Source organism: Mesocricetus auratus, unplaced genomic scaffold (assembly GCF_017639785.1).
Source record: "Mesocricetus auratus isolate SY011 unplaced genomic scaffold, BCM_Maur_2.0 Super-Scaffold_100006, whole genome shotgun sequence".
NCBI classification, from domain to species: Eukaryota; Metazoa; Chordata; class Mammalia; order Rodentia; family Cricetidae; genus Mesocricetus; species Mesocricetus auratus.
In genome coordinates this window covers 85,153,346-85,225,434 of record NW_024429190.1, presented here as the reverse complement: position 1 = coordinate 85,225,434, position 72,089 = coordinate 85,153,346, and the positions used below count along the sequence as shown (strand labels likewise).

Sequence of the window (72,089 nt, the reverse complement as noted above, 5' to 3'; positions counted from 1 at the left end):
GGGATTGTTGAAATTAGACTGAATGAATTTTGCACCATGAAAGAGACAAAGCCATTGTGGCTGCACTGTGGAGAGGTGGAGTTCAAATGGGGACTGTCCTCCAGCCCAGAGGCTCCTGCTTTGGAGGTTTGTTCTGCAGCTGGTGATGCTATCTAGGAGGGTTTGGGACCTTTTGGAGGTATGGATTCAGCAGTGGAGGTGAGACTGAAGGTGTGTGTTTGCAGGCTATAGTCCAGCCCTCACCTCAACCACACTTCCCACTGTGTGATAACCTTTCCCACACACTTCTGCCCCCATGAAGTAGACCACTCTACCATGCCTCCTCTACCGCAATGAAGTAAAGCCATGAGCTTAAGTTAGCTATTGTGATCACCATGACATGAAAGTACCCTGACAGGACAGCATTCTATTTTTGTTGGCCTCTATATCCAAAAATGATCCAGGATGGAAGCAGCAGTCTCTGGAACATCTGCTTTAAACTAGAAGAGTAGAACATGCTTGCATATGAGACCATAGGTTCATAGGAGTCATTCACCATTTATTAAAATTAAAATGGCCTTGGAGCTAAAGTGACTGCTCAGTGGTTAACAGCACTTGCTGCTCTTATAGAGGATGGGGATTTAGTTTCCAGCACCCTCATCAGGTGGCTCACATCTCCCTGTAACCCCAGCTCCAGAGGATCTGAGTGGTCTTCTGGACTCTTGGGCATCTGTACACATGTGCATATATACCCCCCTACACACCCACATACACATACACATAATGAAATGGTGAAAATGAACCTCCAATAATAAAATAAAATGGCCTTATCTCTGTGCCCCATCTATAAGACCAGCAATGATTCCTAGAAGAAGCATCTGTGTTTCTCCTCATTGAAGATTACCCGTACCCCATCTTACGCCTAGGAGATTTTCATCACCTTTCTCATCTGGATGCTTTTTCAAGACAATGGCTGTTTCGCTCAGGTGTAGTAGCTGCCTTGAGCGAGGAGTTAAGCACATTCTATAGCCTGCTGCAATTAGACATCAGAAATTTCACAGATGCCTTGCTCCGTGGACCTTTAATATATTCTAGACTGTGAATGAGATGAATGTGCTTTTAAGTTGATCTATGTGGAGTTTTAAAAGAATAGAAACCTTATGCATAATAATAAGAAAGGAAAAGAGACTTAATGGACATCAAGCACAGGAGACTTCTTTTTATTGAATTGACAAAGCCTGCAGATTCTACTAGAAATTTTTATAATTAAGAAGCTATGTTCAAAATTTAAAGCTAACAGAGAGGATATTAAATTATTTTTAAATTCCAGATAATCAGTGGTATAAAAGAGAACAAACAAGTCTCTATTTAATAAGAGAAAGGGAGGGCTGGAGATGGGTTGGTGGTTAATGTGCTTGCTGCTCCTCTAGAGGATGCAGTTCTCAGCACACACACCAGGGGGCTCGCAACCATTGGCAGCTTCAGCTTCAGAGTGACAATGGCCTCTCTCAGCTTCCATGGGCACCTGCATACCTGTGGCATGAAGTCCCATAAACACGCATATATTCACATAAATGCAATTTATAAAAATGTGTCTGTGTGGCCTTCTACCCCATCAGAGGCCAGACCAGCTTCCTGAAAAACCAGGTAAGCCAAAACCCTACTGCTACCTCCACCTGACCCACCCAGCATAACTGCAACTGTCCCTCCTCTCCCTGTCACCATATCCCTGTGCACACCTCTGGTGAAAGCCTCCTCCTCCAACAGAGGCCAGGCCAGCTTTCCAAACCTCAGGCAAAACTGCCCCCTACACTGCCCATGTTCTCCCAGCATACCTCCAACTGCCCCTCCTCTCTTCATCACCACACCCTGCCCCACACCTCCAGGGGAAGCCTTCTACCCCATCAAAGGCCAGGCCAGTGTCCTGAACCCCAGACTGTATCAGGCTTTCTCATACTGCCAGCCCCAACATCAAGACATGGAGACTTCTTGTTAGTTAAGAATTCTTACCCTTATCTTACTTTTAATTTCTTGCTAGATCTTATAAATTATCCTGTTTCTCTTCATCTACATTTTGCCTTGGAGTTTTGTTTACCTTTCTTTCTTTCTTCCTTTTTTTTCTTTCTCTATGTCCTACTTTCCTGCTTCTCCTGTCTGTCTGTCTATCTGGTGGAAGCCTGGCTTCTGGCCCCATGTGTGTCCCTCTTTTTCTCCCTTGTTCTCTTCTCTATCTCTTCCTGCCTAGATATCGGCCTTTTAGCATTTTATAAGACCAATCAAGTGCCTTAGGTAGGCAAATGCAACACATCTTTACATAATTAAACAAATGTAGCACAAACAAATGTAACACGCTTTCATGTAGTTGGAGTAATATTCCACAGAATAAACAAATGTAACACATATTCACCTAGTTAGAACAATATTCCACAACACCAGACACTAGGCCAACTCTATGAAAGCCAGGCAGAAACCTTGTACCCTGCCAGAAGCTAGACTAGCATCTGAACCCCAGAGGACCTCCAGCCAGATCAGCAGCCACTCACATACATGTCCAGAATTTCAGCCACAAACTTGGGCAGCAATCCCCTTGCTGGGCCAGAGGCCATCTAGATGATCAGAAGCCAGCCCCCAAGGCAGGTAGAGACCATTTATTCAACCACAAGCCACAGTATCCATAAGATCAGAGAAGAAACAGAAACTAGGAAAGAAAACACCCATCCAACAAAGTCAAATCCAGAAATTGTCACCTAGACCTTCCAAATTCATATGCCTAAACCTAAGTGTATAAGAACACAAACAAAATCAGCCAAAGCAACCTGTAACCAGTCATCCCAACACAGTTAGCTCTAAATATTCCAACATACTTGAAGCACAAAATGACGTAAAAACCAACTTTATGATTATGCAATGGGTCCTCAAAGAGGAAATGAATTAATCCCTTAAAGAAACCTAGGAAAGGGCTGGAGAGATGGCTCAGCCATTAAAGGCTAGGCTCACAACCAAAAAAAAAGAAACCTGGGAAAAGACAATCAAAAAGTTGGAGGAAATCAATGAATCTCTTAAAGAATGTCAAGAAAACAAAAAATAGTAGAAGGAAACAAGTAAATTTATTCAAAATCTGAAAATGCAAATAAAAGCAATGAAGAGAAAACACAAACTGATGGACTACTGGAAACAGAAATTCTGGTAAGCAAACAGGAACCACAGATGCAACCAACAGACTACAAGAGATGGAAGAGAGAAGCTCAGCCATTAAAGACACAATATAAGAAATACATCAGTCAACAAAAATGTTAAATCTAAAAATTCCTGACACAATAAAAATAACAAAATTAAGAATAATAGGACTAGAAGGAGAATAAGATTCCCAGCTCAAAGTCCCAGAAAATACTTTTAACAAAGTCAAAATTTGCCCAACCTAAAGAAGCACACAGCTATAAAGGTATAAGAAGTTTACAGAAGACCAAATAGATTGGACCAGAAAAGGAAAGTTCCTTGCCATATAATAATCAAGACACTTCTCAGTAGTGACTCTAAAAGCCAGGAGAGCCTGGACAGACATCCTGTAGACTATAAAGAGACCACAGATTCCATACCAGACTACTTTAACTAGAAAACTTTTGATCACTATAGATGGAGAAAACAAGAAATTATATGATAAAGTCAAATTGAAAGAATATCTATCCACAAATTCAGTCCTATAGAAGATACTAAAGGAAAACTCAAACCAAGGAAGTTAACTACTTCCACAAAAACACAAGCAATAAATAATCTCACTCCAGCACAATCCAAAAAAAGGAAATATACACACAAATACAAGATTCATGCTACATGAATGTTTCTGTCCTGGCAGGTCCCACCGTCTTTCTCTGACCCAAAGAGCCATATGAATGCTATATTAATTATGAAACTGTTGGCCGTTAGCTTGGGTTTCTTATTGGCTAGTTCTGCCTTAATTATTAACCCATAACTACTAATCCATGTATTTCCACATGGTCTTGGCTTACCGGGAATGCTGGACCTGCAACTCTTTTGCCTGCTACATGAAGACTGCTCAGCGTCTACGCAGAGAAGAGAGTGATTTCCTGCTTGTCCCTGCATATATCCTGATTCTGTCCAGGTACATCACTTCCTTTCTGGCCAATCAGTCAGTCAGTGTTTTTCTCATTAACCAATAAGAGAAACATATACACAGAAGGACCTCCCCCATCAGGTCCATATTTCTGCTTCATATAAGAAACACACCTCAATATCAAAGATATACTTTATCTCAGAGTAAAGGGTTGGGAAAAGACTTTCTGAACAAACGGCTCCATGAAGCAAGCTGGTGTAGCTATTCTAGTATCTAACAAAATAGACTTCAAACCAAAAGTAATCAAATGAAATGGGGAAAAACAATACTCATAAAAGGAAAATACACCAAGATGACAACTCAACTCTCAATATCTATGCCTCAAATACAAGGGCACCCACATTTGTAAAAGAAACATTACTAAAGTTTAAATCACCCACAAACCTCACAAATTAATAGTGGGGGATTCCAATGTTCCAACTTAACAAATGGACAGATCATTCAGACAAAAAGTAAACTGGATCAAACAGATGTTATAACTCAAATTAACCTAACAGATATCTACAGGACATTTTACCCAAACACAAAAGATACCTTCTCAGTACCTCGTGGAACTTCAGACCACCATGAATTAAAGTTGATTTCAACAACAACAGAAGCAAAAGCCTACAAACTCATGGAAACTAAACAAGTCTCTACTGTATTACCAGTGGGTCAGAGAAGAAATTGAAGACATTCTAGAATTTGGTGAAAATAAATGCACAACATATTTACACTTATGGGGCACCATGAAAGCAATGCTAAGAGGAAAGTTCATAGTATTAAGTGCCTGTATAAAAAATTTGGAAAGATCTAATGCTAGTAACTTAATAGCACACATTAAAACTATAGAACAAAAAGAAGCAAACACACCAAGGTGAATAGAAGGCAGGAAACAGTTAAATCAAGGGCTGAAATCAACAAAGTTGAAACAAAAAGAACTATATAAAAATAAATGAAACAAAGAGTTGGTTCTTTGAGAAGACCAACAAGATAGACAAACCATATCTAAATCAACTGAAAGGCAGAGAGAGAATATCTAAATTTAAAAAATCATAAATGAAAAAGGGTACATAACAATAGACACTGAGGAAATCCAGAGAATCATTAGGTCATACTTCAAAAACCTATTCTCCACAAAATTGCAAAATCTAAAAAAAATGAAGAAATTTGTTGATAGATACCACATACTAGGACATTTGCTCCACTATGTTCATAGCAGCTTTATTTGTAATAGCCAGAACCTGTAAACAACCTAGATGTCCCTCAACTGAAGAATAGATAAAGAAAATGTGGTGTATTTATACAATAGAGTACTACTCAGTTGTTAAAAAAATTCCATCATGAAATTTGAAGACAAATGATTGGAATTAGAAAATTTTATCCTGAGTGAGGTAATCCAGACCCACAAAGACAAACATGTGATGTGCTCACTTATAAGTGGATATTAGCTGTAAAGTAAAGGATAACTAAGCTACAATCCACAGACAGAGAGGATAGGTAAAAAGGAGGGCACAACTGGGTGGGAGCACTCCAGTCTCCCTCATAAGGGAGATTTGCATGGGAACATGAGGGATCAGGTTGGGGGTGGATCGGGAGAGTATTGAAAGAGACTGGAAAGAGGGGATTATTTCAGGGTCAATTAGAAACCAGATGCAAGGGAAACTCTCAGGAATCTACAAGGATGACTCCAGCTAAGACTCCAAGCAACAATTGGATATATAGCTTGAACTGGCCATCTCCTATAACCAGGCAAGACTACCAATGGAGGGATCGGGATACCAACCCTGTCAAATAACCTTTGACTGACAGTCTATTCTGTTTTTGGGATGTGCTGAGTAAGGGTGGCACAGAAATTGTGGGAGTGGTTAACCAAAGACTGGTCCAACCTGAGACCCATGCCATGAGAGTGAACCCACCCCAGACACTTCCTTGAGTGACGAGACCCAGAGACCTAGGAAAGAACCAAACAGGACTGAAAATGTCAGCATATGATTCCTAATGGTGCCCAGCCCAATTGTCATCAGAGAGGCTTCATTTGGCAACTGATAGAAACAGATGCACAACCAAACACTAGGCTGAGCTCTGAAAAGATGAGGAGGAAGGATTATAAGAGCCAGAGGGGTCAAGGACATCATAAGAAAACCACTGAATCAACTAATCTGGACTTGTAGGGGCTCACAGAGTCTGAACTGACAACCAGGGAGCCTGCATGGGACTGACCTAGGCAATATGTAAATGGATATACTTTCAGTCATTTTCTCAGAAGTTAAAGGTTGGACTCACAATTTCAGGGAATTTAGGGAGTCTTTGGAAGGATTTCAGAGACAAGTTCACTAAAGGCCATTTTCTTAGAACATGGTTTTTCTCACCAGTGTTAGTAAAACTAGAAGCCAGGCTGTACTGAACACATGAGAACTGCTCATAGCTTTTAAAAATCTACTACATACTGCTGGAGCAGTTATCTGCAAAGTGGCAAAGGTGATTTAATCAACTAATTTTTTCTTAGTCAATGCTTTGTATCAGCAACATGGCTATGAGACACAATGCCAACTCCATGACAAATGTTACCTGTGATGTTTAATGCTTCTTTGAGACAGAAATTGGAGGTAGGACTTGTACCACTCTGGTCTGAAACAATGGACCATGCCAGATAATCTTTTGATACAAACCTACGGATTTCAACAATAGCTAAGTTGTCCATGCACTTCAGTTTCATGTTAAATTTGATAACATCTTTCATCATATCATATGTATCAGTCCTGGATTTCGATCAAACTTATTAGATGGTAGAAGTAGAAGAAATTAGTATTTCTTCTACTTCCTCATTGGTAGATGAAGATACAGATGCTAGGGTAAGAGGTTATTCCAGATGTCAGAGAGGATACATCCTCCATTGGCAGCTAGAATCTGTGTCCCTGTTATCTTTCTTCCACTCGACTCTTTTTTATTCACTTGTTTACAGACCAGCCTGTTGAAAGACAGAACATCAAGTAAGAATGCTCACAATAGGCAGAAACAGGCCATATTCACGGGCTCATTTATGAAATAGATATATTGTGATCCTGGCAGGGAAGAAACTCTTTACCCAGCTTGTGTTCTGGTGGGGGAGAGGCAGAAGACTAGACAGAGACACATAAGCCAAGCATATTCATCCAGTGACATGTCCTGAGAAGAACATACAGAAGAATAGGGAAGTGACACTTTCTGTAGATAAGGGACTTCCTGATTAAAGGTTTCCACTTGGCTCTGGAAGTTGACTGACAAGAGTCATGCAGTCAGCCTTGTGAGGCTCTGTGTAAGGCCACTAAATGACAATGGAGGCAAGGTAGGTGTGCTAGAACATAGGCAAGACAATAGGGCAGGAAAGCTAGAGGGGCCAGGCTGTGCTCACTGGGGGAGGCAGTGGGAGTGGAGCAGACGATGAGATCAAAATATGTAGCCCCCTATCTTGATCATGATTGAACAATTTAATATTATTCTAGAGGTAATAGGATCTGCCTGAACTTTTATAACTGCAAAATTATTTTCTCAGTTGATCTTTTTAAGATACGAGAATAGATCAGTAATGGGGTTGGAATTTGATCTACATTTTGTGATATGCAACAGAGTCAAAATAACCAAAGAAAATAATAGCAAGGTGAAAATAACTGAGATTAGTCTGTCATTATGCTGTTAAAACAGTTGTGATGAGAAAACACACATGCAAGCACACAAACAGTCAGAATTGGGAGTTCTATATCTCTGGTCTGTGACAAAGAGATGCTATTGGTATCCAATGGCACTCGATAAGATTTACAGGCCTAGAACACAGAGATCTGCCTCTGCCTCTGAAATGATGGGATTAAAGATATGTGTCACTGCCACCTGGCTCATAGTGATACATTTTAATGAGAACACCCACCATCATATTCTTTGTCCATCTCATTTTCATGCCCATCTTTTATGACTTTGATAATTTATTCTATTCTCTCATGATTTGCCCTTGAGATATGGAGGTTCTTCGTAAGTCACTTAAATCATTGCCTGGGGCCCAAAGAACATTCTTGCTGAGTTCCATTCTTATTGATAACCTGACCCATAGGTGAAAAATCCATAATTGTGGTAGAATATAGGCTTTTTTTAAGGGTTGAAAATACAACTCTCAACACAGTATATCTTAATAACTCCTCTCTGATTAGATTTGAAATCTGCTTCACAGGAGGGAATCTCATATCTGGTATTGTAATCTTGGTCAAAAGCCCATGGCCTCTATCATAGGCCCTCAGAGTAAACTTACTATTGTCATTTGGCTAAATGGCTATGTTGTCAAACTACCTTCTAATCATTTATGCTCATACCCTTAGATTAAGACTCTCTCCAGGTTTTTTTACACAGACTTCCTCTTGCAGTTCCAGCAGAAGTTCATAACTAGCTAGAGCACTGACAATAACTCTCTGTGGAGTCCTCAGGCCTGAGTGAGACTGATGTCACTGATGAGGGCACAGAAAGACAGTAGCATTGAAGAATAGAAAGGAGAGCTGTGAAATGCCAACTTCTGGACACGACATGTCTGTTTGTACTCCTGAACTCACAACAGCTGTGGCTACCTGCCCAACTCCTGAACAAGCACAAGTCACCCAAAATTCCAACGTGAATATTGGAGGAGCTCAAGAGACACCACCTCTGAGTGAGGAATGAATGCTTGCCTTCTGGGGGAGGAGAATCATTTCTCTTTAGGGGTATAACCAGTGGGAGATTACCCATACTCCAGCAGATGATCCTACACCCATGTAAATATGGGCAGAGCTAACCAGTGAGATAGCTTAACAAAGCAAAATAAGAGACAAGGTTATTAAGCTGGAAGGGAATATGATGAACGGAGTACAAGGGGAGTTGGAAGGGGGACATAAGGAGTTGTTATAACCAAAATACACTGCATAGATATGAAATTATCAAAGAATAAATAAAAATATTATGAAAAAAGTAAACATAGCAGCTATAAAATATACTGTGTGTATAAATAATAGCTACTTTATATGTTGTGACATTTTTCAATTAAATGGTTTATAGTTAAAGATGGTGGGAAGTCTTGTTACTAAAGTGTTTGTGGGGGTGAGAGTTCAATTATTTGAGAGTTTGAGGGAGATTTTTTTCTTTTTAAGACAAAACAACACAAGGTTGTCCTTTGCCTTGTGGGTTTTATTGCGTATTTGTGTTGACAAAGAGTAGTGGTAGCTTATTGGGCCTCTGGTGATCAAGATGGGCTATGTCACATCTGGTTACTGTCCTGGGAAATTCCTTTTATAGTGGTTTCTAAATGTATTCCAAGAAAAAATTTAGGTCAATTATATTTTATTGACTAAATTTGCATTTAAACCTGTTTATCCTTCTAAATAATATGTTGGTATGGGACTGTGTGTCTTATGAATGTCATGTGGCTCCCCATAACAAAAGTCTAAGGTCAGTACTATTCTGATCAGTTTCTAGGCAAGAAGTTTAAAATATAAGATACTTGATGAATTATCCCTAGCAAAGTAAATAGCAAAGATGAGATTTTAACTCAAGGTTGTAGGATCCCAAGGGTAAGGAGCTCCCTAAGAGTTAGTTGAGAGTCCTTAATGCTGTAGGAACTTAAGGAATGTTGGGTAGATTCTACGTGACCTCCCATAGACACAGCAGGACCTGGACTGTGATTCGGACTCTTCTGATCCCTTTGAGGAACAGTGTCACAGCACACATTTCCATAACTACCTAAACACAGAGAGCATGGAGTCAGGATGAACATGTCACTTCAGCAGCCTTTACCATAACAGCCAAGAGCCACTTCTATTACAAGGAATAATGCTATTTTTTCCATCTAGTGGCAATTAATGTTCCTCAGATTTCAGAAAGTGGCCTAGAACACACATACCCAGGGATACAGATGCTATACAATGAGAAATTCATTCTCTGCTTGATTTTGTAGGTGAAATTACACTCTGTCACCAGTCCTATCTGCTGCCATGAAAGGTGTTAATGAAACATGACTTCTGGGATTTGTTTTCAAGGTTGTCTTCCATTATACCCAGTGGTCTGAAAATGCCTTTTAAATCTATGTGTCAAGACAAAATGGGGGCGGAGGACGCTGCGGGAAAGACAATCTTGGTAGCTCTCAGTGAGGCCTGACAGTTACATCCATTGTTCAGTCTAGATTGAAAGGCCAAAATGTGCACAGAGGTCTTAATTTATAGTGGAGAGACATTCTCAGATGAAAACTGCATAGGTTCATGTTTCACTGTTGGAGCCCAAGTTTCTGGTTGTCTTTAAAATGGATGTTTCAATTCATCAAAAACTCCGAAGTTGCTATAGAGCCAACCATCCTTCACAAAGGCAGACTCTCTTGATAACAGCACTTTGTTCTGAGAGTGGTTTCCGAAGGAAGAGGTTTAATAGTGAGATGAAGGACCTTGGGCCATTTCCCTGTAGGCACACTCTGAATTCTCATTCTGGGGGAACCTGAGCATGTGCAGGAGCAGTGAGGATGGGGTAGGTGTAAGCATCAGTCTGCTCAAATGGTTCCAGCCTCAGGAATGCTCAGCAAAGTGTCTTCTGGCCTCTTCTTGTAACCTGGCCAATTCATTATGACTTAATGTTTACACTGACCTGATCAAGGCCAGCCAGGTTTGTAGGCATCCTGTGCCTATGGGACATGTACAGATACCTTTGAGTCATATCTCTGTGCTTCCAGTCCACACATGAGGTGAACAGTTCATTCTTACCTCCCCCAGACCCTGCACCCTGGCCAGAACTGTTTGACAGATGAGAAAATATGAGTTAGAGCAATTCTATAGTCCCAGGAAGAGTATGAGTCTCTACCTAGAGAAACACAAAGCAGCTTTTGAAATAAATAGGAAGTTATCATTAGCAAGCTATTTTGCTTTCAAAATGATGAAAACCATGTCAAACGCCCAGAGACAAGTTATGGAAGAACCAATTGCTAATTTTAATATTTTCTAGGCATTATTGAGTTAAATTAATCTTTCATTTTCACTGTCTTACACTTTTAGTTTTATTATATAGATAGAAAATATTTTTCCCACTGCTGGCGGCACTGTTTGGGAAGTTTGTGGAAACTTTGGTGTATGGGCATTTTAGAATATAAGCCACACATTTATATATGTTTATAGCACAATCATGCTTCCCTGTTCTGCTGAAATATGAAAGGGTGAGAAAAAAAACAGCAGACCAACCCTTTCGCTTTCATAGACCATACTCTCAAGCCATCGACAAACCTGAGCCTTCCTCCCATAATCCTCTCCTTGCCTGGCATTTGACTACAGAGATGAGAAAAGTAACTAACCCAGAGGTTGCTATCAGGAACTTGGGTTGCTGATGTGACTACATGAGGATGCCATTCACAGGCCTATGGGACAGCTTTGCAGAGTGGTGCAGGAGTGTTTGGAGCTGCAGGCTAGAGAAGTGCTAAGTCAAAGCAGAGTTTGTGTTACCCTGGTGGGAGCCCAGGAGACCTGAAGTAAACAGAACAGAACTGGAGACACTGAGACTTGTCTCTGCTTCCTGTCCTAGGAGATACAGGCGAGGGACCTAGCCCAGGTCTCCCTGCTACAGTGCCTTCTCACAACAGAAGACTGTACTTTGTCATGCTAATCTTCACTGTAAACTTGAACAGATGAGAGGCACATCTGGGCTTGTCTGTAAAGCGGTTTCCAGAGAGGGTTACTAAGGTGATACAGCCCGAATGTGGGCAGCGCCATCATGGGCAGAGGTTCCATACTGAATAAAATGGAGAAAATCGGGGAGCACCAGCATTCATTGTTCTCTGCTTCCTGGGTGCCTCCAAGTCCTTCCACCATGCCCTTACTGGCACGATGCACACAATACACTAGCTTTGAGTTGCTTTTGTTGGGTATTTTGTCACAGAAATAAGAAACATAACTAATACTACCCTTCAAACCATGAGACAAAGTTCATCCTTCATCTCTGAAGTTGTGCCTTGTCAGGTGTTTGGTTATAGCAATGAACAAAATAACTAATGTGGATACAGATAGGTAGGTGACAGACACTGGTAGTGATGATGATTATAATGATAAAAGGTTACAGTGGTGGCAGTGATAGTAATGGAGATAGATAGATAGATAGATAGATAGATAGATAGATAGATAGATAGATAGATTCATTCTAGAAAGACAAACAAGGCTCGTTTTTGGGTTCTGTATAAACTCTCACCTGACTTTTATCCTCAGTAAGTAGGTTGATGTTAGAATCCGCCAAATTGAAATGGATATCCATGAGTTAGAGACATCAAGAGATGAAATCAGGAGCCCTGAGGACTATACCATTTTCTTATATTCTGAAATATGTTTTCCTGTACTCAAATCCTACATGTTTTGCCAAGCTTTAAAGATAAGGACATCTGCTGGGCGTTGGTGGCCCACGCCTTTAATCCCAGCACTTGGGAGGCAGAGGCAGGCGGATCTCTGTGAGTTCGAGACCAGCCTGGTCTACAGAGAGAGTTCCAGGACAGTCTCCAAAACAATACAGAGAGACCCTGTCTTGGAAAAAAAATTAAAAAAAGATAAGAACCTCTTAGGCAATCAGCATCTCTCACAACAGAACAGGAAGAGAGTTGGATGGAGTTCGTAACTTTGCCCTAGTTTTCCGAAACACCTCCTGACATGGCTCTGTGTTGACATTAGTTAGCAAGTCCCTCTCTCCTGTTCCCATTTACACCATCTCTTCAATAAATGAGAAAGACAGCCAAGTACTGGTGAATTATTGTGAGATGTCATGGGAGAAAGAAATAGTCATTTTTCCCATCCCTAGTGTCTACTCGCAGCTCTTGCTGCCTAGAGATCATTATTATTAATAATGTCAGGCCTGAGGCTAAATGACTAGCATACATTAGCACATTTAATACTCTTGCAGTCCAGTGAGATGCAGAGCTACTCACAGCATTTGCAAATTAGAATCAGGAAATTTTTAATTATGCAAATCTGAAATTGTTCAATATAAAGTATCAACACATTCTCACTTAATTTGCACAATTTCAAATATAGCAATATTGAGTCACTCTCAATTTAAAATATTACAAAGAATTCCCTAATTCAAAATTAAGCCTAAAATGCTAGGTTCAGCGATGTGTCATAGTTCGAGCTATTTAGGTGGCTGAAGCCGGAGGATAATGCAATTTATAACAGGCTGGCCTACATAATGAGACTCTTTCTCAATTAGAAACTCAATAAAAATTTAGAGAATAAAAAGATAAGCCTAGAGAATTTGCAATCGGACCTACACCTTGCTCGCATATGGCTGATACTTCTGCTGAAAAATAATAATTGTTGGGATTAAAGTTAATGCTTACTGAACACTAGCTAAGCGCATCAAGGATTTCAAGCTATCTATTTTTAACAGGAAAGAAAATCCTGCCCAATAGAGCTATTATTATCCCCAATCTGCAGAGAAGGGAGAGGAGATGCACCATTGTTGAGGAGATAGATGGAACTCGGTCTCACTCCGAAGGATTAATCCTGAGTTGCATGTGTCTTTAATTAAATAAGCTTTTAGAACTGCCCCCTCCTATAATGTAGACTTGCCTGATGGATTTATATTTTTACCTTTGAAATCAAACTGTAAAGTGGCGAAATAACTTGTCCACAGTCTCAAAGCTAGCAGAACCCACACTCACCTGACAAGGATAGGTAAGCTAGCAAACACAGGGAGCTCTCCTGTGGACACCAGTCCTGTTGCTCACCTCCACTGACTCCCAGCTGAGCACACATCCACCCTGCAGGCTGTCTTTGCACTGCCTTCCCTTCAGGAACGATTAAGATGCATCTGAGAAAGCACGCACGTCCACATGCTAGACGCCCTTCGTGAACCCCTTCAGTTCCAGCCTTGACAGAGAACATCTGGGCACTCTCTCAAGGGCTCACACTCCCGCTGCTGTTCTCTCTAGCTTACATTTGTCAGGCAACAGCTAGAATACATGCCTGACTCGGGCTAAGTGACCAGGGACATGTTCACACCTTCTCCTTCTCTGTTTCCTACCACAGGCTGATTTAGTAGAACATACCAAACCCTACAGAAAGCGCAGAATAGATAGTTTGGCCACAGAAGCAACAAAAACTGTACAGTAAGTCGTGAGAGGAAAACACTGAGAGTGCATCTTTCCACTAGGAGAATGCCCGGGCGCAGAGTCACACCACTGTTATTATCTTCCCCTTCCACCCCCTGCAAAGTACCCAAAACACAGGGCTGTGCTCTGAAGAACCACCACGGGCATGTTTGCATAGGAGCCACCTATGTAGTCTGCTTGTTATGTTGTCTATGGACAGTGTCAATTGACACAGTCCAGTGTGTGTGCAGTCTCATACACATACATGTACAACTGCACGTGTTCTAAAAACGACTGGACGGAACGGAAGTCTTCTCAGACAAGTTGACCCCGGCCTACCAACTGTACATCCTCTTTGGCACAAAGTGAAACACTTTGCTTAGAAGAACAAAACTCCTGGAAATGGAGAAGGTTCCAGATATCCATCATGGTGTGGTCACTACGCCTGCGTGAGGGGGGAAAGCCGGTCTGCTTCCAGGATAACTGAAGTAACTTTCTAAAGACAGTGAAATTAATATGCAAATATTAGTTTCTATTATGTTGCAAGTCAGTTCTATTATGTTTAATATATTGGTTTATATCATGCATACTCGAGTATATAGTAAAATATAGTAAGTATACAAAAACATTTAAACGAAATTATGTTTAATGGATTTACTAAATATTTGTATAACAGAGCATGCACTTCTATGCAAATGTATACGTTTTAAAGTATACACACATTAATGGAAATAAACTGCACAGCTGTTTCATCTTTCTTGTCTTCAGCATAAGCAAGCATCAGTGCTGAGCACTTTGGCTTTCTGGTGTCTGTTACGTGCTCAGTCTACAGCACACTGGAACGGACAGAGGCGCTGTCAGTGCTGCTCTCGGATGCAGAAACAGAACACTGGTACACTTGGTCCCATCCATCGTGATGCGTCAACACCGGAGCCTGTGTACCGCTCACTGCTGTCATGACGCCCAATGTCTCCGTTCACTGGAGGCAGGACTACCAGGCGACTTCCTCATTCCCTGTTGCTGGCTTCCAGAAGGTAGTGACTCTCTGCCTTTCCTTCTTGTCTTTTTTTTTTCTGAATAAAGGCAGCAGTGTGTCACACGGGATAACCGCCCCTTGGGAAGGGGTTGCACACCCTGGACAGGGACACGAGCTGCTTGCTCCGAGGAGCCCATGAAGCCCGGAGTGTGGACGGGTCTGCTCAGACAGCAGGTGTGAGAGTGGGCATACTCCTCCCTGCCCTTCACCGACCACGGAGTCCATGGGGAGCAAGGATCTTGAGAAAATGTCAAGGAAACAAGCTACTTGTTAAAGGTCAAAGCCAGTTCTGGCTGCTGGGTGTAAAGTAGAGGAGTCGCTTGTGTGAAGATTGAAGGCAGGCAGGGCAGAAGCCAGGACTCAGAGGAAGGGTCTGTAGGTGGAGGAAATCCCCAGCTGGCAGCTCGCAGTTCACCTGTAGGTCTAGGTGGGAATGCAACCATGGCAGGTGTCTTAAACAGCACTTCAAGGTAGATTAAGAGTTATTCTCTCGTTTGATTTAATGGACAAATGCAAAGGCTGGCCAGATGTTCACGTTTTTTGCTGTTAACATAAGAGATTTGAGGTCAAGATGCTTAAGCGGGCCCAGATGTGGTACAGTGGTGTGTGCCCACAGCCCAGTACATCACACCCCACTCCCCACAACCCTCCCTCTCTGCTGTATGACAGTGATGGTGGTGGATCAGCTGAGAGAGACAAAAATGTAACCAGGACACATCCAGACTTACTGCAAAGGTATCCAGAGAAAATCCATGCATTAGTGTTCGCTTAGTTTTTTTTTTTAAGTGTTCCAAATATTTCCAATGTGCGAACAGAGCGGAGAGACATTCTTTTAAAAAGCATATGATTTGAATGTCACAGGCAAAAGCCGTTCTTGAAGCATGTGACGACATGCTAAAGGTACAGCACACTTCATTGTACTTAAAGGCTCCCACTCCAGGGTGAACTTTGATTTCCATCTGCAAACTCCGAGAAAAGACAACAGCTTAAGAAGTCGGGGTTGCCAAGGGCAGTCTAATTGACCGAGGAAACAAGCTGGGCTGTAGAGCAACATGAAACGAGCAGCCGACAGTGAGAAGGGGCTCTACAGAAGGCTATGCAGGCTGGGTTCCTGTCTTGGTCAGTCGGTGGGAACTGAACAGTGCTTTCTTAATACTGTGGAAAGACTGGTCCCCTCTGTGCAGGAGGACGAGTTTAGGGCACAGAAATGTCTGTCTGCTGCACCGCCCTCAAAAATCAGTGCTCAGTCACTCCAGAGAGGGAGGAGCCAGAAAGGAGAAAGCATATTTTGCCCCTTTAATTTCTTCCTGGAGCCCCTTAGCCCATGGAACACTCAGGTTCTTTTTCCATTTAAGAACAGGAACATGAGTTGTATGTGGGCCATCCCCTCAGGGAAGTGAGATAGCTTGGGGTTCAGATAGCAGGTCGGCTCCTCTTGAATGTCATGAGATACCATTGTCAGCGGGATGGTGAGACCAGCCGTCCAGTAAAGAATGCGTGACAGGAGTTAGCAATGGATTTCGTAAGAAAAACCATTCCATGTCGGGTATGACACCTCAGAATCATAAGTCCCTGCAGTTGGCAACTGTTGTTTCGTACCGGTAGCTGCTAATGCAAAGAAAATGCAAAGAAAGGAAGTCTAGAGAGCCCAGGCTTCCTAACATAGGCTCACACACATCCAGAACAGCTTGTCAGAAAGAAATGAAGCCTTGTGGATGATAATCTGTGACTCTAAACCACGCAAAGGAAAAGAGAGGTCATTAACTGCCACCGTTGGGTGGGCTCCTGCCCACCGGAATCTCAAGTCGTGTGAGTGCCCATGCTGGGAAGTAGTGATGGAGGGCTGCACAGCTCAGCTCTTTGCTTCCTTTTTATTCTCACAGTTCTGTGTGTGACACACACGGATGCCTTCCCTCTAGGTCTTGACCAAGCCTGAGTGAAGCCTGTACCATTCTAGCCTTGTCTTTCCTTCACCTGAGCAGCTCAAGTCAGAGGCTGGATGTTAGTTGATTCACATTTCCCCCTGTCGCCGTCCTCAGCACATCCTCCACCGTGCGTCTCAAACATGTCCTCTGTGCCCTGCCAGCCAGGCCATTCTCACCATCGCATGGAACATGGTCCACAGACATGCTCAGACTGCATGGCAAGCTCTTTACTGCAGGGATGAATTTCCTCATGTATCCGCAGTGACGATGAAGAGAGGGGCTGGAGAGGTGGCTCGGCAGCTGCTACTCTCCCAGAGGACCACGGATGAGTCCCTAGGTCCCACACGGCAGCCCCAACACCTGTAACTGTAGTGGTAGGGATCTGATGTCCTTTCTGGCCCCTGTGTAGACTGCATGCATGTGCCTCAGAGATATACACAGGCAAAACCACCTGCATACATTAAATCACGTGTTTTCGGTTAAGAAGCAGAGAGCAAGCCGTGCTCATCTCCTAGTTCAGCTTGCTGTGTGCACTTTAGACAATCCAGCATTTCCTGCTCAAGGAATGGTCATTCCCACAGGGAAAAAAATGAGTCTTCCCACATCGGCAAAACATAGTCTCCAAAGGCATGCCCTTCTCCCCAGGGAAGTCTGGAGTCTGTCAAGGTGATAAGTAGCTCACCATCACAGACATCCAGAGAAGGCCTCCTGGGAAGGGGCATGCAGGAGAATCTGGGAAGAGAATCATTTGGAGAACTTAGCCCACTTTGTTCCTGGTGAGCCGCTAACTCTTTGGAGCACAGGGGAGCCCGAGTGAAAAATGTTCACCCTAAAGCTATGCTGAGCACCAGGCGCAGTGGAGTGTGGGGGGAGAGGCTGTGCCAAGTCACTCCTAGTTAAATGACTTAAACAATAGCAATTAATAGCAATTTGGCAGGACGCGGTATGATTCATAAAGTGTTATTGGCACTTGTCTACCTTACCTTCTGACAAAAATAAAAAATGTTCTCCCGACTGCTGGAAGACAGAATCAGAGCAGCATACTTCTGAGAAGTGTGGGCTTTCATGGTAGAGACTATTGCAGAGCCCGAGAGCTGGACATAGTGACGACTAGGTCGGACTAGTGGCGTTTAACTCCTGCAAGGTACATTAACTGTTAAAGTATTTTTACTGTTTCAGCCTTTTCACCCCCATTCTCATCTGTGAACATCACTGCTGCTTTAGATTCTCCACGTGGAGTTTACCAACTACTCCAGAAATATTTTCTGATGGTTTATTTTGTGAACTATGAGTGGTATGTGTGTTGGGGGGGGGTTGTTTGGAGACTGGGTCTCATGTGGCCCAAACTGTCTTCAAACTTACTTGTATAGTGGAAGATGATCTTCAGCTTCTTCTCCCCTTGCCTCTGCCTCCTAGGCGCTGGATTACAGGCCTGTAACACCACACTCAGTTTATTGGTGTTGGGGATCAAATCCAGGCTTCTTGAATGTGAGGCAAGAATTCTGCCAACAAAGCTAGAGGCTCAGCCCTGTGAGTTCCATTTCTATACTCTTTGCAAAGGAACACACTGGAGAATGAGTTCCCAGCTAGGTCTTGATGAGATCAAGAAGGAACTTGTTCTGGTTTTCTGTGGCAGCAGCTCTGACAATCAGGACAAAAAGAGGAGAAGGTTTTAGTCCCTAAATTTCAAAGACGGTTCCAGGGGACAGGAGAAAATGAGGTCATGCAGTGGTTTGGATGTAATTGTCTCACATTTTGGAAGCTTGGCCCCAGTGTGGTAAGAGGGGTAGGACTTTTAAGGGGTGCCAGCCACTGCAAAGGTGTAAGAGTTGCTGCTACAGAAGGGGTTGTGGCAATTCTCAGGGGCCTCCTAACTAGTTCTGTCAAGAGGGTTATTATGTCAGAGTGATCCAGATCTGAGCATTTCACAGGGGGTGAGGGGGGCTTCTGTTACTTTGTAATCTGTCCCTCCCAAGTGTCACCACCATGCTTTGACCTGCCAGACTGTAGCTTGTGTTACCTTGTAATCTGTCCCCCCTCCAAGTGTCACCACCATGCTTTGGCCTACCAGACTGGGAGCAAAGTATTCACCTGAAGGGGTTTCCTCAGGATAGCAATACAGACTGCTGAGGGGGATGTTCTTCTGAAGAAAGACCAAAGAAGAGACAAAGTGGAGGCCCTTTATCAAATCTCTTTCTACAGACTCAGCTGAACTATGCTGTAGAAGAATATGAGATTTATAGCTTGCTTGCTAGTAATTGTCAAACCATTAACTTTATTCTCTCTGCAGTTCAGTTTCTTTATACAATCTGGCATAAGAAAGTCTGCATCGCTTAGGTCCCAAACAATAATGAAACAAAATGTTGGGTATGGAAGCATAAAGATTTCAACAAACACTGTCTGGTTTTAAGTGGTTCTAAAATGCAGAAAATGAAACAAAACGATGAGGGCAAGAAAGCAGATAGTTTCCTTAAATATCCCTCTTCATGCTAAGGTGGTTATTATTCTTAGTAACAGCTAATGTTCCTGTGTATATCAAATGCTTCCAGCTCTTCCTTCAAAATAAATCCCCCATCTGTCCTCGGTTCCTGTTCCCAGTGCTGTAGAAGTCAGCATCACAGAGCCACGGAGCAGCCTCTGCATCGGACCCCAAATCCCCATGCCCAGGGATCAGTACTGTCCATCAGATCAGGGGGCCCTCTCTTTCACATTCCTGAATGGTTTCTTGTGTCCCTGCACAGCTTCCAGAGATTTTACCTGACTATAATGATGAGAGAATGAAAAGACAGACAGACAGACACACACACACACACACAGGTTGGGATCAGGTGGACTGCACTTTCTCATCAGGAAAACTCAGCATGCTGGGACCTTGGTGTGCTTATTATATAGAGTTTAACAGAGAGGTATGGGGTTACTACATACAACTGGACAAGAGGGCAGGGTCATTACATACAGATAGACAAGGGGACAGGGTCATTACATACAGATAGACAAGGGGGCAGGGTCATTACATACAGATAGAAAAGGGGGCAGGGTCATTACATACAGATAGAAAAGGGGGTGGGGCCATTGCATACAGATAGACAAGGGGGCAGGGTCATTACACACAGATAGACAAGGGGCAGAGTCAGTATATACAGATAGACAAAAAGTCAGGGTCATTACAGACATTCACTCAGAATCTTACATACTCAAGATTTTCTCTGCTCCCTCTCCTCTCTGCACAGTTTATGACCACATGTAAATTCTAAGTGGTTGTAAGGCCCCAGTCCATATTCAGGGACCTGTAATTGTCACTGCTTGCAAATCCCATTTCTGAGAGAGCATACATCCACCTTCCACATCTAGACTGGCGCAATCAGAGTTTCAACCAAGAATATGAATGAAAAATACACCTGATCAAAAGCCACTCCATTGGAGGCCTTTACAGTCACACCTATTGACAGCACTTGGAAAAGAATCATGAGTGTTTCCAGCCATTCTGTGGATAGAATGATACTTGAAAATTAGGAAATAAAGAGAAAATTATACTTTCAAAGTGGTATCAGCTTTTGTGACATCAAATTACAGAGCCAGAGCCACAGCCTGTGTCTGTCTACTGGGTTCAGCATGAGACAAGAGTACTAGGAGTGAGGGCACACTTTTCACTGGCCAACCCTAGGTCCAACATACATGGAGGCTAGGCAATTCCATAATGTTAAGGAACATAGTAAGAATTTTAAATTTCCTGTCATTAATCCAGGAACTAAAATTTCACAGGATTATACAAATTCAATTCACTCACTTCTGAATCTTGGAGTCACCATGGCTCAGGACACCATATCCACCCATTAGAGTCACTGGAACTATCGGATCTTTCTTTCAAAATCTCAGAGAGTGAATCTGAAACAAACAAGCTGGACAGTGTTGGCGAGCAGGAAACACCCACCCAGTCCCCTGGGTTGTTCCTGGCAGACGCCAGGCGTCAAAAGATCTTAATCATTCAGGATTGAATCAAGGCTTTCCAGAAATCATTGATAATTCAAGGCATGCGCTCCCAGTGCTCAGGACAGTGTTTGGTGCCTTTCCAATGCCTCAGTATGCATGGAGATGCTGTTAGAAACAGTTAGAAAGCCAAAGCAACAAGGTGGTGCTGGAGAAATGCTTCGAGTTTTCAATGAGATACCCGTACTCCAAAGTTCTCTAGGAACTATTATGAAAAAATCTAAGCTGTTAGCTTTGTAATACAAATAAATGTGTTAACTTATCACTTACAGGAGGGGGAAGAAGTTGAAAGGGGCTCCATCTGGTGCGGGAGAAGTGGAAAGTAGAAATGGGTGCCACAGAAGCAAGGAAAGGAGAAAGGTGATGCAGGCATCAATCAATGTCTTGAGACCAAAAGAAGCAGGACAAAAAGGGGGTGATCCGAATGAAAAGATGGTGAGCTAGGGCCCGGATGATAAACATCCAGTCCATGAATTTCCTAGAGGAAAAGAAGAATGTATGAAGTAAATTATGTTAGTTGAGGAAACAAAAGGGAAACCACAGCACAGAGCTCACACACACCATCAGACACCCTACTGAACAGTCAGTTGTCCAAGAAAGCACGTAGTGCTCCACTCCTGCACCTTGTGACAGCCTCTGTAAATGTCCTTTACCGATAATAGACACAACCTAAAATGAATACAGATGCAGAGCATACACACAATGGATTGTCATTTAGCCTTCAAGAAGGAAAAGCAATGTTGTGCATTTGTCCACAGGGAATTAAGTTAACCTTAGGTCAACCCTGAATGCAGGTGAGAGCACTGTTAGTTTAGTGTCTTTAGACAAATCCATCACCATTCACTCACAGGGTGTCTAGAACAGGGAGGTGGAGACTGGACTTGTATGGAAGCCCTACACTTCTGCCTCATGACAAAAGCTCATTAAAGTAAATAAACTGTATTTGTAAAAAGAGAAAAACTTCACTTGTGTGTTTTTCTGTTGTTAGCTACAATGACAGCATTTCAGCAGAATACTTACTGTGTGCACAAAAGGAGGTGTAATTGTAGCTACTAGCTGTTGGGAAGGGTACCAGAACGAAAAGATGGTGGCTGGCATAGTTCTGTCTGTATTTGGAAGATAGCATTCTGAACTCCACGAAGATGTACAGTTATGTGTGGCTAAATCTTTACTCAGATATTTACTCTAATACCTCTGCTTCCTTGTGAATGTTCCTTATTTCCATGGCAAGATTTTCTTGTTGCCTTGAGGTCTTCCTTTACGTTTCCTGTAGCAGATTTGCTGGTCATGAATTTGTTCAGGTTTTGTGTATACTAGAAGTTTTTACTTCCATTTTGTCTTTGGTTTTAAAATATTTAGTTTTGAATTTTTTAAATTATAGTTAGTGTGAGAGAGTGGGTGTTTGTTGGGGGAGGGGTACATTATACCATGGTGTTCATGTGCTCATCAGAGGACCACGTAATGAGTAGGATCTTTCCTTCCATCATAGGGATCCTGGGGATGAAACTCAGGTTACCAGGTTCAGCAGTAAGTACTTTTACCCACTGATCTATCTCACTGGTCTTTGTTTCCTGTAGATTCCAAGGTTGAGTTTTATGTGTAGATATTTTTATTGTTTTCTATCTAAAGGGGTTATGTCTTCTACATCCATTGACTCCAGACAGAATACGCATGCCTGCTTTCCTTTAGCTGAATCTATGACTGTCTCATTAGTAACAGCTCAATAACTTGATTTTGCTCCACATTGCCATCACTTTCTAGCTGTTTCTTCTGCTTGGGGTTCATTGAGATCATTGTAAGTGCCAATCTACAATCACCCTGAAATCAGAAAAATGCTTAACACTATGTCTCCAGATCAATTTTCCATCTCCACTCCTTGTTCTTCTCCATTAGGGGCTCATTAGACACATATTAGATTGCTTTCATGTTGTCACACAGGCTACTGCTGTGTGTGTGTGTGTGTGTGTGTGTGTGTGTGTGTGTGTGTGTGTGTATGTGATGTGTACCCGTGGTATGTGTTCTCATGTGTGCGTGTGGATGCATGTGTGCATGTGTATAGGGGTCTGAGGTCAACAATAGGTATCTTTCCTCAGTTTTCCCCACTCCATTTTTTATGTAGGATTTCTTACTGAACCTGACTGGTCAGCAAGCTCCAGAGTTTTACCTGTCTTTGGCCTCCAGCCCTGGGCAACCTGCTTTCCAGCTTAGGCGAGGTGATACGAACTGAACTCAGGTTCCCATGTTGACACAAGAAGCACTTTACCAGTGGAGCCATCTTCCCAGGTCCTGCAGAGTTCGCTTTGAGTTTTGTCCGCTTATATATCCAACCTACCTTTTGCCCCAGTTTAGATTTTGACCTGAACACTGCAATTACTGTGTCTAGGAGCTCAGTCTGAAGCCTCTCTGTCTTTACTTTGTTGAGAAAATATGATTTAATGACAGCAACTATTTTGATGCTCTGTCTATTAATTCTAACATCTATAGCATCTCTGTCTGAGCTTGAATCAATTTGTTTTTTCAAATCAATGAGACATGCTAACCTTTAGTTATGAACTAATTATTGAGTGGCAATTGTGATGAGATGAGGCTTACTAGATGCCAGGTGTTGTCATACACCACAAATATTCTACAGCTTTTTTTCTGGGATAAGTTAAGTTACTCAGAAACAATTTGAACATTTAGTCTTGCACTTAAATTTGTTTATATTTGATCAAACATCGCATTAGGCCAGGGCTAATTTTGTCCAAACTGGCGGCAGCCTCTCTGAGGGCATCAGGCAGAGCTCCAGGGAACTGTGAGATTCTGCACTGTGGCTGGACAAACAGGCAGCATGTGGACCTTGATAGCGTCACACTCTACCTTCTGTTATGTTGTGATTAATGTCTTTCCATGTGTGAGGTTGCTAGACATCTCTACAGATCGTCAGAGTTGTCTGTGTACTGGGTGAGGAAGAATAAGAGAAAATGTAGACTTGAAGATAGTTAACCCAGAAAGGCATTCATGCTGGGGCTTCCAGAATCATGTTGAACTAGTCACTGTATTTGCTGAGGGAATGTAAAAATGTTATTATTCTAGAACACATTTTAGAACCTTTATCATTAAAACTACATAGGAAATTCAAGCTAACTCTCTGCCTCCCTACACTTGCTTTAAGTATGTCAGTGTCTGGGCAGAGACATCTCCACCTACTAAATCCAGATACAACCACAGAAATCTTTATAGAAGGAGCGTAGCTCCCACAAGATGAGTCTCCATGAGAAATTCCTGCCTGCTCACCTCTAATTTAGGTTGTAGATAGAGTAAAACATAAACACATTTTAGAAGCTTTTAAACAGAAGTATAATATATACATAGAAAAGTACACATACACTAAGTGTACTCCTGGAAGAACTTCCAAAATTCCAGTCCCAACACAAGAGCTTGGCTGGATTACTGTGTCCTACATTCAACCAAATGGTATTTGAGTACTTGAGATGATAGCCTGTAGAAGTAGCTAACATCAACAGTTGAGATTAAGCAAAAGAAATTGTTCGCAGTCACACAAGCAAGCATTGACCAATCATTTAAAGTCCTTTATAGAAAAAAACTGACACTTCTTTGGGGGAAGCAGAGATCCCATGTCCAGACAGCAGCAGCAGCAGCAGCAGCAGCAGCAGCAATGAAAACCCTTTTTTTAATTTTAGAAACAATCTTATTTTACATATCAATCCCCCCATTCCCTCACACTCACATCCTCCCATGACCCCCACTAACCCTCCAACCCACCACCCATCTACTCCCCAAGGATAGTGAGGCCTTCCACAGGGGATCATCAAAGTCTATCACATTATTTGGGGGAGGGCCTAGGCCCTCTTTTGTGTATCTGGGCTACAATAGTATCCCTCCTTAGGGAATGGGTTCCCAAAGTCCATTTGTGCACTAGGGATAAACCACTGTTAGAGGTCCCATAGACTTCCCAGGTCTCCTAGCTGGCACCAACACTCAGAGAACTTGGTTTGGTCTAATGCTGGTTCCCCACCTTTACAACTAGGGTCTCTGTGTTCTCAATAGGTCAGATCAACTGTTTCTGTGGGTTTCTCCAGCACAGTCTTGGCTTCTTTACTCATCCCCCTCCTTCTCTACAACCAGATTCCAGGAGTATGACTCAGTGCTTAGGTGTGGGTGTCTGCTTCTGCTTCCATCAGCTACTGGATGAAGGCTCTAGGATGGCATATAAGGTAGTCATCAATCTCATTATAGGGGAAGGGCATCAAAGGCAGCCTCTTCATTACTGCCTAGTTGGAGTCATCCTTCTGGATCTCTGAACATTTCTCGAGTGCCAGATTTCTTTTTAAACCTACACTGGCTCCCTCTATAAAGGTAACTCTTTTCTTGCTCTCCTTTACTCCTCCCTTGTTTCAGTCTTCCTGATACCTCTTGTTCTCCCCCCTCCTCTTTTCCCCTTCTCTTTTCCCTACGTCCCCCTCCTCTTCACCTCCCCTCCCCCGTGCTCCCAATTTGCTCAAGGTTCCTTGTCTCTTTCCTCTTCTTTGGGGGACCATGTGTTTCTCTCTTAGGGTCCTCCTTGTTTCCTAGTTTGTCTGGTGGTATGGATTGTAGCCTGGTAATCCTTTGCTCTGTGTCTAATATCCAAATATGAGTGAGTACAAACCAAGTTTGTCTTTCTATGATTGCATTACCTCACTCAGGATGGTTACTTCCAGTTCCATCCATTTGCCTGTGTATTTCAAGATTCTGTTGTTTTTTTTCTGCTGAGTAGTACTCCATTATTTAAATGTACCACATTTTCTCCATCCATTCTTCAGTTGATAGGCATCTAGGTTGCTTCCAGGTTCTGACTACTACAAACAACACTTCTATGAACATATGTTCTTGTTGTATGAATGTGCATTCTTTGGGTATATGCCTAAGGGTTGAATTGTTGGATCTTGACGTAGACTGTTTCCTAATTTCCTGAGAAACCACCATACTGATTTCCAAAATGGCCACACAAGTTTGCACTCCCACCAGCAATGGAGGAGTGTTCCCCTTTCTCCACATTCTCTCCAGCCTAGAATATCATTGGTGTTTTTGATTTTAGCCATTCTGGGGAGGTGTAGGATGGTATTTCAGAGTTGTTTTGAGCTAAGGATGTTGAGCACTTTCAGTCATTAGATTCCTCTATTGAAAATTCTCTATTTAGTTCTGTGCCCCAATTTTTAATTGGATAGTTTAATGTTTTGGTGACTAGCTTTTTGGGTTCTTTGTATATTTTGAAAATCAGTCCTCTGTCAGATGTAGGGTTGGTGAAGATCTTTTACCATTCTGTGGGCTGTCATTCTGTCTTGTTGACTGTGTCCTTCAGCTTACAGAAGCTTCTCAGTTTCAGGAGGTCCCATTTGTTAATTGTGGATCTCAGTGTCTGTGCCATTGGTGTTATGTTCAGGAAGCTGTCTCCTGTACCAATTTGTTCAAGGTTACCACCTACTTTCTTTTCTAAGAGGTTCAGTGTGGCTGGATTTATGTTGAGGTCTTTGATCCATTTGGACTTAAGCTTTGTGTATGGCAATAGATATCAATCTATCTGCAGTATTCTAAATACCAGCATCCAGTTACGCCAGCATCATTTGTTGAAGATGCTTTCTTTTTCCATTATATAATTTTAGCATCTTTGTCAAAAATCAGGTGTTCTTAGGTGTGTGGATTAATATCAGGGTTTTAAATTCGATTCCATTGGTCTATCTGTCTGTTTTTGTGCCAATACCAAGATGTTTTCAGGACTTGAAGTCAGGGATGGTGATGCCTCAGGAAGTTCCTTTATTTTACAATGTTGTTTTGGCTATCCTGAGTTTTTTGCAATGACAACTCTTGTTCACAGGTTTTCAATGAGCCTATTTCTTCCACTAAAGCAGTGCACATTCATGTGTGCATGTGTGTGCGTGCGTACACACCTGTGTGTTTGTGTGTGTGTACACACGCACATATGTGCATGTGTGCTTGAATGTGTATAACCTCAGCTGAGTCTGTCTGCTTTCCTTAGTGAGCATCTTCCTGGACTTAAAGCAGCGGCACATATTCATTGCATGAAACAAAGCACAGTGAAAGCAAATTTATTAAACCTTAGGGGTGATGGTAGATATGGCAGTATGGGCAAGGATGTGGCTGCTCTGGGTCCTGGGTCTCCACTGCTGTTTTATGAAAGAAGCTAGGAAAAGACAGTGAACTTGGATGTCTGGAAACAGCTATTAAATAGCTACCTAATCGGTGGCAGCACCTATCTTAGGAGGAGAGGATGGCTGCTATACTTTGTCACGCACTGGGATAAGATCTGCATCATTTCAGTTGGACTAGACATAAGAAAAAGTCAACTACTGAGTCAGAGGAGGTTCTGCCCTCCTATGCCATTTAGTGCAGTTTGACAAACTAGATTAACTCCAACCTGCTGTCCCCAAACTGAGGAGATTGCTCAGCTAACTCAACGTTGGGCCTTGGTCTGTCCTAAGGCAGCACTGGGACAAAGGCCCTCAACCCTCAGTCAGTCATGAAGGCAATGAATGACTGGTATCTGCCCTAGTGAGATCTAGTAAGATAGCCAACTCTCAAACTTATGCTTGAAGGGATAGCAAAGGCTTTGGGAAGGCTGAAATAGATGAATCCAGGCTGCTTCCAACACCACCAAGGGGCTGAGGGACAGTGTCAACATGAAAAACCCTGAAGAATACAGGCTTGTAGTTGTACTGAAAAGAATTTTGGTCTTAAAGACCCCATGTTTTCTTCCTTGTCCCATCAGCCCACTCAGTATTCCCCTCATTGGTCTCAAGATAATTTTCCAGAAGTTGAATCTCATGGAAAGCTTCCAAATAAAATCTGTATCCCAACAGTCACCATCCAGTGATGCAGAGAAAGCAGCAGACAGCTGTGTAAGAAGCAGAAGTCACCATGAGAGAAGTATGGGTTTTTCCATGTGGAGATTTACATGTACATACGCACTGAAGCCATCTTCTCCACAGGTCCCAGCTTCTGCTCTTTCACTGGGATTGGTCTACGTCTACTTTTCCCTTCTGCCCCCTTTGGTGGAGTTGTTCCCCAGTGCCACGGTGAGCCATCCTCCCTCTCTCCTCACTGTGGTCACATGCCAACTCCACCAGCCCCAATCGTTGATCCTGAAGAGTCAGACACACACTGACTGACCCTGCTCATCTTCTGTTACTCATGCCCTTCTAATCAACACCATCCCACAAGACAAGAAATCAGGCAACCACAGGGAAAGGCATACATGGCCATTTATGAATGGGGTGAACCCAGAGGGCAAAAGGAACCACTCTTGCCAGCACCTTCTAGAATGCCTCACTTCTGACTGGATATCATGTATTCATGATGTCATCTATTTTACCTATTCCATCTTCAAATTGCTTTTGACTTTAATATTTTCAATTACATTATTTATTTCATGGGAGATGGGGTGCATGCATGTAGCACTCACATGGTGACAGCAGGTATCCATTCGCTCATGCCACCATGCTGATTCTGGAGACAAAACTCAGGTCATCAGACTAGGCTACAAGCTCTTTTACCCACCAGCTGTCTCGCTAGTCTCAAATTGGTGGGTTTTGGTGAATTTACTGTTCATATTTTCATGTTGAGACATGAGACATTTTACTCTGAGATCCAGAAGTAAACGTAACTGCCTGAGAAGGTGTCCTGGAAGGGCTCCCCGGGTAACAGAGGCAGTGTGCAGGGGAGTGGGGGTGGGTGAGGATTAGGAATGCACAGGGGGAGAGTAAGTGTCAGTGAGGCCCAGCAGGGATGTCCTGAGAGTGTTCAGGGGACCAGAGAGTCAGCCCAGACACAGTATAGGGCCTGAGACTCAAGAACAACCCTGAGCTTGAGGGTCTGGTGACAACAACCTGTGGCCTCTCTTCATCTCCACCGTTCCTCCTGACACTGAGCCTCACAGGGTCACAATCAGGAAGTTCCCAATGTAAGGGGAGGCAGAGTCAGAGAGGGGCGTGGGCTGTGTGCTCACCTGTGCCTCAGTCTCTATCCCACTGAGGGGAGAACGGAATAATATTCAGTGTCGGGCTCTAGGTGCTGTTTGGAACAGACCGTCTTCCAGTGCTGCAGTGAAGTGATCACATGATCTGATATGACATGAGAGCCTGCTCTCAAGAGTGACCAGGGAAGTCATGTGTCTCCTCCAATTCTGACTATTGCTATTTCTGGGTACAGAAAGGACCAACCCATTGGGACAGCTTCAGGGTGAAAAGAAAAACATGAACAGATGCATTTTCTGGGAGTAGCACGGCTCACCCTTACCAGTCTCTGTGGTAGTTTCCACACCAAAACATCCTTGGTATTATACACAACATTTTACAGTTAGGCAGTTTGGGATACTGGTGTGGGGTGGGCTTCACTCCATAAGCAGCTCTGACTGGTTCCATGAAGTTTATTTTAACAGGGTGTAGCTTGAGAGTGTTTGAATGCAATGGAGTTTCCTCAAACGGTTCTGCCCACACGGTGGGACCTGCAAATGAACCAGTCCCCATCTGCCCCACTCCCTCCTGTCACACATGATGTACACAGGTTTCCAGGATGAGGATTCCATTTACATACATGCCTATGGCTTGTACCGCAGAAGAGCTCCTGATTTTTCAGGCATAATTATTTATGTGCTTTCCCACGCCATCCTTACAGCATTGGTAACAATCTGCCCAAACTGTCAAAACAAAAACAAAGTTTCCATTTGCTTTCGAGCTCTCTCCAATATTCTTTTGCATATTTGAAGTTCCACTTCTCTCTCTCTCTCTCATTTTGTTTTTCAGGCAGGGTTCTTCATGTAGGCCTGGGTGTCCTGGAGCTTGCTCTGTAGATCAGGTTGGCATGGAACTCACAGAGATCCACCTGCCTCTGCCTCTGGAGTGCTGGAATTAAACGTGTGCACCACCATTGCCTCACTTGAAGCTCTGCTGCTTCAAATTTCAAAGTCCCTTTCCTCACAGGCAGTACAGATCTCTGCTTTCCACCTCTCCACGTCTTTGCTCTCAAGACGGTGAAGCTGTATCAGGAGGTACAGCTGTGACAAGGTCACAGAACGAGGCCACCATAAAGAAGAGATTGTGTTGTGTTCTGATTTGTTTGGGTTTGGGAGCATGGGGAGAGTAAAGGGATTCTACAGAGAGCAAGGCGTACCCTCCACCCCCACCGCTTCTCAGACTGTGTTGATTCTTCTGTTTTAGCTGCTCTCCCATAAGATCCAGGTGACTGAGAGAATACAAGGAATACTACAGAAAACAGAGAACTCAGAGCTACCAGGAAGGGCCTTATATCAAACAGACACCTTGGAGTTTTTCTTCTCAAAGTCAAGCTCGGTCAGCAAGGTCAGGCTAGAAGGAGACAGCCTGGAGCAAAATGCATGAGAATAGTCTAGGGTGTGTGGTGGGGCCTCAGTGGACTGGTCCAGAGACAAGGTACTAGTTGTGAAATTATAGATTATAGGACATAGATCATTCTTATGGTCATAGGCCCAGCTCATTTATTGCCAAGACAAAATAGTCATAGGTAATTGGTGACTAATGATTTCTGGGAGATATTTTGAGGAGAAAGAAGTTATCTGAGGGGCAGTGAGGTGAATGGGTGGTTAAGAGTGCTTGCCACCAAGCTTGATGACATGGGTTCAATCCCCAGAGCTTACACTAAGAAAGAAAGAAACCCCTTGAGTTATCTATCCCCTGACCTCTACATGTGCCATGACATGTATGTGCCTGTGTGTGTTCATACACACAAGACAGACAGGCAGATAGATTAAAAGTAAACAAGTAAATATTTTAAAGGTTGTCATTTGGAAGAGTTCTCTTGTAGGAAGCAGAACAAGCATGTGCCATACAGCTGCTGTGTAGTAAATCAGTGCCCACATAATTGAAACAGAATCGTATTTAATTGTTACCACTCTGATCATGACTGTGTCTTCATGTCTCAGCACATGAACCAAATGTGTCCGTATGTAAGTTACTTGTTAGTAGTCTTACAAATAAAATGAAAACTAAGCCCGTGTGAAAGACTTGTATGTCATTGTACTTCAATATTTTTATGAATTCAGAGAGTTGTGTACCTGTCATATAAAACTTCTCTCTACCCTCATATAGCTAACTCAGCCATTTGTATGGGGCATTGCTGAATCCAACAGGGAGATTGAACTAATTATGTAACCTACTACTGCTATTTCACGTTATATAACAAGTACCTGGCATGTAGGAGACACAATTAGTATGTAACTATTGTTCTTAGTGATAAATAATACATTTGCTGTATTTGTCTGGTAAGTCTTGGAGAATTCCCCAAATATATACAGTAGTCTTGTTCTTCCAAGACTGTGTATGTATATTTAGCATGAAAATTTGAAGTATTTTCTATGTGGTTGAATCCCATGGCAGTTCCAAACTTACTAATTATAATTTTGAAGGAAATGAAAACTAATAAATATGCCAAAGTTTAAAACTGTTAAATAAGAAGTTGATAGCTCTTAGACCCCAGACTGATGGCTGGGAATCAAGCATGGCACTGATCCAGACTCCCTGAATGTGGGTGTCAGTGAGGAGGCCTAGGCAATCTATGGGGCCTTGGGTAGTAGATCAGTATTTATCCTTGGCATACAAATGGACTTTGGGTGCCCATCCAACAATAAGGGAGGCTCTCTCAGTCTGGACTCTTGGGGGGAGGGCCTAGGCCCTGTCCTGAATGAAATGACAGACTATGGAGGTCTCCCATGGAGGGCCTCACCCTCCCTGGGGAACTGAGTGGGGATTGGGGGTGGGGGCTAGGGGAGTTGGTGGGAAGGTATGGGAGGAGGGAAGGGAGAGGGAGAGGAATCTGGGATTGACCTGTGAAGCAAACTTATTTCTAATTTAAATTTCAAAATTAAAAAGAGAAAAGAAGTTGAGATTTCTTACAGCATTTTGTATCCTTTCTTTACCAACTTCATTTTTTTTAATTGGTAAATATTTTTCATTTTCTCTTAGCTCAGAGGAGTGACAATCAGGTCAATAAGCCTCCTCATTAGTCACACAGAGGGACATGTCTTGTGAGCAGAGACACAGCCCAAGGCCCACCTCCTCCTGTGCTGATATTTGTCAGAGTGAAAGTCGACTATAGTGGCAATGGACTCAGGCAAAGAATCCATCCGGGTACAAAGAAGAACTGACACATACCACCCTGAAATTCAGGGCAACAAGCCTCAAGAATCACAAATGCTCTCTGGTCCATGTTGGTCAACATGTCTAAAATCCCACATTTATGAATACTGCGAATTAATAATACCTCATCATGTTGGTTTATTCTCTACAATGTACCTAACTTTCATATGTAATTACTGAATTTGATCCTTAAAGCCAGTGTAACATTGACTGTAAAATTGTTCTTATCTTATAAATGAAGGCACTGAGACTCAAGCTGCTTGCATGGTCTTCCCCATATGACATAGCTGGCTCACTCTAGGTTCTGCTAGGCTGGTGACTAGTCAGGAAAGTGAGATCCAAGCATGATTCCAACACCACAGGGGCTGTCTGTCATCTCAGTACGTATCATACTTGTATGGCAATACCAAGGAACTGAGGAAGCTCACAATCATTCATTAAGCATTCAAAAGTCACAATTATTGCCTAAACTTTAACAGCACATTCAGTGCAACCCATCTCAGGAAGCCACAAAGTCAATGGAAACAGAGCATTGACCTTAAGAAACTCACCAATGTAAAACCATTGCTACTCATCAGTACCTCCACATGCCCAGTAACATGAGGGAGCCAGCAGACATGGTCACTGGACATCAAGCTTCAGGGTTCCCAAGTTTTAGAGTGAGTGGCTAGGTATTCCAGGACTCAGGACTTGGGTGCCCAACATCCATGAATTCTAAAATGAGTTAATAAAAACCAGTCTCACTCTTACATTTCAAATCTAGAATACATGTCTAAACCTAAGCACTGATGCATAATCAAGGACTATCAGAGGCTTTGCTGAATGCTAAAAGGAAAAAGAATTCTGCAGAATTATGGCTATATAGAGGATGTTTTTGAAGAATAAGTCTACAAATAGTTAATTATTGATTATTCCCATCCACTCCTTTTACCAAGAGTCAAACGCCAAACACTAGATTTCCTTAATTATCTACAAACAAAAAATGTTTTCCATCAATCAGCACTTTCAGTTTCCAGTAACTAAACTGTAGTTGTTTATTGGTCAAGTGTTTAGTGTACCATTGTGCTATTGAAAAAAGATACACACTGAGTTGCTTTGTATCACTGAGGAAGAAGTAACTAAAAACAGTACACCTAGGACAACAAAAATCAAACAATTTACTCACTAACTTGTATCAACCTACTTTTGGTATCTGTCATATATCCAAAAAAGTATAATTTTGTGTCATAAGCAATGACTTGTCTAGTTTTGCACATTTCCCTTAAGCGATACGATGCTGACATGTAAAGACTTTTCAAAATTTACTGTAAACACCAAATTTGATTTCTCCTCTTCTCCCTGCCAAAGCGACTGAAACCTTCTGGGGATTGCACATGGCTTCGACCTTTCCTGGCTTCAAGTCTCTGCTGCAGAAATCACCATAAAGTAAACTATGAATAGAGCTAGCACATTGTTACCTCCATGCTCCTAGCAGCTGAGGGACTCGGGAACAATGTTCCTCGGGGACTACCCAGGAAACATCAGAGCTGGCCTCCAGAATAAAAGCTATATTGAATTAAAGAATATATATATATATATATATATATATATATACCCACACGTACATACACATACACACACACACATATATATTTATATATCAAGGGGGGATCTCTGATGGTGACAGTTCAATAAGGAAAAATGGCTTTAGCTGTCTTAAATAGAGAGAATTTGATTCACAGAATTTGTGACATGGGACATTGAATAGCTAGGCAAATATAAGAAAGCCAAGGCCCTCAGAGGTCAGAGCAGTTTAGAAGCCACCTTCCCCCCAGGACACAGGTGGTTGTCGTGACAACAGTTGCCAAGGTGGGACTTTTAGGTCTCCAACCTGAAACAAATGGCTAACTGAGGTGCTCAGTAACATATCAAAGTGAACACTGCCCAGTAGGTTCTCCCAGCATTCCTCAGTATATGGCTGGCATACTCCACCCTCTGCTCTAACTTTTCCTGCCCAGGGGCTGGGCTGCCGTTCTCTATATAATCCAGACATTTTGATTACCTGCCCCTTTGTCTACCCTTCGCCATGCCCGCTAGTGTCTTGGCCCAGGTCACTGCTCTTGGTTGGCGGTTCCGGTTCCTCTCACCTCCTCCTTCTCCTCACACGGCCCAGCTCAGTCTGGTCATGTTCACACCGGACTCTCCCAGACGTCCCTGCTTCTGGCTACACTCTCCCTTGTATCCACAATAAACTTTCTCTCCCACCATTCCTAGGAGTCCTCATATCCTTCCTTTTTATTTCGTTCTGGCTTGTTTGCTTTTTTTTTTCACCCAGGAACAACCAAAAGAAACAGGATTGCTGTAGGTTTGTCGTTCCAGAAGAGTCATCAAGGTCCGTCAGCCTGTGGCCAGCAGGAATACAGCCTTTTTTCCAGATTGACCTTTCTCGGGGGTTCCAGGATCTGAAGACCCAGAACACTAAAGAGGCCTTGAGACAGGATTGTTCTGTTATAGTAGATTGACAGGTAGAGCTGAACAGGGCTGGCCCAGCGAGATAGTGCCACCAACAAGCCCAGGCTACCCCTCTGCAGCAAGAGGAGCAGTTGTAAGATGCAACGGAGACACATTGAGGACTAAGTTTCGAACTCATGCACCACTCAATTCCTAAGAGCGATCCAAGAATCTTCTGAGTGAAATTATGCAGAGGAAGGAAGAGGCATGTTTAATACTCATCCCCAGTAAAACCTCAGCCATTGCTATAAATATGACCTGGAAATTCCTCTGGACTGCTAACACCTGGAAAGCCTGATTACTCATTGTGCTAGACTTTTGTCATTGTAACAAAGAATTCGAAGAAATCAGCTACAGGGAGAAGCTCTTTTTTGGGTCATGCTTTCAGAGCTACCTACCCATTGTTAGCTAGGCCTATTTTATTTCAGGGCCAGAGGCAAGGCAGAGTATCCACAGCAAGCCTGGACACTCCTACCAATGGCATCATCAGCTGGGGACCAAGCTTTCAACTATTACACCTTTGGAAGACAGGACCTTCTGGGTATAAAAGCCACTCACAATGAAATCCACTTGTAATGAAAACTGCATCCATAGTAATTGTGTCTGAATTTTTAGCAATTTCTGCAAAGACTTTTGTATTGTTTTGTTGCTCACTAAGGTTTTTAAAGGTAAGATGCCATATTCCATTGAAGTATCTAGTGGTGTCTCTTTTCTCTGCTTGGGCTGGGACTCAAGCAGCTCTAACTAAGCATTGGGCATCTGATTATCCAGCTTGAAGTAGCTGAGCCAGGACCCACCATCCAGATCACAGCTTGCTATATCAGGGTTAATTGGCCCGGCCTGTCAGAACTGGGCATCCAGCCTTGATGAAGGATCTCTTCTGAAAACCTTAAACCAAAGGAGGAAGCTCTGCAGGAGCCTGTCTCCTCAGCTAGCAGGAAGTTCGGACAGGCCTCTGCTGTTTGCACCGCTCTGACCTCCCAGTTCTAATACCATTTATTTCACAAAATCTAACTACAAACTTTCTCTGTATCCTTTGAAATAAGTCTCCTTAGAAGATTGTAGAACTTTGGCTGAACATTTGTTTAATGAGCATAAGACTCTGGATTCAATCCCCAGAACCAGAAAGAAATGAAGAAAAGTGGGTTGGGGTGATTAGAAGGAGAATAGGAAGGAGGAGAAGAAGAGAAAGAAAGAGATGAGCAACGATAATTTCCTGTATCTACCATGCTCAGGACCATGGGAAAGAGGTCCTGAAGCCCCAGCATAAACTTCAAATGATGGTGGCCTGGGTATAATGTTGACCACACCTATAAAACCTTGAGCCAGAATTACCCAAGGAAATTAATCCCAGACTCCTGACTTACCCAGTCAAACTGTGAAAAATAACCTTAAAATGATCTAAGTTTGGTAAACAATCATTATGTAGTGAAATACAGCTAGTCCCCATTTGTACTGAATCTGACTATTTTGCAACTTGCTCTTAGTTCCTGTAGGCTAAAATCCTTTTACCATTAGTCACCAGTATCTTAGTTTTCTTTTACTCTCCATGTATCTTGTTGTGTCTTCGTCATCATACTGAGCCCTAATCTTGACTTTCAGAGTATTCATGTGAACAATGGGCATAATGCCCCAGGGCAGATACCCGAGCCCCACCACTGTTGCCTTCTCCACTTCCCCCATGGGTAGAAGGGGATGCTTCTTCCATGTCCCCGGTACCTAAAGTTTCTTTGTCATTCCTACTTCAGAAAGTCCCATCTGGCTGTGCGCATGTGTGCACGCGCGCGCGCGCGCGCACACACACACACACACACACACACACACACACACACACTCTATTTGTACACTGAAAAGAAATTTCAGGAAAAGGCTGTGGGTCCGTTTGCATAATTGTGAAGAGCTTACTTCTATCTCTTGATATTTATAAATATTCTTGGCTGTTTGTCTATTAATCCTAAATTCTGTCTACTCTGCAATATGGAGGAGTGTTCACAAGCTACTCATTCTGAATACCCATTTTCAAGTTAATTTTAAGGAACCAAGCACTGTATACTTTTGGGAAGTGGTGGTAGCCACTCTTGAAAGACCATTGAAACTAACCTCCAGTCTCAGAACACTTACCTTCAGGCAGGAGATTTGTCCTTCACAGGTCACCCCTACTCAGGCACCCCTAGTCCCACATTGCCTGCATTTCCTCTGACACTTCTGCTCTCTGCCTGCTTCATTGAGATCAAGCCCAGGAACTGCTGAGTACCACGCAATCTAGATTTCAGTCTCATACAAATTCTCCCACAAACTGGTGACACCTGTAAGTACGAGCGCCCATCCTCACAGCTGTCAACTATTCAAATGATTTGTGGTAAGGAGGGGAAAGGAGGAATTTCACGAGAGCTCTTTCTAACAGTGGAGAATCCAGAAAGCAAGGGCACAAGGCACATGTCTCCTTTTCTGCAGGGAATTAAGTAACTGAAAAGGAGCCCCTGGTTGGAGCACATTAAACATCCTCATGTTCATTCAAGCTTTCAGTACAGTGTCACTGGGCAGGCCATGTTCCTACTCTATCACTTGCATTTAATTTGAGTTAGTGTCAAAAATACTGCTGCCCTGCTTTAAAAATTTCATAACCATATTGAAATATCATTTCATATCAATAAATTTACTCATTTGAGGTGAAAGATGTGAAGGATCTCAGAAAATATCTATACTAACATATATCACCTAAGTCTAAGCTTAGACTACTTCTGTCATACCCATAAGCCTCTCTGCAGTCAGTCCACACTCTTATCCTGGCTTGGCACGTGGCATCCTGGATGTTCTAAAGGAAGGGTATCCCTCATACTCCATGGGAGCTATCTAAGACCCAATGCACAAACTTATCCCCGGAGTGCCTTGCTTTAAACAAGTCTCATTAGAGTATACTCACTGAGCAAAATGACAAGCTTCATGATGACATTTTGATATACCATCCTTTTCTACCCCCATGCCTCTTTCTGCTAGTCCCTTTACTCTTCCCAAATTGTACCTCCCGTTCTGTTTTCAGAATGTGTCTGTGTGTGTGACATAGAGAGAGAAAGAGAGAGGGAGACATACACATGCACAGAGGGAGAGAGGGAGACAGAGACAGAGAGAGAGAGAGAGAGAGAGAGAGAGAGAGATCTGTACCACACTTTAAACTCTGACTCCACATGCCATAAAAAATAAGCAACATGTGTAGTGAGATATCCACCTCGCCAGCACTTGTAGCACTGACCACGCCTGTTTGGGCGTGGTCACAGGCACGGACATGACAGGGAGTGAGTTTAGTTCTGGGGTCTGGACAGGTAGCTCTCTCTCTTGCTTCCAGTAGGGTCGGAGAGGACAGCCTAGGTGGATCCTTGGAGAGCGAACTTGCAGCGGCCACCTGCTTCTTGTGTAACTTCTTCCCGAAGAAAGTTCACTTAACCTGAACTGAGTCTAGCGAATCTTGATTCCCGCCCAATAAGCATGTGTCTTTCTGGGTCTGATTTATTTCACATAATATGATAATCTCCAGTTCCGTCCATATTTCCTGACAAGGAGATGAATTTGTCCTTCGTAGTTGAGTTACCTCCAGCCTTTCTTGCTGAGTCTCCAAGCGGCACCCTGTTACCCTGTCTGTCAAATTGGAAATTCTAAGTACAGTCACCTTCAAGGCAAGAGAATTGGGCCTCTTTCCTTGAAAAGAGGAGTATCAGGATTGTGGGGGTGAGAAACCTTTGAGGAATCTCCCAAGGATGCAGGCAGGCATTGCACCCACTATCATGTCCTTTTCCTCCATGAACAGATGTCTTTGAGCCATCAGTGCTATCCCCTGTGGATGTGCTGTTTAGCAGTTTCATATAGGCTAGTATTCGGTTGTACAAGTGTGCCACACCTCACCTAACTGAATGCCAGATTTCAGGCTCATTGGCTCATGTAGTTTTAGGATCTAGACAGTGCTTCACATCTGACTGACAACTTCAATCTGCTGACCACACACAATGAAATTCACCCCATGATCCCCACAGTTTGACATTGAGCTTCACTCTCCAGAGCACACATTGAAATGAAAAGAGAATTTTTGAGGTAGATGTTTTCTACAGTATGAACACTTGGAAACTGATCAGATAGCATTCAAAAATTTAGTTTTGGTCATTGAATGTCTAAATTTTCCTTAGTAATGACCTTTCTTTGCAAACCAAAACTCTTCTCAGAGCTAAAGTTTCTCTTTGTATGTCTAAAAAATCATGTGAAGCCCTTCAAGGAAGACATCGATGGGATTGAGAAGTTGCTTTCTGTGCTGGAAGACTTATTTTTACTTTCCTCTGCCAGGCCCCTTAGTCAGATGTACAAAGGCTCCCACAGACCTGGAGAAACTTCATCTCTCTCACCCAGATTTCCCTTGAATGATGATGACCTTTGTCAGTCTGTGGCAGCCAATAATAATCCATCACAGTGCCAAGGCAAACAGGAGGAACATGGCAAGGACATCATCAGAGCCACAGGAAAGCAATCCTTAACTGGGTCCTGGGGGTTCTGGATCAAAATATTTAGACTGAGTCAAAGTTTAGGACCTGCTTAATAGGCAGTCAAATGGGTAGTTCTGTTCATAAATACAGACCCTCCAAGAACAGCTAATTTACCAGCTCCAAGAATCATAAGACACTGGGAAAATCACTGTCACGTGTCATGAGGCAGTTGACCTCCAGACCTGGAAATGGAGAGCCAAAGAAGGGAGGAAGAGTGGAGGTCTAGTTAACATAGTGACACAAGGTTCTTCTTCCTTCTTCTTCTTCTTCTTCTTCTTCTTCTTCTTCTTCTTCTTCTTCTTCTTCTTCTTCTTCTTCTTCTTCTTCTCCTTCGTCTTCTTCTTCTTCTCCTCCTCCTCCTCCTTCTCCCCTCCTCTTCTTCCCCCCATCCATCCTTTTCTTCCCTCACTCTCTCCTTCCCAAGTGGCCTCTCTGTGCTCCCTTTCTCTGTCCCCTTTCCCTTCCCTTCCCCCCAATAAAACTTTTCACATAAAACAAAACATAGTAGCATAGGATCAAGGCAGAATTTCTTGTTGCTACCTACTTACAAGCCATTTAGTACTATCTTTCCTCAAATTCATATACGAAGCCCTGTGGGATATTATCGCCTGCTATATGAACTCATTTTTACACAGAAGGATGCCTTCTACATTTCATATACAATAGGATGCGACAAAAACAATGGAGCCTTAAGGTGGCTCAGCAACTAAATGCACTTTCCCACAAGCCTCAAGACCTAACATCTGAAGGTTGTCTGTCTCCACACACACCACAGTATTCACACCACCTTCACCAGACACACAATAACAATTTTTAAAAAGTGAAATGAGTCTATTTTCCAACATTCCTCTCATGGACATTTAGGCATTATTAACTAATGTCAACTAATATTTAGGCATTATCCCTTGTTGACAGGGGAATCAAAATATGGAGAGTCGCTGTTTTAATTAATGGCAGAGATATGGGCAGTGAGGACACAAAAAGTAAATGTGTTAATTGGGTGCTTGCATCCTTTGCCTAGTCTCCGGGAATTTGGACTGGACTGTGGGCAATGAGAGAATGAGTGAAAAACAGACACAAGACACAGACAGAAAAGCTGAGATCAGATGGACTGGGTTTTCTGATGGAGAAACCACAGCACCCCAGAAGCTCAGCATATTTATTTTATAGTTGAGCAGGGAAGCAGGGCTATTGCCTACAGTGTAACAAGGGGATAGTACTATTACAAATAAACAGGAAGGCTATGTTTACATTTTATAGCTACATCAAGGACACAGGGTTAGTTCATCCCAGGAGGAGCATGGTCTTCGGGCCTTTGTAAAGGAGCAGCCTTGAACATCCGGGGATGTGGAAAGCTATGGTGGACATTCTCTGCACTCATTGCCAACACTGCAACTTGATTTGCTACTTCCCTTTGAGCCTCACTCCCAGGGTAAAGGAAGGTTTTGCCATTCCTCTTGGTGTCTGAGGTTTTGGGGTCTTTGCCATGGCTGTGCCCAAGTCAACGTCACATATCAAACCTGGACTTCACACACTCAGGGCTTTCTTTACTCCTTCAACTTTAGTGTTGGAGGTGATTGAATAGTGACATTTCTTCTGGTTACAAGCATGCATTTAGCCTTTTGGCTGCCTCTGGCATTTCAGGGACAAGAGCTGCCTTTCCTACAGTTTGGGGGTGAGGATCCCCCAGCCTTTTGCATATGCTCATTGCACAGCTTCTCTCTGAGGCTTCCCTTCCCAGGTAGAGCTCTCCTCCTGTCCTGGTCTTACTACTCCCCACCACTGAGCAGTACATGGTTTTCCAATCCTCCTGTCCCAAGGATTGACACTATGACTGTGACATCAGTTATGATTTGACTGTTGAAGTGTTTATGACAGGCTCATGTTGGAACACAGTTGATGCCCAGCTGGTAACACTGTCTGGGAAGGTTGTGAAGCATAGCATAGTGTGCAGTTGGGTAATGAATCACAAGGGGGGTCTTGAATGTTCTAGTCTGCCCCACTTTCAGCTGAGCTCTGTGTCTCCTGATCTCTGGAGATGGAGGCGAGTTGAGCTGCAAGTTCACATCACTAGTGAGGGGGGCTGATCTCCACCCTTTCACCCTTAGACTTGGTGTGTCCTTGCTAGTGAGATGCTCTTTGTAGAGAAGGGTGTTTACATCCTGTTTCCTGAACCCTGTCTGTCACTAGTTGGAGAGTTGAGACTATTCACGTCTAGGAATATCACTGGGATGAACTTTCAGTCATGTGATCTTTGCTTTTTGCTTGCTTGTTTCAATCATGTTTATTCTTCTCTTTTTCCCATGTTTATATTATGGATATATTTTTAATTAGCCATGATTGATTCTTAGTTCTCCTTTGTGTTCCTTTCATGAAATGTATCCTTTTGTGATCATATAGCCAAATGGACACATATCCATCCGTGTGCTAAAAAGGATATATAATTATCAGCATTCAAAATGAACACTCATCCTCAGGGAATCAGTCAGCTATATCACAGAGCAGCAGAGTGGGGTGGGGAGAGAAAGGAGCAAATGCTTGCTGACTTCTAAAGGGAGAAACAGGTGCGGAAATGCATCCAGCAAGGTTTTCTCTGCCAACTGCTGATGTTCTCTAGGCAGCAGTCTCCATAGCGTGCATATAGTGCCAGGAGTTATCCCATTTCTCTTTCCAGAGGAAATTCATCTTCCCAAACATTCCAAGACCAAGCGTGTAACTGAGGACTTGCATCGAGGAAGTCAGTGCTGCACACTCACAGCCCATCACTGTGAGACTGCTGGAAGTGGGCATCATGCTGACCCTGCCCCCTGACAATGGGTAGAACATACACAGGGCATTCAGGCAGATACTTAGGCAGCTCAAAGGGCCCTGTGTTGCATGGCCACATCATGGCTATGTCACACGTTACAGGGCTGTGTAAGGACTCAGTACGCATGTGCAAGCTTCCCCTTTTAAGCAAGCACCTCCATGTGCTCTCGCTCACTCTCTCTTCATCTCCCTGCTCTCCTTGCCCCCTCCTCTCTCGCTGTCCTTTCTCTGCCTCCCTTCTCCACTTCTCTCTTTCTCTCTGTTCCAAGTTGACCAACACCCCCTTCCCTTCTTCCCTTTCCCTTCAATAAACTCCATCACTATGTGACCCTTTACACAGCATCCCATCACACATGGTACTCTAACAGCCCGTCACTGTGTGAGCTTTACACTAGCAGACCATTCACAAGCACATTTCTTTTCCAATACTCAGGCATCTGCACAGGGTTTATCTTATCTGGCCCTAAATTTCAAAACAGTCAAATGACTTACTGACTCACACAAAATTAATTTTTCAGAAGATTCAAGTCCAGCTTTTTCAAGTTCAAGTTAAGCATTATTTTAGTCTACCTAAATTAAACACCATTTTAGTCTATGTTTTGTAGCTGGATACTTTTCTCTGTCTTATCTGGTACTACTGGACCAGTTTCTCTTCTTCCCATTGGTCCCCACAGCCACTTATAAAATAATCACTCTGAGGCTTAATGTTAATTACAAAGAGTTTGGCCTAATAACTCAAGTTTATTATTAACTAGCTCTTACAACTTAAATTGACACATTTCTATTATATTATGAATAGCCATGTGGCCATGGAATTACTTCTATTTCTCCAGTAGCTACTGGCATCTCCCAGACTCTGCCTTCCTTATCCCTGTATCTCTGCTTGGACTCCCACCTGGCTCTATCTCTGCTTGGTTATTGACTAAATTAGCTTCTTTATTAACGAATGCTAATAGAATATATTCACAGCATTCAGAAGGACATCTCACATCTTCACCCCTTTTCTCTCTAATTAAAAAGGAAGATTTTAACTTTAACATTGTAAAATTACATATAACAAAACAGTTATCAAGCAAAAATTACAGTTTCAATATTTAGTCTATTTGTATTTGGCAAAATTAAAGAAAATACTCTATCATTTATCCTATCTCTGTGAGTCTAAAGTTTTATTTCTAATTTGTCTTTTATCATAACCAAGGAAAACTATAATTATAACTATCTAGTCTTCAACTACTTCAAAGACCCTAGAAGGGTAAAATGTTACCAAATGTTACCTAGACAGGGACATTAGGCTGTCTAGGCAGTCACCCAAAGTTCCTCTGCAACATTGGGGTATCTATCTTTAACCTACAGGCCTAGAATATTTGAAAGCCTTTTCTAAGAAGCAGGATATAATGAAGGACTGTTCTACCTTTTCTTGGCAAAGTTCAGCAGTCCTTTCTTTTTATGGGTTTGTCCCACTTGGATAACATACAGTCAGCAGTAGAGGCAAGAACACTTTCTTGCCGAGTGGTTAACTTTTGACACAAAGAAAGTAAACTGCATATGGAGTTTTCTTTGATGTCCATCATCTCTTTGAAGTAGATTGGTGCTGCTGGGAGCAGACATATCTAAATCCTTAAAACATTTTAAATGCCATAGTCTGTAGGTCTTTGAAGATTTCCTATCTATCTGAAATACAACCCTAACTAACATGATTATAATTTTGACTATTATATATGACTATCTATTAATCTGTATAATTACACATTCCATTTTTAATTGAGCTGTATAAACATAATGCCTTAAACAAGAGTAGAAATATATATACAGTATAACAAAGTTAACTTTAAGTTAGTATTAATATCAATGAAATCTATACCAGTGTATAGATTTTTTGTTGTTTTTTATATTAAAGTAGATTTAATAATCTACCTTTTCACCATCATTTCTATATCATACTCTCTTCTTTAGAAAGAGATTGACAATGGAATTATTGACTATAAAATTTTAGCACATGACATTCATATTTCATATTTCAATGTCAAGTGTAGCAATGGGCTACTCAAGGAATGGAATGCCGTTCCTATGTCCATCCCTGTGCTAATAATTTAAACAAATCTAAATCACAGGAACACTTCTTTCAGAGGCCATGGGTTGTTGTGACATTAGCACTCAGAAAAGCATAAGGAACAATTATTACAATCACAGTTTCTCCTACAAAGTGATTTTGTAAAAGAACAAAGTTGAAGATTTACATTAGATGATTTTGAGATTTAGTATAAAGTTACACCAATTGCAGCACTAACATAAATTAGAAAAGCAAAATGGAACAGACCGGTGTGTGTGTGTGTGTGTGTGTATTCAATTAATTTGCTTTCAAAGAATGTACTAAGAAAATCCAATAGAAAATGACCATATTAAATATGTGAAATAACTGTAAAAATGAACATTGAAACTTGATTATAACTAATGATTAAAAATTATCTGGAAGGAGAATACAAACTTTAAAATGAGACTATGCTAAACAAAAATAAATGAAAACCTTTATGCTCAAATAAAGGTAAAGATATTTTAGTAAAGAAACAAACAAAAAATACAAACCTTAAAAAAATAGATCACTAAGTCACTAAGAATTAGTATATATGTTCTGAGCAGCATGTGATTTCAACCAGCCACAATATGCAAAGAACTCCTCTAACTCAACAATCAGCAGACAGACATTGCGACAAAATATATAGGGTAAGTTCACAGTTTCACTATAAAAATGTGGGAACAGAAAGCACACACGTGAGAAGCTCAGCTTTGCTTCCCTGGAGAACCACAAACCAAATTATAATTAAGTTCAGTTTCAAACTTACCAGAATCGTGTGATTAACAGAAAAAGGCAAGACCACATGTGGGTGATAAGTGCAGTCCAGTCAATTCATACTTTCACCAAGAATGAAAGCTTCATTTCTAAGTATTACTCACAAGATGGAAAACAAAAACTGTACTAGCAGAAAGAATTATTAAAGACTGCTCAGACATATTTAGTCCTCAGAGTTCCCTAATCCCCAAAGTTCCCAAATGAAATAACCTGAATACTCTTAAACTGGTGAGTATTTGCCAGTTATCATCAGTCCACACAAAGGGTAGTACTTGGCAATTAAAAACTAAAAGGAATGAATGAACCACTGAGATATAAATAAGTCTCAAAAACATCCAGAGCAAATAAAGCCATTCTTTTTATTATTATTATATTAATAATACATTATTACATATTTATATTTTATTATGTATTTTATGTTACAGAAAAGTACTATATTACATATAAATATACATTTTTTTACACAAAATGTTCCAATTTTTGTCCTTATAACATGGCATCCATGCCTTCTGTTCATCAGTATCAGGTAATTCTACTTCAGGCTGATAAAAAGGCTTGAAGATTCTTGCTACCTCTAAAGTCAGGAGGCACAGCCAACTGGATTTTCCAACTCATTCAACAAAGCATACACAGAAGTGATATTTGAATCCATCCTAGTTTTTAGGGGCAGTGCTCACACAATCAAGTATTCTCCCCACATAGTCTCTGCTTAATGAGATTTGAGTGATGAGTTGCAAGGGAAATCAATGTGCAAAGTGGCCATGGTCACTGTGGGAACTAAGCCCTGTGCAGCTTGTTAAGGCCCATGTCCTGGAAAGATTATGCTATACCACGCAATCTATTCCTATTCAATTAAATTCCAAGATGAGATTATGTCGTCACAGTTTATTTAGTATTTCCTACATCCAGACAGACACAAAATGCTGATATATTGTTAAGACTTCTCTCCTCATACCACTCAAGAGAGATTCCTAATTCAATGGCATATCTTATAGTCTAGGGTTTCATTGATATATAAGTGAGAGTCTGCTTGCTGCCTCCATTTGTAAGACGCTTCCTTGTCTTCCTTGCTAAATATTCTACACCTTCTGCAAGAGCCCAGGCAATTTTATTCCCTTTGTATACCTTATTCTTGAAGCCCTCAAGAATGTCAGAACTTCCAGTGATGTTTCTCCTTCATAATGCCCTACCCAGACCTTCACCATAAAGATATGTATTATGGTCTGTATGGAGAAAGCAGGCCTGTCCCCCAACTGTCTTCCATGTACATATTTTCCTAAACACTATAAATGGCAAACAGAGGGCAATCTTCCCCACAGGAAGAGAGCACATTTGGTCACTATGGACAAGTCGCCCTATTTTAACCACAGTGGATCTTCAGGTGCCCATCTTCACTGTGAGGGTATCATTCATAACAGAGTGACCCAGGTCACAGCTTCAGTAAAATTAATCCCTTCAGGGTGTGGTGACATACATTATATAGGAGCATATGGTCTTGTAAGGTTTTCATATCCCCTGTCCCTTCACAGAGCTCTTATTCCTTTGCCCGGGATTTCTTATCATTTATTCTATTATTTCATTTCAATTTTTTATATATTTTGTTTTGAGATTGGGCTTCTCTCCCTAGCCCAGAATGGCCTTTTACCTCACAAACAACAAACAAAAATGTATTTTCTCATGTTCCTACTTGAGCTGCTGTCATCTGCACCTGTCATTTGGTAATATTTCTTTGTCCATCTGCCATTGTCCATGCAAGGCTTTGAGTACTAATAATTAGACAAAATGCTCCTCTAGAAACCAAAGGCATCCCTAAGATGACTGGTATCTTCTGTTTATGTGTATCAGAGGCACCCTGTTTATGTCTGTTGCCATGGAAGATCTAACCCTAAGATTTGTCTCACTCCTTGATTCACCTTGAGAGTAAATCAAGACCACTTGAGGAAAAAGCAGTTCCAGATAGTTCAGATTAACTAGCTTTCCCCATCCCTAAGCACCACTATCTTTAAGATATCGCCAACACATTGCCAGCATTCAAAACTCTTGTGAAACAACCTATATTCATAGCCCTTGCTAGTAATGACAAAAGCACACATTTTCTATGAAGCTAGCTACTAAAAAACTTATCAAGTATCTCCCCCAAGGAGTTGAATGATTGCTCTGGTACAGTTTAGATAGCTGTTGTCCCTCAGTTCCCACAACGCTTGTCCAGGTTTGGTTCTGTGTTGCTGAAGTCAGAGTCCTGGTCTCACTCAGCAGAGATCCTGAGGTACTTCAGGGAGAAACCAATGGTCTAGAAACCCCAATGCACTAGAAATCTGTGCCTCTGTTTCAGACAGTAGGCAACCGTGAAACTTAAACAAGAGAAAAAGCCTGTAAGAGATCAGAGATGGTTCCAGCCCTCACCTGTGCTTCCAGAGAGAGAAAGAAACTGAGTTCCACGTAGGAAAGTGGGAAGGTTCCTCACTAGCTGGAGCACCCAGAGATAAACTCTTTTTGTAGATACACTCAAATTCATACAAATAATATGAAAATGATCATGTGAACTGCTTCTGCAAATTCACAACAGCTAATAGCAGGAGCCCAACTGCTCCATCATGCATTAGTTTTCATTCTTACTAGTTAGACATGCATTTATTCTTTTACATATAGTATGCACCAGATTTTCTTTTACCGAATTTTTTCTAGAAGAGTAAATTTAGAGATACAATTAAAACATATGTTACTGGTGAAGTGAATTAATATATGTAATAATTAATATATTAATATGAAATACTAAAAGCTTAATATAGATAAATATTTATGATATGGAATAACCACAACCTAGATAACATTTATCAAGAACATATAAATACTAAGGAGTGACTCAATGTGATGTTTAATATTGACTGCCTTCAGGCACAGCCATGACAGGTTATGTTGGCAAGGTCATTTGAGGTGAGAGGACCCATCCAAGTGTGGGTGGCACCATTCCCTGGGCTTGAGTCCAGGAGAAAGTGAGCTGAGCACCAACATTCATCAGTCTCTGCGTTCCCATTGTGGATGTGATGTGACCAGTTGCTTCAGGCTCTTGCTGCCTTGACTTTCTCATGATGAGCTGTATGCTGAAGGTCAAACCTTCCTTAAGTTACTTTGTCATGGTATTTTATCACAGCAACAAGAAAAAAAATCCAAGATACTTGACTGTGTGCTTCAGATAAGGTCTCTTGTTTACTCTTCATAATTCATTGTAGTGGATTCTTTTCTCCACCCAACAAGGTAGTTAAACAAAGAAAGCCCTGAAGCATAACCCTCGGCTTTCTGTGTTGATTTTGTATTCTGAAATTTTATTGAGTGCCGTTTAAAGCAATTCTTCAGCTTTTTGGAAGAGTATTGTAAGTATTGATAGAGTTCTTTGTTGCGAGTTTGGTGGATTGAAACAGTGAAACCATAAGCTTTGATGTGATAAGAGACTATTATTCCTGATTCAATGTTATTGCTCATTGTATTCTGTTTGAATTTCCTGTCTCTTCGTGATTCAGTATTGGTAGATTGTGTGTGTCTAAGCATTTATCTACTTTCCAACCCTTCCTTTTCTCTGGTGTCAGTTTAAATTTATTATTTTTATTTCGGATTTTGCTCCCTTAGGTTTTCTCTTTGAGTTAGTTACTTTAATAAACATCAATCTCATTTTTGATTCTTAGAGCCAATGTGTTGATCTTTTTGATAGCTTTTGTGCCCAGTCTTACCTATCTCTACACTAGCCTGCTAAGGCCTTTCTCCTGCTGGTGCTGAGCTTAGAATGATCTTTGCATAGCTCTCTGAAAGGTTGTATAAGTTTGCTTTTCTTTCGTCATTGTAAATGTCCTTCTCAGATGTTTAAATCTCATAAGATTGGGCATGCCACATTAATAGCATAAAAAGACTTTTCTACTTTTCTTTTGGTTTCTTCTTTAACCTATTGGTAGTCCAGAAATATATTGCTAAATTTCCATGTACTTGGGAATATTCCAGACCAAGCTGGAATATTTATCTATGTCTTATATTACCATTGTAATAAGAAATTGATCACATTATGTCTTAGACAAAAAGGCACAAAGAAAAGGCAAAAATAATGAATCTATGGGGAATATACATGTACCACTCTTGGGAATAACTCACAGAACATCATAGATGCAGAAGAATGGTGAATAACTGGGTATAGGAGTGGAGAAATGGGGAGAGGATGGTTAAAGGGCACAAACCTACAAGATAGCTAAATTCTTCAGACCTAATTTATGACATTGGGACTGTAGTGAGCAATGCTATAACACACACTTAAATTTTTTTGAAAGGGTAGACCTAAAGAACTCTCACCACAAAGAAAATCAATGCTGGGAAATGATTGATGTGTTAGCAATAAACATTTCACTCTGTGTATGTATTCTTCATTTTAAATATACATCATGTGTCAATCATACCTCAATAAAATTGGGGGAAAATAAGCATATGAAGATGAAAATGAATATTCTGGGGTATTTTTCTCTAGGAACAAAAACACACTTCAATTTTCTTTTTTCAGCTGGTTGTTGCTCCTGCCATAAATACACCACTCATATGGCCACTGGACTAATTATCATTTTAAAAGGTTATTTCCACTGCTAAATAAAAGAATTACTTTCTCTCTCATTAGCCTTTTGTTAACAGCAACATTGAGTTTATTGAGAAGACAAGGCAGTGGCAAGAGTTGTAACTGTTTGTAGCAGACCTGGTCTATTTGATGGGAGGGGTAAGTAAATAGCTTTAGAGAGTGGCACAACACCAACCTGCTAAATCCTCTAGTAGGCTAGAGTCATGTGACCTAAAGCAATTAGACCACTGATTTCTATAACTCTGCCTTGAAAAATGAGGCATGCTCTGATGTCACAGATTGAATGGAGGAACTGCTAAGCTAGTGTTGATTTCTGAAAACATATTATTATAAGTTGTCTGCCAGAGAGGATATGATGGAAATCATGTATAATTGGAAATTCAGACTTAGTTTGTCTCACCATAGGACTATGCAATGAGAACAGATGTACCTACAAACAGACAAGATCCACTTTGGTTTTTCTGGCGGGTAGACTGAGGCTTTATACAGGATACACCGAGCTTCTCCATAATCAAACCAGAAGCCACAAGCCACAATACATGCAAGGGGTCTCAGGGAGTAGTGCCACCATAAGAAGCCTGGGGGTTGCAGGAGGATTAACCTCCTACAGTTGACCCTTCTATTTGGTCAGAGCCAAACATATGACCAAAGTTGGTCAGGTGACCACGGTTAATGCCAGTCATGATATGTCACCTTCAGTGTGACCTGAGAAGAAGTGTTCTTCGTCTGCAGGCATTTCCTCTTTATATTTATAACCTCCATCCAACCACGAAATGCGAGACAAATGCAAATTGCCTGACTAGTAGTACACCTTAAAAACAGTCAAGGGCATCAAAAAGGAAGGGTAGACAGTGGGGAATACTAGAGCACTTCAAAGAAACAGATCCAATAGAATAGACACAACCATATGCTACAAGAAAATCAATGCAATTATAGAAACCAAAAAGTGCAAGCTAGATAAACAGGAACACATGTGGCATGTCTAAAGCCATGTTCAAAGACATGAGAGTCAGGGACCAATAGACAACTTTCGGTCTCATCAAAAGCCAAGGAACCTAGAGAGCATAAGGTAATATGTCAAATCAGTTAAAGAAGGGCAGTCACCCTTCCTCTACCTTTGGGCTTCGTTTGGGACTGGGGGACATCTCCCCACATGGAGGAAGACCATCTGTTTTGCAGAGTTCACCAGCTGAACTCTTCTCAAAATGTTTTCAAAGGCACACCCAGAAACCATGTATTATCCTAGGAATCTTCTATCTCAGTCAAGCACAGAACTATTTACCTGAGACAACAATGGTGAGTGGACAGGAATGGGCTACTGTTTAGTCAAAGCCTACCAAGGACAAAACACCTTGCCAAGGTCTTTATGCTGTACCAGTGAGAACAGCAACACTGTAAGAATTGTGTTATCTCAGAAAATGAGACGCAATGGTCATGTCACCCCTGAAAGGTAAAGATCACATTTGAACAGAGATCAGTCATGTGTGTCTAGTCCTTTGCAGATAGAGAACATTACCACAGCCCAGAATAACATTCTTTTTCTACCCTAGTGACAAGGGCTATGGCAAATGGAGACTACATATGCTTACTGCAAATTAAAAACTAAGGCTTTAGTCTTAAGCGGTGCTTCACACTTTTATAAGGTCTGTCATATCTGAAAGAATTTCTTAAACTAACTGAGAATTTAGTCAAGGGTTGTGGGGAGAGAAGAGGAAAAAAGAAGGGAGAAGGAACAAAGATAGAGTAGGAGGATAGAGAGAAGCATGAACGAGGGAAACAAAGACCATGTCTTTATGTCTCTGTAGACTTTATATCCAAGCCCCATAACATGGGGACTCAGCCAAGAGCCACCAATTTCTCTTATGACTGCTCATTTTGGAGAGCTGCTTCTCGGCTATGTGTTCACAGTTACATGCATTCGCATGTTGTCTCTGATGCCAGTATAAATGAAACTAGCTGGATCCAGAATGTGGGCTTTCAGGGAGCGGTGCTGGCCTCCTCTTACCCTGGAAAAGAACCTTGTAGAGCATGCAACAAAAAACACAATGGAAGCCTGCACAATCCATGCCCAATATTTTAAAACCTGAAATTCATTCAGTGCAAATGTTGGCTTGTTTAAATTAAGATGTTCTATAATAAAAACATGAAGCACACTGAAGCTAATTTAGGCAGAAAGTCTTTTTAATTATGTAGGTATGGTGAGTCAAAACCTGGATTTGGTTTGCTGTCAATTTTGAATATTAATATCTACTCTTTAACTCTCTGACATTTGTCAGCAAATGATTCAAACTGTGATAGTCTATTGTTTTGCCATGTGTATTAGTTACTTTTCTTGTTGAAATATGGTAGCGACTTAAGGGGAGAAAAGTGTATTTTCATTCTCAGAGTCAGAGGTTACAGCTCATTTGTTGGGGTAGACTTGGTGGCAGGGAGAGTGACTTCACAGCAGGAGCTGACAGTGCATCTGACTCACATATTGGAGGATGAGGAGGCAGGGATAGGACTGGTATCAGGACCAGGCTTTGGGTCTCACAGTCCTGGCCCCAGTATCCATCTCTTCCATTCAGGCCTCACCTCCCACTGGTTGCATAGATCTCAAAATAGAACATACTATGGATGTACAAACAAAAATCTGAACCTGTGGGGACCCTTTTCAGATTCAATCCATAGACGTCTGCTTAGAAGTTATTGGCTTCTTCAGTCTTGCATTGGGGAATTGTGTGGGCTTTCAACTTGGCACTATCAGCCTAGAATTTTTCTCTATTAAATTTCGACTTTATTGGTGGAAATGAGAAATGTAATGGTTTGAAAATTTTCTTAATTTGGCTATATTATCATTAATCAAGTATCATGTGAATTAAAATTATCATTAATTTCCCAATTATCTCTTTAAATCCGTATGTATTTCTACTTATGCGAGAGAAATTAATCATTGCTCTACCAGTATCAAAGAAAATAAGACACAGACTTTGAGTGACACTATTTTCTCTACTAAAATGGGAGGTGTGAACAAGGCAGTTGAACTTGGACTGTGACACCAGGCCCATGGTTTTGTGAAGCAAGGGACAATGGCTGAGAACAACATCCCAGCTAATTAATTCCATAGCAAATCTCCATTCTTGTCCCTAACAGTTAAGGTTCTGTCCTAAACCTATGAACAATGTCCTCAAAGACTGAGCTAATAATCTTAGAAGCTCTTTGGTCTGATCCATGGAACAATATTTCCTTATCATGTGTACAATGTCTAGGTTGAGAGGAAGGGGGTGAAATTATACCGTATTTACAATGGGATTTTCAAACAAACAAACTAAACCTAATCTTTCTTACAACATTCCTAAACACAAAGGAAACAAAAATGTAACAAACTTCCATGTTTTTATTTCATTCTATCTTAAAACCACAATAAGATTAAAACAAATTTGCTTGTGTGATCTGTTTGTTTGTTAACTCATGGATTTACTCTGTAACCAGTCTGTCCTATGATTTGTCCAGAGGGCTAGGCTGGTCTCAAACTCATGCCAATCCTCTTGCTTCAGTCTCCTGAGTGCTAGAATTGTATGTGTAAGCCACCATGCCTGACTTGTATGTGTAGTTTTAATGATTATTATTTTATGAAAAAGCATGGATTCATTGTCATCACTGGAAATAAGTTAGGAAGAGTAAGGCAGGGGCTGATAACAAATTAACAATGCATTAATTCTGAAACTGCCAAATAATTAATGGTGACATGTCTTTATTGCGGGCCAGTGTCAAAAATAGCTTCCAGAAATATAAGAATATTCATCAGAACAGAATTAACTTCCCAAAGAAATAAAAAGAACCTTACTTTGTCAATGCATAGTAATTTTATCTTCTCATAAAACATTCACCACGTCTAGAATACATGTATCATTGTCAATGTTCAACTTTTGCCTAAGAGCTGAACAGATAATTCATACTGTATGCAATCATTGCTGTGTAGGATGTCCTGGGCAACTTGTCACTGTGCTCCAAATTTATCTTCCTCTATATTTCCATCATACTAAAAAATTATGTATATTCTAGACATGTTCACTACTTGACTGAAAACTGCATAAATATTCCTCAAATTATACAACTGTTCTATTTCAGAAGTTATTTGTAAATCAAAGTTTGGAAGGTGAAAAATACTACATTTTATGTATTCAAGATATATACTGGAAAGGTTAAAGAAAAAGTGAGTGGGGATAAACAGAAAAATATGTGAACTGAGATCAGTATTCCAGAGATTTCAGGGCGGCGCACAAACACTGACCACCATTACCCTGTCTCTTAACAGAATAAAAGGACAGTAGGGCAATACAAGCAGAGTCCCAGCATTGGGAACTAACCATTCAATTTTACTGAAAATCTGTAATTTCTCTTTCCAATGATGTCTGCTTTAAAAGTAAAGGAGAATCTTGACATTTGCAGGAAATGCATGCATCTAGAAAGCATTATGTTAAGTGAAATAAGCCAGATGCAGACAAATGTCACTTTATTTCTTCAGGTGTAGAGCCTAAATTGTGTGTGTGTGTGTGTGTGTGTGTGTGTGTGTGTGTGTGATGAAACTAGAAGGGCTTCAGGAAAGAGGAGAAAGTCTTAAGTAAAATGGGTAGATTTGGAATGCGTTACATGCAATTTTTAAAAAGCAAAGTTATGACTAGTTGAAAGAAGGAAATCAGTTTGAATAGGGAAAGGGGCATGCAGGTAAGCAGGGCATGGCAAATAAGATGGAAGAATAATAGTATATGTAAGTCAAGATGCCATACTGAAACCCATAAATGTGTATGCTACCCTAAAATCCCATTAAAAATTTGAGAAGCTGTTCAGGGAAGTTTCTGTCCTGTCTGATCCTGTAGCCCTTTAGTCCCAAATGAACACACAGAGGCTTACACTAACTATAAACTGTTTGGCTTGCATTGCTCAGGCTTATTACTAATAAACTCTCACAATTTAAATTAACCCACAATTCTTATCTATAGTTAGTCACATGGCTTGATACCTTTTCTCAGTAAGACATTCTCATCTTGCTTCCTCTGTGTCTGGCTGGCGACTGCTTCTCTGACTCCTCTTCCCAGAATTCTCCTAGTCTGATTACCCCACCTATACTTCCTGCCTGGCTATTGGTCAATCAGGATTTTATTAAACCAATAGGAGTGACAAATCTTTACAGGGTACAACAGCATTATCCCACATCAAAAAGAGAAGAGGAGACAGCCAGTGCTTGCTTAGAGTACATGAGAATGGATGTCTGTAGCTGCATAACACAAATGCATTAAGAATTTTAATGGAAAAATAGTAGAAATGGAAAAGAAGAGATTAAAAGCCAAGCAAAGACTATTTTTGTTTGCTATTAATATCTGCCACATGCCAGTTTTAATAGAAATCAGACTTCATTTACTAAAATTTGTTTTCCAAGTAAATAAATAAATATTTGCTGTGGCTGTGAATGTGGGGAAAAGAGCAACCTAAATTTTGTGGGCCAATAACCAAATTTAAGCAGAGAAGAAAAGAAAATCAGAAGCCAGAAAAAATAAATGTGTAATGAAGTTCAAAGTAAACACTCAGATGTATAATGCCTCTTGGATTTTTGTGTGAATCAAATAATAGGTGCTGTCGTATCTTTATCTGTACATGCCAGTCTTTCAGTTTATCAATAACTCCAAAATTACTAGTCATAGGACATCTTACTGGATAAAAAGTGTCTGAGAGCAAATGTGGTGGCTCATGTTTGTAAATGACAGCACCGGGAGACAGAGAGATGAAGATCATGAGTTCAAGGTCAGCTTTATTATACCAAGAGCCTCGGTATGAAGACAAAATCTTTAAAACCCAGTTCATGTCATTTTTGGTGACTTATCCATCAGGGAATGTACACAAAATACACCTTTAGTTCACTGTCATTCAGTGATAATTGGCTGATCCAGTCTTGAAGGACTCCTTCCTCCAGTAGAGTCCACAGAGCCAGGCCAGTATGGGCAATATTGCCCCCTGCCTTTAGTGAGGAAAGCAGAGTGGGAACAACTGTGTGCTAGTGTTGGTCACCTGGCGTTGGCAAAGCATTCTGTGAGCATTGGCGAAGCATTCTGAGCCGATGAGCATAATAGCGACAATCGGGTGTGAATGCCCTGTAAATCTCTTCATCTTATTTTTCAGGATTTTGTTTTCATTGCAACTTTTAGGTGGATCATTTCACACTGCATTGGGGGAGAGGAAACTGGCTCTTTGGTGATATATTTTTAAAAGGCTATAAAAAAATAATAATCTTAAAAGCTCAGAGTCCAGGTTGCTAGCTCTACTCTGAGGTAAAAATTAGGCCCAACAAAGGCACTGACATGTTGAAGGGAACTTAGGAGAATAAGATTTTAAGAGCGGGATTTAAGGTGTGTTTTAGGAAAGAAAAATAGCTTGAATGTAAAGGGTATCGGGTATTTGCCAGGAAGCTTATCTGTGACTGGCAGCATCGGAACAACTTCAGGGACAACTGGGAAGCAGGAAGTATTGAGGCTCAGAGTCATTGTCCAAAAGGGAATCCACATGAATCATTTAGCAAAAGACAAAATAGCATCTGGGTTATTTGGGTCATACGCAACTATAAGAGGCACAAAATGCATTGAAAATGGCCTCCTAGCGAGCAGGGGGCCAATGGGGCTATAATAATAGCATGGAAAGTGGAAGGGGGCTGACTCAGGGCAGGTGGGAAACCACAGCAACATAACAGTGATTGTTACTTCATTTGGTGGTTAGGTTTTAGCAGAGGCCAAGCCTAGAGAAAGACAAGAAAGGTTTGAGGTGAGTCTAAGCTTCTGTATAGAACTGGAGAAATCTGAAAACAAAAGGTAAGATGATGATGATTTGGTTCTGTTTCGGTTTGAATGCAAAATATTCCCCATAGGCTTTTGTGTTTGGACACTTGGTTTCTAACTGGTAGACAGTTGGAAAAAGTTGTGGCCTCTTTACTAGGAGGAGCCTTTCTGGAGGAATTGGGTCACTATGGGTGGGCCTTGAGACATTATAGCCCACCCCTCTACCTGTGCTCTGTAAGCATCCATGCCATGTTGCCAGGAGCGCCTTCCTGCTGCCCTGCCTTCCCTATCTCCACAGACTACAACCCTCTGGATCAGAAAGATGACTTAGAAATGCAGACACAAGAATTGCCCACTCTTCTGCCTTGGCAACCCAGTCATATGGCATCCCAACTACAGTCATATGGCATCCCAACTATACCGAAAGAATCTTCTTTGATATGATGGCAGGATTTGCCATTGGGCTCCTGGTGAAGCAACTGAGATGCCAAAGCAGTGGGCGCTGTTGCTCAAACTCAGCACCATGTAGCATCTGACCTTCCTGGTTTCTATTTCTTTCCCCATTGTCCTCCAGTCATATGCTTGAGCCAAGGGGTTGCAAATCAAACAGGTAGCCCAGATGTTAAATGCAGTCAGAGTATGATAACATGTTTTGCATTTGTTACTAAAGAAGGGGGAGATTAAACATGAAATACAGAAATCCAGATGCTGCCTTACTCATTTTCAGCTGCTTAAGTTCATTGGATGGTGAAACCCTGGATTCCTATCAGGCTGCTTGTTAAAAAAGTCATTCCTGGGGGCTAGCGAGATGCTCTGTGGTTAAGAGTGCATGCTGCACTTGCAGAGAACCTGAGTTCAATTTGTACCTCATCAGGCAGCTCATAGCTGCTCAGGGGGTCTGCTTCTAATCCCTACAGGCTCACAAACACTTGTTACATACAGAGAGAAGGCAATGCAGAAGCGTGTGCACACACAGAGAGAAGTAAGTGTAAGTGTATGTGTGTGAGTGTGTGTGTGTATGTGTGTGTGTGTGTGTGTGTGTGTGTGTGTGTGTGTGTTTGTTTAGAGATGGGCCTTTGGCATTTTGGTTTGTTTGTTTTAAAGAAAGTCATTCCTTCTGCATCCTCACTTAGTCTATCAGGCATTCCTAGGCACAGCGTCTTCGTACAGAGAGGTCATTTCTGAGCAGTCTTCCCCAGTGCACACTGTGCTACAAAACATTCACCTCGCAGATTCCTCAGGTCCCCACAGATGCGGCGGCCCCTCCCTCCTATGAGTGCACAACAAAGCCCCAGGAAGCTGCCACCCAGGCTGCACGGGAAGCGAAAGCCAGGGGAGCCAGGATCCTTGCATCAAACTGGTTTATTAAATAATTCATTTAACAACTTCTGCCAAGACCCTGGTGCTACTTAATTACTTGCTGGCTTTCTTCTCTCTCTTTTCAACTTTCTTTTAATTGAAAATCCAAGCCAGGCATGTCACAGCCTGGGAAGTCAGACTGCTTGGAGACATCTTCTGTCTCATTAGGTGTCCAGCCACTGAAAAATGTATGATGGTTGAAGAAAAGGAAGCAGGAATAAACAGCTGCAGAAAAAATTAGTTTCCAACAATGCCTAACGAGGGAAACCACACTTAGAAACACAACTCAGTTTTTTTTTCCTTAACGAGCAAAGCAATAAGCTGGCGTGTCCTAGGAGCCCAGGCATGATTCTGGTAAATGAGGGTGGAATCATGTGGTGTTAGTAACAGGCAGGACATACAGCAAGACGAAAACAAGGCCTGTATGTCAGTGTTGCCTTAAGGGACTGTGAGAGCTAGGGGTAAGTCTGAATTTTGTGTCTTGAAAATGAGTGAGAGCCCATGGAGTAATTTAAGTCTGAAATAGGAACCAGTGCTGTGGGAGTCAGGACAATGATTTGATGTGGGATTTCAGGGTGCCCAGACACAGTGGTGGTGCTCAACACCAGCCAAAACAGATACACCAGGAACCTACGGCCCTGGGCTAAATGCCTGTCTGAAGGCTACAAAAGACTATCTTCAAAATAAGCTGTTCATTCCAGAAATAAAAGTTAGATTCTGGAGAATGCAAACCAACCAAAACAAGCAACCTGGCTCAGTCCTGAAACCAACCACTCTGGGGTTCATAAAACTCTTCCTTTTCTTACACAAGTGGCCCCTGCTCCAGGGAGCTGTGTTTTCCTCGAGTAGAAAATGGAGTTTGGTGATGCCGAAATGTTTGAGGGTGCCACCTCTCCTGAGGCCGCGCCAGGGTCAGGTCGGAAGAACAGAGAAGTTCTGTGCTTTCCTGGGGTTTAAATTTATGCCATTTAGCTCTCAAGTCAAAATTTTGATGATGAATGAAAGGCACAGACAGTCTTATGAGCTGAGGTTGGGTAGAAGAGGTTTTGAAGTTGCTGGTACCGTCCTGGAAGGAAACAAGGGTCCAGACCCTCTCCACAGGGATACCTCTTGCCCAGAATCTTTGATGTCATGCACCTGGTGGTGCCCCTGTCCAGTTTTAGCTCTGGCAGCTTGGATGAAACCTGATGATCCCTCAAGAGAGACTGTGAAGTCACTACTACAAGCAAGTGCTTAACGCTGGTTTGAAGTCTCCGTCATTGAATTGTTCCTTTACAATTTATTTTTTTCCTTCCAGCTCCCATGGACCACCTGATATATCAGTTTCTGCATTGTTAAACAGAAAGATTCCATGCCATCACCATGATTAAGTCTTCGAAGCACTCACTGCCTAGAGGTTCAGTCTTAGAATTAAAACTAATAAATGCAGTTTACAATACTATGACTTAGTTATGTAGTAAGCTAAAGCTGTAGTTCCTTCTCTCTGTGACAGATGGTCCACCATCATCCAGCTGGAGGGGAGGAAGTTCTTCCTGCAAAGATCTAGGACATTCTCATTGCTCTGACTTCTCAAGCTTCGGTCTCCATTCCGTTGTGTGTGTGTGTATGCGTTTTGTGTGTGTGTCTGTGTGTGTGTGTGTGTCTGTGTGATCACCCTGTGGAGTGTGCACCTTATTTTTTTCCTATCAATAGAAGAGCATGCTTCCCACCCCAGAGCAGAACTGGCCTCACCTATTTCTGTGTTGTGTTGATAATTTCAAGTCCAATCTGGTTTTACCCACCCTTCTACTTCAGTGTGTTTCCTGTCCAGCTTAGAGGCATGACTCACAGCTGCTTCCAAGGGGGCTTCTGACCTGATTCCCTAGCTCTCCCTTCCCCACATCTCTCTACCATGGGAGATCTCCTTTCCTGGTTTAGTGACTTCCATCTTTACATAGCTCCCTAGAAAATGATCTGAAGTGAGAAACTTTATGAACCTTTGTCATGTCTAAACACAACTTTCATCTTCTCATCCTTGACTTACTGGGAGACAAGTTTTAAAGTTCCATTGAGTTTTTCCTGTGACTTGAAGTTAGTGGTTCATCTTCCGGCAGCCGTTAGAAGGAAGCATGTCTGAAGCCTTTGCAACTGGTTTTTCTACGTGACTCTGTGTCATCTTCTTCTTGCTGGATAAGGGCTCTGTCATTTGTAATAGCCTGCCTTTCTTGGCAAGACATTTTCAACTTTCTAAAGTGTCCATCACTTGGGGAATTGCCTCTTTCCCTACTGGAGCCCCAACAACATCCAGCAGGAAGATCGTATAGATCACAAATGCGAGCTGCATGTGGGATTTTTACTTTTCCATCTCTATTTTCTTCTTTTGGTTTATTGAGATGGGATCTTGCTACGTAGCTCTGGCTGGGCTCAAATTCCTGTCTCTGTCTGCCCATGACGGAGATAACATCCATATCTCACTGTGCAAAATTGGGAGGGGCAGGAAATAATTTTAATGACGTTATTTTAATATATGGTTTCTATAATTTTATCCAAGATATTATGTCGCCATTTAATTTACTTTGCGTTAAAACTTTAAAATTTGACAAATAGCTTGGAATTAAATACACTCTACTTTGGACTAGCCTCATTTGAAGGACTGGCCTCATTTGTGTCTGTTACATGTGGCTGTTGGCTGTGTCGTTTAGCAGCATGGGACACAATGGGAATCTTTTTCTTGAGTTTGTCCTTTTATTTCCTCTCCTAGAAGAACATCAAAAGACTGCCTTGCAAGCATCCTACTGGTTGATTTATTTTTGGAATCACTCAGAACTTTTCTGTTGTGTTGCTACTTTTAAGTAGAAAATGTTAGGTGCTATGTAAGGCTTGCTCTCTGTATCCAACACACTCTCACATCTGCACACACTGAAGACGGGCTTTATTCTGTTTCTCTCAGCATTTACCATCCAATTATTTTCCCGTAGACATAGTTTACACTTCTTTTACCGGAGAACTCTGATGTCTGATGGTCTTTGTGCAACCATACTTAAAGGACAAAGTTGATTAACATATGCAAGAGAGAGGAGTTTTTTGCATTAACATTGGCAGGAAGCAGGTACAAGGCTAGGAGCAAGGAGCCCCCAGGGGAGGCTCTTCTATGAAGGGTCTTGTTTCTGGAGAAGGCTGGTGGTTTGGGTCAGATAAAAATGCCAACATCCAAGGTAACCCAGTCACAAAAAGAGAAACATGGAATGTACTCACTCATATATGGATTTCTGATATGAATCAGGGGAGTGTCGGCTTACAATCCCACTGCCAGAGAGTCTGGGAAACAGAACCTTCATCCAATGACTGATGGAAGCAGAGGCAGATACCCACAGCTAAACATTGAGCTGTACTCTAGGAATCCAGTGTCAGAAAGAGAGAACTAATGGACAAAGGGGTTAAAACTGGGCTGGCTTAACCCACAGAAACAGTTAACCCGAACAAAGGGGAGCTCTTGGACCCCAAATTGATTGCTGTGTGGACAGCATGGGACTGATCCAGACCCCCTGAATGTGGGTGTCAGTAGGAAATCTATGGGAACTTGGGTAGTATTTATCCCTGGCATACAAATGGACTTTGGTTGCCCATTCCACAATGAGGGATGCTCTCTCAGCCTGGACTCTTGGGGGGAAATGACAGACTCTGGAGATCCTCCATGGAAGGCCTCACCCTCCCTGGGCATCAAAGTGGAGATTGTGTGGGGGCTGGGGGGGCTTGGTGGGGGGACAGGAGGGGATGGAGAGGGAGCTAGGATTGACATGTGAAGCAAGCTTGTTTCTAATTTAAATTAAAAAAAATGCCAACATCCCTGATGCTGCGATGCTACAGGGTGGAAGGTACACTGGGAACCTCAGCTCTTCTGAATGTGATCTTTGTATTAGCACCCCATCCCCTCCCACTCGTCTCCTGTTAACACTAAGTCCCAGAATCTCTCCCCAGGGCTGAATTCAACTGAATTCAGCCTATTAATATACTTTCTGTTTCAAGACCCTTACTAGAAACTGCCATCAACTGATGACCTAAACGGATGTGCTTTCAATTGTCTACATGACTGGTTCTAGACCACCCTCAGGGATGGGTGTTTCTAGAGAAGACTGAATCCAAGAGAAATACCTACAAAGAGTCTAGGTGGAAACAGCCCATGGGCTGAGGTCCCAGACTGAACATAAAGGAAAATGGAGCCAAGTCCTGCTGAGCAGCTGCATTCCTATCTAGCTGCCTCCTGATCTGTGCAGACTGGTCCTTGTGATAGGCCTGTCTTCACATAATGAACTGCATCCTCTCAAGTAGGAATCGAACCTCTGTTCCCTTGGGTTGCTTCTCATAGTGTCACAGCACTGAAAAAACAAATAATAGAACAGCCTGACTTCCAGGAAATGGCAAGCATTCTGGGATTCTGCTTGACTTGGACTATACACACAGCCAGCAGCCTGTTGGCAACTTTGGACTCCTACCTGCATTCGACTACGTACCTGCCCTAAACAGTAGAACTGGGTTTCTAACTTTAGCAATTTCTGGTAACACTGTTTTATTCAAACATGTGGGTTCAGAACGTGTCCTGGAAACAAGGGCAATGAGGACCATAGGTCCTGACTTGTTTAGGGGTGCATCTGTGGTAGGACCAACTACACCCTGAAGGAGATAAAGATTCCCATGCTCGATGCTTTTCTCTTGCTGTGATATAACAGGAAGAGCAAATGTAGCTTATGGAAGAACGTGTTTATTCTGGCTTATGGTTTCAGTTCAAGTGTCTCTTATGGTAGAGCACGGCATGACAGCAGGCAGTCAGAGCAGGGAGCTGGGAAACCACACCTTCAACTGCAGAGAAAAGGACCTGGAAGTAGGGTGAGGCTGAGTAATCTCAGTGTATACCCACAGTGACTCGCTTTCTCCAGCCAGGCAATACTTCCTACACCTTCCCAAACAGTGCCATCAGCTGGCAAGCATGGGCTAAATACCCAAGGCTATGGGAGACATTTCTCATTCAAGCCACCACAGTCTCCTATTTGCCATCTTATACTTGTGCATAATTGGGCATGCACGTGACTAAAGTTAGAGGCACAAGGGGAAATGTCACATGCAGCAGAGAAAACTTACATAACCTGTCTGTCAGTCAAACAGAGAACTAACCAAGCTACACCCCTGGCAACCAGCTCCTCACTCAAAAGGTATAGCCCAAGTCCATGTTTCCAGGGTGTCTGACCTTCACTGTGACTTTGATTTTTAATGTTACCACCTTACAAATTGTGAGATATTTCTCATTCTTTGAATAAAGCACCAAGAACTGGGAAACACCCAGCCCAGACAATAACCCTTCACAGTGTGGGTGGAGGGACATCCTCTGCCTAACCTGATTTAGGAGAGTCACCAAGAGCTTCTATTGTATATGCCTACTTCAATTTCAAATCCCCTTTCTATTATTTTAATGTGTGGAAATGGGTATCTGTGTTCAGAGTTCCATCTTGAATTAACAGTTTTGTTATATTGTTTGTTATTGGTTTGTTATTTCCAACAAGAGAGAATGTCCTTGAATAACATGTTTTAAATTATTACTCAGGGAAAAATGATCTAAATTGCAACATGTCCCAGTTCTCCTTGGAGAGAAAGTGACAGAAGTACAGAACCATTTGTTGGCACTCTCTGGTATCTGGTGTCATTGACCTCAGTCATTGGCTTCATTTATTAACAGAGGAGAAAACCGAGCTTCTGGATAAAGTGTCACATTTGCTACACTAAGATCAATTCTTCATTTTCATCTCAAGCACATCCATTAGCCTCTGTGAAGCAAGCAACTGGACCTTGGTTTAGCGACAGCTATGTGAGTCAAAACATACAGATATATGCTCTCTCTGAGACACAGCATGTAACCTCCACAGCCCCAGGAGGAAAAGCAAATGGAAGAATCATTATCCCAAGGATACTCACTGTGGGTTTAAATGCAATCTTTTCATTAATTTCCAAAATAACCTATGAATTAATGGCTCCGTGTTACAGAGTTCAAATTTCAAAAGACTGATTTTCCTAGAGTAAAACAAATCACACATTCTGGAGCTCAGATTCAATTCCAGTCCTCAAAATCCTAAGTGCATTTCCACTTCCTCATGATCAGGAGCCTTGTGACAAGTGCTCAAAGCCCCCTTGGGGTACACTGAATCTATTTAGACTTAGAAATAACATGGAGTTCAATTAAAACATGCTAAATGTGTTTTCCTCAAGTTTTATGATTGTTAGGTCATAGAGTGCTGGAGTCTAGGAAGTTTATGGAAGTGTGCTTGTCGTAACAGCTGTACCATATCAGCAAAATACAAATGAGTCTGACCAGTGTCATCCATCTTTCAGGAGATGGACAAGGGGTAGAATACTAAGATTGTCATTTATCTCTGCACCATTTACCTGGTAGCAAACTTGACTGACAGATCTCCCACACAATGTATGCAGGTCAGTGCATTCGACTCTCCATTAGTTGTCCATCAGCCCTGGGAACATGTCACCACTGGTAGATGCCAGAAGGATAATTCTAGGGAGGTCTTCTTTGGAACATAGTTCTGATGAAATACCACCTTTTATGAATTACATGGCTGCACAGTTACCCAAACCTCTCACTTGCACCGTGATCCCAAGTAAATTCAGTGTTAAACACTAGCAAGCAGCAACCTTTGCATCCTTTTGGAGTTTATGCTTGAAATATCTTGCAGTAGGTCAATGATGCCTCATGCCCAGGAAGATCTCATCTTATTATGAATGTTTGCTGCCAGTTGTCTAAATGGTTTCTAAGTTCCAGAGGAAAACAGGAAACCCCTAAAACAAAATAATGGTTCCTGGGTTTTAGTGGGCCAGGGATTTGCCTGAGGGATGATATCAAAACTAAAAAAAGGCATCCCCAGTGAGTTTCAGTGATGGCGTCCAAGGAAGAACTGTCTCGGGTGTACTGGTTATATGGGAATGCAATTTGAGTTCATCAAAAGCATTCTTTTTTTTAATATCAAAAATGTTAGGACCCGGTATGGACTCCACATCTCGAAAGCAGAAGGTGGCACCAACCCTGCTGGAGATGGGTGGGGCTGGCAGGGGAGCTCTCTGACCTTTCCCTTTCGCAAGTTCCAAGAGAAAAAACAAAGAGCACCTGTTGGTTAGGAAGTCCTAACAGTCACAGAGGCAAGCAGGCATATCTCTGTGCCCATGATAGTCTTGGGACATTCAAGGCTGTCAGGGCAATGACAACTGAAACCATCTCACTTCTGCGTACAGTGCCGGACTAAGTGGGCATGATTCTCGAACCTGTGCTACCTCACTCCAGGCAACGGCTGTACAGAAGGTTTTAGGTTTACCAACCTCTAGTTCATTAAGCTAACAACTCATTCACCACAATGAAAGAGCTTTTTCTCAGTATTACCAACAACATCATTTACCTTCTAGCTCAAACAAACAACAACAAAAACTCTCCCACCCAGGCCCTCACTTTGACAATTCTGCAGCCGTGACAGGCTTCAGAAAAGACCCTGCAGGATGTAGGCCCCTGACTCAGCTTGCTCTAGTTACTGAAATACATTTTTAAAAATCTGCTATATGGTAAAGAACCAATCAGAGGATAAGCAGACTCAGAACACACTTTACTGCTAAGGATGGCATGTTGTAACCACAGCAACCACCACAATATATAACAATTTTCCTGCCGCTGTAGTTAACCAATCGACTTAGGACAGGTACCCCCCAGTCTGGAGGTGTGGCAATGTAACTTGCAGACCCCTAAACACTCCCCCCCTTGCTCTACACCCAATAAATGCCCTGCTCCACTATGGTTCCAGGTCTGCTCTGCTCCACTACTGCGTCGGACGAACAAGAGACCAGAATTCGAACTCACAATTAAAAAGACTCTTAGCTTTTGCATCTCTTGGTAGTCTTCAGGGGTCCAGACTCTGAGCACAACAGGGACAAAGGTTTTGTTCTGGATGACATTTCCAGGGTCCATTCTATTATGGTGGGGAAGCCAAGGGGTAGGAGCATAAAGTGAATGGTCACATCATAGCCACAGTCAGGAAACAGAGCGGCTCTTGCTAGCCGCAGTTTAGTTCCTTTCCTCCGCACTTCCGGGGACTAAGCCAGGGAATTATGCCACCCTCAGTGAGCAGGTCTTCCCAATTAGCACAACCAAGAGACCTCCCATGGGCCAGGTGAGCCCAGCAGCCCTTCTCTCAGGTGATTCTAGGTTCTATGAGGTTGAAGACTAACATTAATCATCACAATCACTGAAGTGACGTACCTCTGGCATGTGACGTAAGTGAGAAGGGAAGGTCACCCCAAATGTGGGCAGCGCCATTCTGGGGGGTGGGGTCCCAGACTGAGCACAAAGGAGGAAGCAGGCTAAGTACCAGCATTCCCCTCTCCTTGCTTCCTGACGGCACATGCAGTATGACCGGCGTGTCATGGCCTCCCAGCCAGGATGAATCGTCCCCTCACACTGTACCACAAGGGACCCCAATTTTCTTTAGCTGCTGCTTCTCAGGTATGTGTTCACAGTAATGAGAAAAGTTAACTAATATGCGGGGTTAAAACAGGAATCTATCTGCAAGTTTTCTTCATTTTCTTTTATTTTTTTCTTACTTTTCTTTCAGCTGTTTGTTTCATACGAGTGTTTTACTCATCTGCATGTCTGTGCCCTTGTGCATACCTGGTGCCCTTGAAGGTCAGCAGAGGGTATCACATCTCCTGGTACTAAAACTAAGAACAGTTGTGAGCCACAATGTGGATGCTGGGAATTCAGGCCCTCTACAAGAAGAAAGCGCTCTCAACCACTGAGCCATCTCTCCTGCCCTTTCTTCTAATAACTCAAGTTCTAATAGCAACACGACTCAAGCTTGACAGCATCCATGCTCTGTGGTTTATGCATCTATTGCAAGCAACACGTCACTTCCCACTGATGGCAATTCCCTGCCTTTGCCTCCAGTCGAGTTCCTACAACAATGAAGAAGAGTAAATGGAGAATTAGCTCTGCCAAAGGATGAGATGGGAGTTGAAATTTCTTGCTCTTGTTTTTTTTTCAGAACATGCATAAAATCAGCAGGTTAGGATCATATAGGCTTTGATTTGGAGTTAATACTTAAGTGGATTAAAATGATTGGATGGATGCATCAAGAGCAGGCCTGAGTTCATACCAATGAGGATGTGAAGACAGCCCATTATTAGGTGTATTATGCCCATGCTTCTAGACCTTGTGCTCCTTGAAGTTTGGATCTCTCTGGGTCATCCTTTGGCCAATCATCAGTGTGTGATACTAGCCAGCCAAAATCTCTTACCACATATCTTGTCATTTCTGAGATTTTGGTGACTGCTGGCAGATTCTGAGCCTTGGCCTTGGAAGTGGAGGCCTTGCTGTGGTTCCTCACAGAATACAAAGTCACTGTGCACATTACCTCATCACTTGACTAAGTTATGTACTTGATTTATGCTTTTGATTGACCAGATTCATTGAGAGATAGACTGCATATGCACTCCTCTTTTCACAGACGGGTGGCAGGTAAACTGTTCACCTTGCCCTCTTGATAAGAAAGGCTGAGAGCAGCATGGAAGTCAAGGGTCAGAGCAGGGCAATCTGGCTTTGGTTTGATTTGATTTTCACAATGGTTATGGGAGAAGTAACAGACTCAAAGGGGTTGAGTGATGAGGTCAAAACTAAACCAGAAGTTCATGGGGTCAGAACTGGTTCAGCTCCACAGACACTTACCAGGAAGGATTCTGATTTGTGAGGGACCATTCCATCACAACCCCCTTTTATTCTAGTCCATTTTACTTGCTAGGGTCGCCCACTCTGGGAATTTTCTGCCTCCATCTGTTTCTGAATCTTGTCTCTTTCTCCAATCGTCGTTATTCTCCCCCACCCCCGTCATCATCACCCTAACCCACAAAAAAAATCATCTCTTGCTAAGAATACTAAATGGCCTCCTAATATATTTTATTGTTAAGTAGAGTAAACTTTGGTTGCATGGAAATTGACATGGATGTTGTTTCAAATGTAATCATAAACAACATTGTAGTCAATGTCTCATCCTCTGTACACTTGCCCTGATACAAAATTTAAGGATAGATTTTGATCTTTAAATCACTCATGTCGATTTCCTTGCAGCACGGTTATTGAGCTACGGAGAATGCTTCTTCATCTTGAAGGTCAACCTGGTCAAGGGAATGCATTGCTCATAGGAAAGCACACCTTGTCTCCTGGTGCTCTATAACATCAGACCTTGGTCCATTCTAAGTGAGCAGATTGTGAAGTCTAAGCCCAGTTAGTCTGGAAGTTTATTGTCAGGAAGTCCATTTGTTTTCTTTCACATACAGAAAATATAGATGAGGTTTACTGTACAATAGCTTCTTTAAAATCCCACTTTTTAGGGCTCAGATTTACACAGCTATATCACATTAAGCATTTCTGGCTAATTACTGGTATAGCTTTATAGATGAGGAAAGCAGCTTGCTATGTTAAAATGCTCTTCTTTTAGAACCAGTGTGACCTCATGTCTTCTCAAATATTCACTGAACTGCATATGGTGGCTTGTATCTGTAACCTTACAATTAAGAGTGTGAAGCAGAAGGATTCCATATATGGGGCCAGTTTGGACTACAGAGTAAGTTCTAAGTCAGCTTGGACTGCATGAAAAAGTCTTGGAGAAGAAGGGAGAAAGGACAGGGTAATGATATCACACACACACACACACACACACACACACACACACACACACACACACTAAAACATTTTAACTATTTATGCCACTTTCCACATTCAGCAGAGATCAGTACTCTTTTGTTATTGATTGGCAAGAAATCTTTGTTATTAAAACTATGAATACTTCCAAATACTATTACTACAGTCACAATTTCTAGTCTGTCTACTTTACCTCTTCCTGGGATTTCTGTACTTTATGGCTATGACAAAGGGATGTTGGAGTTGGAAGCACATTCATCCTTTCTCAATGATGTCCTGAGATGCCCTATCTTCTTCTCTGAGACTGGATGAAGGTTGTAAGGGTGTTCTAGATGTCTAGTTAAATATTAACTTTTCCAATTATCACAAGGAAAAGTATACTGGTCTCTACAGTTACCAAGCCCACACTATGAACATGAAATGAAATGCAGTTTTCACTTCCTTTATATATATTAAAACCCTGACATAGAGCAGACTCTAATTCATGGAAATTTCCAGTAGAAGAGGAAAGTAGGAAAATTTTTATTTCTATCTTGTCCTATTTTTTTTAATGAACAAAGCTTGTCTGGTTTGGGTTACACTAGAAAAATGTAAGAAGCTATACACTCCATTTTGAAAGTTATAGTTTGCACAGCTAAAAGTTCAAGATTGTTTCACTTCATCTCTTCAGTCTCTGAGCACCCTTCTCTAGGCCACAAGATGGCAAAGAAGCTGAACTTGAGCCAGCAACACACGGACAGAGCCAAGCACATATAGCAGTCTCACCTCGCAACAACCTTTGTGAGAAAGAGCTAAGTGATGCTTGACATCCATGCTAATGACATCATGGTCAATGCCTCATGACCCCATTATCTTCCATTAGGACACCTCTTCTAAAGGCTCCACCATTCCTCTCCATCATTGAATAGGGGCCAAGATTCTGCTTATGAATTCATGAGGACACACCATATCCAAACGGTAGTAGTAGGTGTCCATGTTAATAGATTTTCAGTAAATGAACTCATCTAACTAACTCCAATTCAACATTGGAACACTGTTAGTGGCAGAAGACCAGTGGAGCCCCTTTTGGTCATTCTTCCTAACATTAAACGCACTCCTAATACCTAACGTGATACCTGAATTAGATAGTTAGGGACACACACACACTTCTGTATCTGACAGTTTTTCCCTTCTTTGCTTCAACAGTTAAATCTTGACTGCATCATCTCATCAGTATTCAGAGTCACCATGCCCTGATTCAGCACCCCCAAGAGCTTCAACTATGGATTTGTTTTTCATTATTTTTGCTACCTCCATATGCTATTCACTTGGTTATTTGATTACTTTTTTTGAAATAATCCACTTTTTAAAATAACTCCAAACTAAATTCTAAAATCAATGAAACAACCAAGACACTCTGTGTTAGTTTTCTTTTTCTAAAAAAATTTTAAATAAGTGCTTTTAACATTTAAAAAAATGTGTCCATGGGGCATTGTTCTGGTTTCATTTCTTTTGCCATGACAAGACACACTGATGAAAAGCAACTCATGGAAGAAAGGATTTATTCAACTTACAATTCCAGGCCACAGCCCCTTACTGAAGGGAAATCACGGTAGAAACCCAAAGCAGCTGAACCCAAGTGAGAGCAGGGAGAAAAGAATGTACCAGTGCTGCCTGCTTGTATCATCTACTTCTTCCTGTCCAGCATGGTTCAGGACCCCCTGCCAAAGAAATGGTCCACCCACAACAGGCTAGGTCTTCCTGCATATCAAGACAATTGATAACCAAGAAATGGATAAGAATCAAGACAATTCCTCTCAGACTACATACAAGCAAACCTGATCTAGATACTTCCTCAGTTGAGACTCTTGGCAGCTGATTCTAGGTTACAACAACTTGATATCTAAAACCAGCCATCATAGACATTTAGAATAATTTGTATTGTACCATATGGATGTCTCATTGAAAATAGATTTCTATAAAGGACACTTTTTAAAAACTGCTATGTTCCATAGTTGACTGTTTACCTGGCTTAGAAACTAGAAAATTCCTATCTTGTCCATTCCTCAGGAGCTTCAGCAGATAAAGATTACAAAACAGCTTCAGAAAATGAGAATGCTAATTTGAGAACAGGCAATGACACTGTCAACTCCCAGTCTGCCAATGAATGTGAATCAGTGTAGCAGAATGCTCTGTCCCTGAAGACCCACTGCCTCTGAAGCCAGCTAGAAAATCAGCATGTCCTCCAGAGTGTGGGACCAGAGCACAGCAGCTCCAAGGTGGCAGTCACATAACACAGTCACTCCATGAGGACAGTCAAAATTGCAAGCCTGGAAGCAAGGATTCCGACCTCTGAGGTGACTTGCAAATCACTCCTTCAGCCAGAATAAAGCCAGTACTGGGTCTGCCCCCACAAAACAACATTCCTTTATCCTAGGTTATAAAGTGCAATTGGTCACCATGGGACAGATGTCTATAACATGAGACCAAAGGAATAGAAACTTTGACAATGTAATATCTGCCTTATCCAGGTGGGCCTGACCTAGCCAAGTTTCATGGAGAATGAAGCAGCTTTCCTGGCTATTGCCAAAAGGAGAGGTGTGCACAGGAATGTAGATGCACACTGCCTTGCTTGCTTTAGGAAGCAGGGAGCTTAACAGAGTCAACAAATGCAGGCAGCGCCTGCCAGCTGCAAAAGGCAATAAACAATAAATACAGACGAATGGAGTCTCTCTCGGGCCCTGAAGTGGAGACAGATCTGCTAAGTCAGCCCAGTAAGACGCTGCGGGGGTCTTCAGGGTCAAGTGTGAGGGAACACATTTGTGTTCAGCTGCTATGCTTGCAGCAATGTTCTCAGTGAGAAGAAACAAACACACACGCCAGTGGAGTCAGGTGCTACACATGTTATGTTAAAAAGAAGCACCTGTTCAGCCATGTCTTAAGGGATTCTCTCATAAACTGTGGGAATTTTTTACATTACTTGTTACATCTTTCAAAGGATTTTTCCCTAAAATTTTGTAAGTAGAATTCTTTAAGTTTATAACAAAACACATTATGTAGTTTTTTAAATAATTTGTATGTATTGCCAATTCCTTCCGCATAGGGGATACAATAGGGTGGGAGGATGGGGGGGGATGGTGGGGAGGTGCGGGAGGAGGGGAGGGAGAGGGAACTGGGATTGACATGTAAAACAAGCTATTTAAAATAAAAAAAATTGTATCTAAGGTATTAAAGCTGTGAAATAGCAATTTTAAGCAAATAAACTATTGACTTCTCTCAGTGGGTTTTCAGTAAGGCCTGGGTTAAAGAAACATGTTTTTGTCTTGGGAAAAAAAGCCAAGTGAACTTGGAATTGTCTATGTCAAAGACTGAGAGCTGGAATCCCTCCGAGAGTGGCCTATGTGAGCATTCCCTCCTGGTTAGGAATGGGAGACAGCTTCACCCTAGCAGTCCTCTTCTCCCTGCGCATCTCTCTCCGGGTATCTGCCTGAGGTAATGTCCCTTCCAGAAGGACAAGCAGAACTGAGCGGTGGCGATCCCTGACTGCATCCTCCTCCAGTGCCTGGCCAGTGGGAGTGCATCCGGAGCATCTTCAGGTGGGAGATGGAGACTGTTAGCTTACCCTGTCTGCCATGTGTTCCCAAACTGAGCACA

At 42.0% G+C, this 72,089-nt stretch overlaps 1 long non-coding RNA gene across 1 annotated transcript; it reads right to left on the bottom strand.

The window, feature by feature from the left end:
* Positions 1-18,136: 18,136 nt before the first annotated feature.
* LOC110342072 lies at positions 18,137-37,031 on the bottom strand. Its single transcript, XR_002384062.2, has 4 exons — positions 36,914-37,031; positions 19,239-19,290; positions 18,510-18,788; positions 18,137-18,284 (listed from the first exon to the last, which is right to left on the bottom strand). It is a non-coding gene; the product is annotated as an uncharacterized LOC110342072 (long non-coding RNA).
* Positions 37,032-72,089: the final 35,058 nt, after the last annotated feature.